This window comes from Anguilla rostrata, chromosome 10 (genome assembly GCF_018555375.3).
Source record: "Anguilla rostrata isolate EN2019 chromosome 10, ASM1855537v3, whole genome shotgun sequence".
Taxonomy (NCBI): domain Eukaryota; kingdom Metazoa; phylum Chordata; class Actinopteri; order Anguilliformes; family Anguillidae; genus Anguilla; species Anguilla rostrata.
Genome location: NC_057942.1, coordinates 27,850,489 through 27,922,577, shown reverse-complemented (window position 1 = coordinate 27,922,577; position 72,089 = coordinate 27,850,489). Strand labels below are relative to the sequence as shown.

Below are 72,089 nucleotides of genomic sequence, written 5' to 3'. Positions count from 1 at the left end.
TGCAATGGTGCCAAGTTACAGCAGAAATAATAATCTGCAAAGGTAATTTTAACAACTGACCAACTATAATCTAGATTTATCTATATTATACCATCTGTGTAACATATGTCTTAGCTCATGGATGTTTATAATGTATTTTCATTTATGGCACTTTCATAGCAAAGGGATATAATGCAATAAATGTATGCAAATATATATATAATATATTTTTAAGTTGTTGAAACACATTACTTTTGGGAAAACATCCATCCATCCATCCATTATCTATACCTGCTTATCCTGGGCAGGGTCGTGGGGCGTGCTGGAGCCTATCCCTGTGTGCTTTGGGTGAGAAGCAGGAATACACCCTGGACAGGCCGCCCACGCACCATTCACCCACACCTATGGACAATTTACAGTCTGCAATTAGCTGACCTGCATGTCTTTCATACCCGTAAGAAACCCACAGGAACACGAGGAGAACATGCAAACTCCAAACTATTCAAAAATGTAATGTATCTTACTGGTGGATATTTTATAATCAGCTTGAACTTGTATTGGTTTGTCAAGTATTTTTCTGCATAAAATTATAATATTCATGCAATGGAAAAAAAAAGATTTTCTGGCTTGTATACTTTATTTTTGTATGCTTTATTACAGAGAGTCATTACCACTTGTGGTCATGAAGATATTTTGAATAAGGGAAAACCTCTGTCTGCTACAATAAGTCACTTTAAGTTTGAGGTGATCCTGAATGTTTTGTTATTTTATGGCTGTGAACGGGATCACTGACATTGTATGATCTTCCCTGGTCTTATTTTGTTAAATAAAAAATCTTGAATCATAAATAAATGTTTGAAGCCACTCCAAATTCCACAATACATGTTAAATACAATTTAAACAGCAGTATGTCTTGGAAGGCATCATGACAAAACCTTAGTTACAAAAGAGTGCCTTAGCACTCAATAATACGTAATGTGAAAAGCCTTTAAAATCTATCCTCCTTGGCAGTTTGATAAAATTCCAAGAAATTGGGTATACAGAATCTAATACAGAAGATCTTTAAAAGTTCTATAAACAAAATTTCTATATTTTAAAAACATGGTCACAATAAGCCAGTAAATTTAGACTTTGTGGAAAATGTCAATGTGACATAAATATATTAAAAGAAAACTGAACAGTTTGATCTTCAATACAAACTGCAATGAAGTATAGTGTAGGGACATTTAGTTAGTGGGAGGTGAGTGTAAATAATTTAGGATTTAATTGGAAATGTGTGTGATTTCCTGGAGACGTATGATCAACATTTATTGGTGTAAATACAAAATAAATGACAGAGTAGATGTTTATGCCCAAATTTATTTTACAAACATCGCAAGAACTACAAAGACCTATTAGATGTCAACATAAAAGGTCTAAAATTGAGTATGTTACTATGATTAGTCAATGTGTGTCCATGGGTGGTAATGAAAACTTTCTCTTTGCAGCTTGAGAATGAATATAATAATGTGATATGAAAGCAAAATATCTAACCAGACTCTCAGGCATAACATTTAGACTTGAGGGCACAATATACTATCAGTTTGTTAAGTGGCTGAATATTGGCTGTGTGTGCTTGGACCCCATATATTGCTGCTTGCAGCTATATTTTGTTTTCATTTACAGCTGCAGTATGTAACTTTTTTTTTTTTAAGGAAGTTATTAGGGAACAGTCATGCTTAATTGGTAGCAATCATAGAATGAGCTGCTGTGAGAGAAATCTAGCATCATACACTGTGTTTATACTCTCAAATTCTGTGTTCTAACCAGGGATTTGACCTGAATATTTGTTTACAAAACAAAGTGGTTAATGACATGACCCAATAAAAGAGATAGTCAGGTCATGTCATGAGCCTATCAATAATGAAATTTACCTTGCAAGTTCACATAACAGTACACACAGCAAGATGCATTGAGATAGAAAGAGTTTCACGAATGGCAGACAAACAACCTGCTCCAGTTCTAGATAGTTCTAAGTAGTTCTAAGTCGCAAAATGGGACCCTCCAGTTGAGAAAAGTCATCTTGATGACGAACAGCAAAGGATTGTCAAGAAAATGCTCCATGAGGAGTCACTGGACTTCACTCGAGATGAAGACAACATGGGATGCATTCCAAGCTTACAGATGTCCATCACACTCAAGGATGATATTCCAGTCCAGAAATCATACACCTCTGTGCCAAAACCTCTGTACAAAGAGGTGAAGGAGTACATCCAAGATCTGCTGGTCAGAAGCTGGATTGTCAAATCTAAATCCCCACAATCCGCACCAGTTGTATGTGTTCGGGAGGAGGATGGTACACTCCGACTCTGTATCAATTACCGGCTGTTGAATCAGAAAATTGTACCTGATAGGCACCCTTTGCCCGGCACCCTTTGCCCCAGATCCAGGACCTCACAGACACTCTTGGTGGCTATAGCTGGTTTTAAATCCTGGACCAGGGAATGGCTTATCATCAGGGGTTCATCGCTGAAGGTTCACGCCACTTGACAGCACTCATCACACCTTGGGGTCTCTATGAATGGGTGAGAATTCCCTTCGGTTTGACTAACGCCCCAGCTACTTTTCAACGTAGCATGGAAGAGATGCTAATCACCCTGCGAGATGAATGTTGTGTAGCCCTGCAGTGTAAAGCTGAGACCGACCAAATGTGAGCTGTTCAGACAGAAAGTGCGATACGTGGGACGACTAGTATAAGTGGACAGTGTCTGTATCGACCCAAAAGACTTGGAAGCCGTATACGCACTGAGGGACAAGACACCTACCACTGTGGGAGATGTCCGCAGGGTGCTTGGGTTTCTGAGTTATTATCGGGTTTAAGTCCAAGATTTCTCAAGGATCGCTAAATCAATCTACGAGTTACTGCAATTGAAAGATGGCATATCAGATGCCCGGCAAGGAAAACTCTAGATAGGGAAAAGAAAAAGTGCCCAGTTATCATCGAGAGCTCCAGTGGTATGGTGTGAGGAACATCAAAGAGTCCTCTGCAGACTGATACTGACACATTGACTAACCCACCCATCTTGGCCTATCCAAATTTTGACTTACCTTTCACTCTCCGTACAGATGCTTTGGAGCAGGGGCCGGGAGCTTTTCTGCACCAACGACAGAATGGGAAGCTGAGGGTCATTGGGTACGGCTCAAGAACCCTTACAACAGCTGAGCGGAACTACAGGCTTCACTCCGGGAAACTGGAGCTCCTCACCCTAAAATGGGCTATATGCGAGAAGTTCAGGGATTACTTGTTCTATGCACCACACTTCACTGTCTACACGGACAATAATCCCCTGACATATGTACTGAGCACCACTAAGTTGAACGCAGTCGGCCACAGGTGGGTTGGGGAATTGTCAGATTTCAGGTTTGACATCCGATACAGGCCAGGGAAAACCAATATTGACACGGACACACTCTCTTGCAGTTCTCTGGAGGTGGACGAGTACATTGCTGAGTGCACAGAGGAGTTACCTCAGGAGGTTGTCGATGCTACATGGGGAGGAAGCAGAGCAGCAAAGGTACAAGAGGTTGCATGGGTTGCAACCCTTGATATGATGCAAGACAGTTCACCTGAGTGCAGTGTCCCAGGCCCTATGCCTGCTATAGACCACAACGTATTAGTGAAAGCTCAAAGGTCTGATCCAGTTATTGGAACAATAATGAACCTGAAAGAGACAAATAAGACACTTACCAAGCAGATGAGACAAGGAGTCAGTGGTGCAGTCAAAAAACTGATGCATGAGTGGAGCAAGCTCCACATTGAAGATAGAGTTTTATACTGGAAGACCAGCCACAGACGTCAGTTTGTCTTAACTGCCCAGTATAAACCAATGGTTCTCAAACAGCTGCACAATGATATGGATCACGTTGGTATGGAGAGAGTTCTGAGCTTGACAAGAGAACACTTTTACTGGCCTTTTATGAAACATGAGGTAGAAGCCTATGTCACTAGACACTGCCCATGCATAAAACAAAAGAAACCAGCTGTACATGTAAGAGCACCGATGAGCAGTATCACGACCACCTCACCACTTGAGCTTGTCTCCATTGACTACTTACACCTGGAGCCCAGTAAGGGTGGCTATGAGTATATTCTCGTAGTCGTCGACCATTTCACTAGATACGCCTAAGCCTATATGACTAAGAAAAAGTCAGGAAAGACAGATGCAGAAAGAATATTCAATGACTTTGTCCCAAGGTATGGCTATCCTGCAGAATTACACTATGACCAAGGCTGCGAGTTTGAAAACGAACTTTTCATCAGCCTGCAAAACCTGAGCGGAGTTGGGCACTCTAGAACATCCTGATATCATCCACAGGGCAACCTAACCGAGCGCTTTAACAGGACCCTGTTCCAAATACTGAGGACCCTTGCTGAAAAGGAGAAATACAGATGGAAGGAGCACCTCCCTCAAATAGTCCACGCTTATAATTGCACGCACCACGAGTCGACAGGATACTCACCTTCCTACCTATTGTATGGACGCCATCTGCGCCTCCCAGTTAACCTCTTGTTCAGACTGAACACCAATGAGCAATCCCAGACCCCAAGAGGCTATGCAGAGAGTTGGGCCAAGAGAATGACTGAAGCCTACCGGATTATGTCAGAGAACAGTAAACAGTCCAGCGCCTGAGGGAAAAAGTACTACGACTAACATGTGAGAGGGGTAATCTTGCAACCAGGCGACAGAGTTCTGGTATGTAATCTAGGAGAGAGAGGTGGACCTGGAAAGCTAAGGGCCTATTGGGAAAACACAATCTATGTTGTAAAGGAAAGAGTCAATGACAGTCCAGTGTACAGAGTGGTCTCAGAGACAGATGGGTCAAAGTCATGTGTCCTACACCGAAACCTGCTACATATGGTGAACGACCTATCTGCAGACTTACCTGCACCAGTAAAGCTACCAGTACCTAGAAAGAAATAGAGAAATAATAGACAGGAAGCACCTGAGAGCGAAATGCAGCAGACGAGACCGATTCGGATGATGATGGAACCCCCAGATACCGGTACTGACTGAGAATGCCTACGGAAAATGGGCACAGACAAGAAAACAATGTACTTACCAGCAATACTCGTAGAAACCCTGTTGACAATGTACCTACCTGTGGTCCTCGCCAAAATCCTCACTGTGATGTATCTACCTGTAATCCCCGACGTTCTGTCTGTGGTGTACTTACCTGGAATCCTCGAAGTCCTCGCCACACTGTACCTGCAAGAGAAAAAGAAAGAGTTAGAGTGGAGACATCTGGAAAGGAAATGATAGAACCTAGAGGGCTGGAGGAAAGAATAGAGGACGACCCACCTGAGGAGGTTGAACTGATGGTGACGGTGATCAGGCTGACGGTGAGCAGGAACAGAGTGTTTAATCTGCACGTGAAGACGGGCCTCTTCCACCTACCCTGACCCCCACAACTGATAACCACGCAGTCAGTTAGAAGGTCAACCCGAGAAAGAAAACCAACACAGACATTTACCTACCAAACATTAGGTCAGCCTTTATTTCAGCCACACCCTGCAGTCAATAGTTTACCAGTGTGGGGTGTACCCCCTATGTAGGTGGCAGCAGTTCCACCTTATCATTTCTCACATCTATACCAGACACATCCATACCACACATTACCATACCAGACACTACCCTACTCACCAGTAATGCCTTACAGTATTCCCACATATGTGTACTAAGTATAGAAACTTACCTTGAGCACCTACCATTATCAGACATTTTGGGTGTAAATAGGTCTGGAGAGTTATGTCAGGAGCCAGATTCTTTTTGTTAGGGAGCGTGTGACGCCCACTGAATGTATGATCACATTTTTGTGATATAGTGAATTAATTTACTTTTCTTTCCTTGAATATTGTTGTGTTTGATTTTAATCTGCCAATACTTTCAAATGAATGCTATTCTATGGTTTTCACCACAGAGGGGAGGTCTGAATGGAGTTTGCGATGGAATGGTTGTTTACTTTCGTATCTGTAACCAAACCCCCATGTAAACGTGCAGGTTGTTTGAAGTGTAAACCATGTTAACACAGGTATTGGATATGGATCACTTCTAAAAGTAGATGTAAACGGGCGGTAAAAAAATAGTATATGGGCAAAAAATTGAAAGATCTGTGGTGTAAACTTAGCCTTGGCAGCCAAATGACATTATGCGTTTTTCGAGGTGTAAAATACAATATATTACATACTATTCTCATGGAAGAAATGTGCTGAAATTAGCTTGCTTTCCCCCTGTCTGTCACCCTCCCCCTCCCTCTTTACCTTCCCCTCCTTGCTCTCCTTTAGACACCCCTGGGAGCAGCAGGTCTAGAAGATTGTAGAAACTGACTACATTAGCTGTTATATTACATTACATTACATTACATTACAGGCATTTGGCAGACGTTCTTATCCAGAGCGACGTACAACAAAGTGTATAACCATAACCAGTAACAAGTGTGTCGAAAACCCTAGAGAGAAGTACCGTTCCAAGTGCAGGGAACACAGCATAGTTCAACTTGGACCCTGTAGGTTAAACTGATTAACACTAACGAGAACAGCAACAACGCAGTTTATGCAAAAATACAAGCAGTAGTTAATGCACTCGTCTTCAGTCATTTACAAAACAGCTACCTAGTTACAACCCTAAGCTTACAGTCAATTTAGAGATTACAGGGAGGTAGGGAGGGATGGGGAGAGGTGCAGCCTGAAGAGGTGAGTCTTCAGTTGTCGCTTGAAGTGGGTCAGTGTCTCAGCTGTTCTGACCTCCACGGGGAGGTCATTCCACCATCGTGGGGCCAGAACAGACAGGAGATGTGTTCGGGAAGCGCAGGTGCCAGGCGTCCTGAGGTAGCGGAACAGAGGGGTCTGGCTGGCATGTAGGGTTTGAAGATCTTTTGGAGGTATGCTGGGGCTGATCCCTTGACTGCCTGGTATGCTAGGACCAATGTTTTAAATTTGATGCGAGCCATAACAGGCAGCCAGTGGAGGGTAGTGAGCAGGGGAGTGACGTGGGAGTGTCTGGGGAGGTTGAAGACCAGACAAGCTGCAGCATTCTGAATGAGTTGCAGGGGTCTGATGGCAGATGCCGGTAGTCCAGCCAGAAGAGAGTTATTATATACTGCCCCACAAAGCCTAACTGCAGTAACGCAAAGGGTAAAACTGAGAAAAATGGCTTTAAAGTATTTTAACTGGCCAGCCAAATGGGTTATAGGTATATCAGTGATATTGCACTAATTGTACATGTATTCATGAGGTAATTTTTATGCCCAAAAACCATAACGGCTGATTTGACCTTTGACCCCAAAAATGTAGTTACTGCACTCTGCCTTTGCATTGCCTTAAATGGTTCTAAGAGCAATGAAAAAGCAAAGTGCAATAACTACAATGTTCTCAGCTTTTATATTGTGTTTTCAGTGAACAAAACTATTTTGACACTGATTTTGTTATAATTGTATTTAACAGTATTTAACAACTCTACTTATGGATTTGTGCATGTTTAATTTAGTCTGGACAAATTGAGAATTTTAGACATCATATTTTAGTCTTAATATCATTTCATTTCACTTTTTTACTTATTCACCTATCTAGATAATTTTTTTTTTTTTAAATACAAGGCTACACTGAATCACAGTAAAATGTGTATTTACTGTTTAACAGCGCAACTGGTAATTGAGGCGCAAAATTCTTAACTAACCTGATCTCAACTGTTAATTAATTTTCAGTGATAACAGCATGCAACGATCTGACTATCATTGGAAGTGACAAAGTCTTGTTGTGTAGGAATTAATATAATGCGCTTGAAATCCGTAAAATGGCGAAACCCTTTTTCCTTGTAAACTAACCAATTGTACTCAAACTAGTTTAATTAATTTTCAGTGATTAACAAGCATGCAAACGATCTGACTAATCAATTGGAAAGTGACACACAGCTTCTTCGCATTGTGTTAGGGAGATTAAATGATAAATGCGATCCGTTTTAATCACTAAACAGTGGCAGAAACTTCCCTGATTTTCCTTGAGTATCAATACAATTAATCCACAAAATAGGCTACTCAATACTATCATATTTATAGCCAGCGTACATCTCCCCACAATTTGCATAGGTCAGGCATTTTTAGCAGCAAATGTAGTATCCTAGGCCTAAATGACCTTTCATTTAATTGTTCACTTTGGCAGTAGAAAAGTTTCACGAAAATAATTTTAAGTATTCATTTCACGGTCATACCGCACTACGTTCTTTTCCGATCTTATCTTTCTCGTATTCATGGCAAATATCCACAATGCGTAGGCTAGATTGTAAACAATCTTGAAGTGCATGACATGGCATCGGCGATGATGTGAAGTTACAGATGATAATGTTACAGCTTTCAGGGAGCAGGTAAGCTAACGCTAGCTAACTAACATCGCCTGTCAGTCAGCATATATAGCGAGGCTGACAGGTGTTTTATAATGTGATTGCTAGTTTCTCAACGCTTAATGTCATCTTTACTTAGCCTACCTGGGTATTTTCTTTTCAACACCAGTTCCACTATCCTCTTTCCCCTGGATAGTGCCATCTTAAACAACTTTGTTGTGTGAGGTTAGATCGGTGAAATCGGCTGGTGGTAGAATCCCAAAGCAGTCGCGTGAGGTAACTTAGATGGGTAGAGCACGAAATTGGCCGGTAGGATCCCAAAGCAGACCGCAGTAACTTCACTTACTGCGGTCTGCCATGGTTTTGAGTCGGGTTTTGTAGTTACTGAAATTTTTATACAGTTTTTTCTCTAAAACAAAGCAAAACTCTGAAACTTTGTCACAAGATAAAACAGATATCAAGAAGTTCATTTTTAGTTATAAATTGGGTCCAGGTGATATATAGAGTTTGGATGAAACTGGAGTGGCTACCGTGCATGAGCCTGACAAGGCACGGAGAGGTTACAAGCAGGTTGGCTCTATAACATCCGCAGAAAGGGGCACACTGGTGACGCTTGTGTGTGCAATGTCTGTGGCAGGCAACAGTATTCCCCCCTACTTTCTATTCCCTCATGTCCACTTCCATGATCATTTTCTTGCAAATGGACCCATTGGATGCAAAGGGGGAGCAAACCCATCTGGCTGGATGAAAGAGAGCCATTTTGTGGATTTTCTTAAACACTTTGTCAACCACACCAAGCCCACGAATGAGAAACCATGCTTGCTGCTTCTTGACAATCATGACTCACATCTGTCCATAAATGGTCTCAACTACGCCAAGGATAATGGTGTGGTAATGCTGTCATTCCCTCCCCATTGTTCGAATCGACTTCAGCCTCACGACCGGTCAGTTCACGTGCCATTCAGAAAACACATAAACACTGCCTGCGACGCCTGGATGCTGAGAAGTCCTGGGAAGACGAAGTGTATTTACAACATTCCGGGGGTTGTTGCAACAGCGTATCCAGTAGCTGCAACACCGCTCAACATCCAGGCAGGTTTTAGAGTCAGTGGCATTCATCCTTTTAACAGGGATATTTTTTTGGAGTCAGAATTTGCTACAGTCAATGTTACTGACTGTCCCATGCTAGGTCCAAGCTGTCCTCCTCTCATAGACGACCATACTGTGCCAGGTCCAAGCTGCCCTCCTCTCACAGATGACCATGCTGTGCCAGGTCCAAGCAGCCCTCCTCTCACAGACGACTGTGCTGTGCCAGGTCCAAGCAGCCCTCCTCTCACAGACGACTGTGCTGTGCCAGGTCCAAGCTGCCCTCCTGTCACAGACGACCATGCTCTGCCAGGTCCAAGTTGCCCTCCTCTCACTGACGACTGTGTTGTGCCAGGTCCAAGTTACCCTCAACTGACAACAGTTCCACTGCTGGAAGCCTCCCGACCCCAGAGCAGTTACGACTATTCCCAAAAGCTGGACCACGCAAAAATGTCAGGCAAGTTCGACGAAAGCGGAAAACTGCAATTTTGACTGACACACCAATGAAATTAGAACTGGAAAATCAAAAGTCCTGTAGGCCTAAACAAAAGAAGCTGTTTAATCAAACAGAGAAGCAACAGGCTAAAGCCCCTCAGAAGAAAAAAGCTACAACAAAAAGAAAGCGATTGGCATCTGCGTCTTCGGAAGATGAGGGCTGCTTCTGTCTGCTGTGCATGGAGTCATATGCAAACACCCAACCAAAAGAAGTGTGGCTTAAGTGCTTTGTGTGTGAAGGGTGGGCTCATCAAGCGTGTACCCCAGGGGTCCCAACCTACATTTGTCAAAATTGCGACTCCTGCGACTCTGATACTGGTTAGGCTTCTCTATTTGTTTTTTGGGGTTTTTTTTTACACAAGAGCCCCAGTTTTACCAGCATAGCTTATATTTTCAAAACCGATTCCTCTATCATATTTCTTTTTTTAAAATAGGAGGATAATTCATAATTTAAATGTACTATTTTCTTTATAACACAAATTAAAAACATTTAAAAATAAATATTTTATTGAAAATCACTTATGACCTATTGCCAATTTTACACTTTTAAGCAATCAGGTTACATTCAGTTGATTTAATTTTGTATTCTGGTAGATATGTTAACGTTGAAGTAAAGATTCTAGATTCAATTCAATTAATCTGTTCAATTTGTAATGTAGGTTATTTGACCTTGAATAACATTTAACCTCTTTTATGCTTTATATATAAAGTCTAAAGATTTTATTTGTTGTTTCATTCCTTTGTAATAAAGTAATTACTTACATTGTGACAACCAACCCCATATCCTGTGACAACCAACCCTACCATGGGGTTGGTTGTCACAAGTGGACACACTCTATTCAACCAGTAATAGTTTCATTTTGGAATAAGTTATGCAGATACGTGAAATATCAGTTTCTACCTGAGATGTTCATCTTTCATTTGTAGTTGAAAAGAACCTTGTAATATGTATTGTGGCTGAGATATAGTTGAGAGAGTAAAAAGTGTGACAACCCTACCCAGTCTCCCTACTCTTTTAGGTAGCTTTTACCAGTGTTCAGTTCTTTTCACCTGTTTCTCATTTCAGCCCTGCCCCTGATTTAGTCTGTGACTGCTAATACTGTCTGTGACACTAATCAATCTTAAGTTATTATGTTTAAAAAAATCTATAAATACTCCCACACAACATGATGCTCTTCAGGAAAAATGTGTATAGCATAAGCCACCAGAAGTTAGCCTAATTATCTGTTGGATTTAATTTTGTTCTGTAGCCACTACCTGAGATTTTCAGAAATTCATTCAAGATGAATCTAAAGCCACTTCATTGTTAATAACTTTAGCAGAACTGCACACTATCCTAATGACACTAGCGCTTAAAAAGCGCTGAGATAAGATGACAGATACTTTTATTTTTGCTGGTTTTACTCTTGCATACTCTGGCCTCTCTTGCTCACAGTTTCGTGTTTCAGAACAAAGGCTAAGAAGGACATGCATGTCTAGCCTGGGTTAAGACATTAAAGCTAGCTAATCTAGTTCTGATCCCACTGTCTACTGAACAAGTGATGGAGTAACATACCTCCTATTTGGCTCTTGGTCAGTGAAAATGACCCTTATTCCCAGGGGTTTAAGCTGCATGAATCACTCTTACAAGTTTACTGTTGGAGATCAAAGGTTTCAGCTCTGTTTTTGCAATGGTAATTTTGAGACCATGTACAACATACTTCCCAAGGAGATAGATATTTTGTTTTAATAGGAAATAATGTCTGAAATTGCAACCCTGTTTCACAGACCGAGATTATGATTAGACAGAAAATGCTGTAATTGACAGAAAAGGTGTGAGGGTACTGAGCTGATAATATTTGTGTATAACAGAGCAAATCATGGAAAAGTAATGTTCCGTCATAATCTAGAAAAGAAAATAATGTTGGGATTAGTTTTAAGGAAAGGTTTTGCGGATTTGAGGATGTGAATTGTGAGATGCATATCCCCACAAAATAAAGCTAATGCTAACACATGGTATTGCTGTCCAAATTCGAAACTGCAGCACTGCAAATATTTGGAAAACAAATATTGCTACAAATCAAAATATACAAGCAAATGTATCACTGGCATTTTAAGGTACTGCAATATATCAATTTAAAGGATTTGTTGTTTAGTATATAAATCATACCATTTACAAAAAATCCACGTATTTACAATATATTGTGGTATACCCAATTTCTGTAAGGGGTTTTTCAAGTGTGTTCTCAACAGTCACACCCTGGCATTACAAAAGCTATTATTGTATACATTGAACATTATGCATCACCAAATATAAAAATAATTGCTTTAAAAATATAATTGTATTAGAGGGTAATTAAATGATTATTTACAAAATATATATACAGTTTTTCAGCATCATGCATTGAGCAATAGCTAAGAACTCTCAGTCCACTCAAATATATGCAGCATATTTGAACATAAAATTGCATTCCTTAAATTACTGATATTATGTTCTCAAATACTTTTTGGCACAAGCTTCTATTGACACAGAATTTTGGTGTTGACACAGAAATTGAAATTAACAGTTTGAATACTCCAAAGGTTCTTTTAAATTTATTGCAGTTCTGTATATACATTTGTGTTTATTTACATCAATGACACACTACATTGTAATCCAGGTTTTCTATACAATTGCAACTTAATAACCAAATTTCATATGATGATTTCTTCATGTTTTTCTTTTAATGTTAAATGAGACAAAAATCAAAATAAACTATCAACAAAAACCAAAAATAACAATTGAACTAACAATATATAATTTGATAGGCTAAAAACATATGTATTTATAATACTACAATAATAAATACTATGAACAAGAACAATACAAGTTACTACAAGCAAACATTTTTCCAAATTACCAATTTGACCATATGTAACACACATGTCTAAGTCCATACTTATTTTAAGTATGCTTCTCTCTCCAATCATTTCTCAGATGAATTTATGCTTTACACAGTCTTAGCCTTTATCAGTATGAAATCATAAGTGTCAAATTTTAAACTGCACTTTTTTTCAAGGCTTTGAATACTGGAAATAATGTGAATATATATAATTTAATATCAGGATCAAATTCTTCACCTTTTTGCTTTATTCAGTCCCATGTTTATGGATTATCATGTATAATGGTTTAATAGCATGGTTCATTTGTAAACAACTAGTACCAGTATCTGTTTATTGACTCAAATTTGTTTGAGGTGAAATTTTGTCAAAATATTTGAAGCATACCTTTCTATTCCACGTTCCCTTTATTCAGTCTAACACCAAACCATGTTCATTTTTATTGAAAATAAAAGTGGGAATAACTATTAATAGCACACATTTTCAGTGTTCCTTTATTTTTAATTGTGAATGACTTACCCGTAGATTATACTTGAGTCAGGGCATAAACAACTGTTAAAAAATGCTCATACTACCTCATACTTGGACTTGTTATTGTTATTTTTTTAAATTGTATTTCTGTGAATGAGACTTTTTGTGAGTCCAGGATGCTTCTCATTCTGCAGTGTATCATGTATGTGCAAGTTTTTAACAGAGTTTTAACAGTGAGCTGCAGTTGTGGAGACTCCGCTTTCGCATTTTTACTATCTTCAGCACCACATGTGGAAATAACCTCATTAAGCTCCCCCGTTCACATCTTGGGTTCTTAATCAAAGGTCCAGGAAACTGGATTCAAATGTGGCGATATTTCCGAGAAGGGACAATTGATTGTCTTCGTAATATTTTATCGAAGTTTAAACACAGTTATAACCATTACATTTTAATAAACACTATTAGATTATTGTGACCTGTTCATTGGACAAGAACAGGGTGGGTGTGTATCCTGTGCTCGTTAACATTCATATCCGTAATACACATTATGTGTCCAATGTAAACCATTCCTAATCGCTAGCCAGGTTAGAGGTACTCAACAAAATGAAAGAAAGCAATATAAACTAGATTTACCATTGTATAGTTAAACCTGAAGAACTTTCAATGTGTAATAATGTTGTAACATGGAGCTACAGTACACCAACATTAGACTCTATGGCAGTCTCAAACTCTGGACATTACACCTGAATAAAGAAAGTGCTTGATTCCACATGTCTAAGCTTGAAAGCTATTTAATTGTTGCTAGCTAATGTTAGGCCTACTTACCCTTGTTCTGTGAAAAGCTCTGGGTGAAACTGGGAACTGCAAATACTAACTGTATGGGTTATTGTAATATTGTCTGTAGGCGTCAGAAACAAAATACATTTCTTGTAGGTCTCTTTATTTTTGGGAAAAGCAAAAAGGCGTATTGCTTTTGTTATGTAACTAACTCCCAGTTAACCCCACCCAATGAAAACCTGGCGTTTATCCAAGGGGGAAAGCAGGTCAATTTTAGCACAGGCTTTTATATGTTTTTTTTATTTGCATGAGTTGTTTAAAAATATTTCTTGCAAATGAAAAAAAAGTATTAAAACGACCCATCAGCAAATAATTCACAGATTTCAGTTTCCTGGACCTTTAAGGGAACTTATTCTTCAGGCACCCATAGAAATCCATTTAAAATAAAAGAAAAAAACAACTACAACATTCTGTAGTATACAAGAACCGCACAGGGGCATCCTCATGTTGATTAAATTTTTTTCTTGTGATGCAGTTGGCTGTTTTTTCTATGGAATTTTATTCCCTCCACTGTTCTTACAAATAAAAAAAAAATTATTCTAACCCTCTGAAAATAGATATATTTTGAGCACCTATCCAAATAATAAAGCCTGGATTCATTTAACATTTGTCCAATTTGATTGCCATTTAAAAACAGATAATGTTAGTTCGCTGATCTCACATAGGCCGTTTGGTGAGATCATTTGCCACCAAACAGTAATTATACAAACCATTTTCATTAACACTAAGGCAAATGTTGATTGTATTGTGGTCTCATGTCTGTAACAGCAGCAATAATTTACTGCAATACATTACAAGGGTTAGCAAAAGGATGTAAGTGACAGTCATATGATGTTTTTAGTGCTTTTGTTGAATGCAATTCTGCATTTTATAGTGTTTCTTAGAGAATACCATGTCAATGTCCTAACCACTCTAGGCCTATTTAAAATAAATGATTAATTTCCAACCTCATGTCATTATATGCCATTCAGCAGAGATACAGTCATCTGAGTGACAATAAGAGAAGGCTAAAAAAAGACAAAAAATGACTTTCACGAAATCTAGAGTCAGTGAAAGGCACATTCCGCTAGTTCTTTTTATAATCTAAAGTAAAGCAGCTTTTGTTGAATCTTCATTTCCATGCCACAAGATGGTATATAAGATATCCAACACACTACTGCACTGACAGGTGTGTAGTCAGTGATAGTATACAGCAAAACTCTGTTGAATCTGACTAGCCATGTGATAAGTAAATACTTCAGAGGTGTTTCTGACAACTGTCATCACACAAGTACCAATGTTTACACCTGGCACAATAATTTATTGGTGATTTTGTAATAAATTATTTTTATTCACATGGCAAATTGCATTTTCTTATATCTTAATTTATTTGAATTTAGGGATACATGCTAACAAAGGTTTGTTGTCTGTGCATGAATTCCAGGTATATTGATAACCTTCCATTGGTTCTGCACCTCACGAGGAAGCAGCATTCGTTTGCTAGATCTACAGTTAGTCAGGGATTTACCTCTTAAGTGCGACCTATTTGTGATTTAACTGATATTGATTTGTCAATAGCTAGCTCTCTTGAGAAAGAGAACACTACAGAAAAAAAGGAAATTTGGATTCATCATAAATTATTAATTCAACTGACATACTTGTTAAACAAGCAGAATAAATGAAAACAAAATTGTTGTTTACATACTCCCCATAGATCAAGACCTCACTGGGTATTCTTACATATAGTCAAAGTGGCGCTGAATGAGTTGTCACTGCAAATATCCCTGTGCTACATTGGTGATAGTGTAAAGAGAAACAAACCAAATGTACAATTCCAAGAATGTAAATAACTTATACTAAAGACACCCTTTTACCAAGGAAATGAATATCACCCATTTGCTTTTTTCTCTTGAATAGAAATTATATGGGAAGGGGTGTGCAAAATATCTGTGGCTTCTACTCAGTCTTGCTAAAGCTTTGTATGTGCACCAAGATTTATTAACAATAGAACTGAATATTGCTTAATCCACTGTGGGCAAGATCCTGTTGGAAAGGTTAGCTGCAAGTTAATGTCATGCTCAGTGTCAACATTTACACAGTAATGACAAAACCTGCATTCAAATGGGATGCAATGTACAAGAAGCACATGGACTATTTTAAGGGGGGAAAAAAATCAGTCTTCCCTGTCAGTATCTAGAGAATACCATAATGAGCTAGGTTTTAAGAAACAATGTAATCAATCTCAACAATCTGCTCCCCTTTCTCCGAGAGCTCTTAAAGTGATGAAAATAGGTGAGGTTTCCTTTGTGGCCAACAGTTTGTATTATACACTTAAATGTCATGAGGAGTAAGAAGGGAATTAAGGAGGCTGTTGAAGGAAAGTCTGACTTTTTGCCATGTAATTTCTTCCATCCTTTCCGTCCTTTAGAAGTGATGTTCGCACAAGAGATGTCTCTCTGTTTAGATCTGCAATGGGATGGGAGTAATACTGCAATGATCTTAAGGCGCATAAAGCAAGCTTCTTATGACGTATCTAGGCAATCAATCCGATGAATAGTGTGATTAGACTTCTGTGGAAAATAATTTTTTTTATAAAAAAATCTCAGTTTTCCACTCCACTATAGTCTTATTTGTTGCCCCCTCAAAATATAAAAGCTGTCCAATTAGCTGCCTTCACTCCACTCAGGCATGATGCCCACAGTGTGTACAGCATGGTACTGGTGTGGAGACAGGGTGCGGGACATGCTGTGGGGGTAAAGGTACTCATTGCCCTGCAAACCCGCGGTGGGTGACTGAAGGCCTCCACTGGGGCCGCACTGCCTGGCGAGGGACTGGTGTGGCATTGAGCTCTGGTACATGCCATGGGCGTCGCCGAGTGGTGGGGAGGAGTGGCTTGCCACACTGCTCAGTCTGGGCACCAGGGGCCCGGAAGTGAAGTGGGCAGAGAAATGCTGGTAAGACAGCCTATCCATGGACTGCATGGCTGTCACCGGGCAGCTCGTATAGGGTGGAACCCCCGCCCACGTGTTACAGCTGATGTCCTCCAGGCTGGGCACCGGCTCACTCGCCTGCGAGGCACTGGCGTACATGCAAGCCTGCCGTTGCGCCGACTCAGTCCTGTAGGTGGCGCCAAGGCCGGAGTGCTGGGAGAAACTGGATGGCCGGTAATATGTCTCATCCTCGCTGGGGGAGCTCTCGATGTAGGACTTCTTGAATGGGTGGTCTCCAGCATGGCACTCATCCTCCACTGTGAAAACACATCAGGAACCTCAGTCAGGACTATGCCATTGAAATATATTGCTGGTATATTGTTCAAAATAGTAGAAGAAACTATTGCTGAATAATGGCCTTTATACTTAAATATAGATTTTAAATTTATCACAATAAATAACAGAGGAAATACTACCTTTTGTTACAATGCATTTTTGTTACAGTTGTTACCGATACTTGATCCTCATACTGTTCTTTCCACTTTTAAAACATGAAACAGGCCCTGCCAAACATGTGGAAAGGGCCTTTCTAAGCAGTTCCCCGAATTTCCTCGTCTTTATATCCAAGAAGGACTAATTTAAGAATTAGAGTTGAAGGGAACAAGCCTGGTCAAACACAAGATCTAATCAGCAAACAAATAAGAAGGACTAGACGGGGTCAAATACACAATAGGGTCAAATATGCAACGTCAAATGAAGCAATCACTTTATACAAACCACCACGAGTGATGAAAAGCTCATCTCCACTGGTAAGTGGCAAACGGTGGCTTTTTCAAACAGAGTAACCGGAAACAGAAACATCAGTTTGATAATAAACCAGAAAAACAAAACACACTCACAGCACAGACAAATGTTAACACAAACTTACAACATGGGTTGAACACACAATTCTTGTTGTTCTGGCTCTGTACTCCAACATATTGGATTTAAATGAAATAATGAATATGTGGTTAAAGGGCAGACAGCTGTTCTTTGAGGGTATGCCTTATTAGTCCCCCAATTTTAGGGGACAAATGTAGTTGGAATTGGCTGCTCCGCTGATTCTTGGAGCCTGTTGCTGTTGTCTCAACACGAGGAGCAAATATGTGTCAATGCAAGTAAAGCAGAGAATCACAGGGCTGAAAACTGGAACAAATCAATATGTGACATGTCAAAATCATTGGTGAGCTCAACAATTGCAAGTGACCTGGCAGACCCCAGAAGACCACTGTGTGGAAGACCAAACGATAGTTAGTTTCAACTGTGATGAAAAACCCCATATGGACTGCACTTTATTTTATTGTAATATAGTACACTTCATACCCTTTGGACACACACATACTCATATAGTTTCATTAATAGTGACCATTTTACTGTGCAGAGTGGCTGAATCATCAAATAAAAAACATTTATGCAATATAAAAAAAAACCTTTATGCACTCCATTATAAAAAAGGGCAGCTGTTGAAAATGGTGATATCACCTCAGCTGTCAAGTGATGCCTTAGTCAAAAAGCAAATGAACAGAAATGAACCAGTCTACATTCCAACAGGAAACCAATAGCTGGTTTTCATTCACTTGTTGAAACCATTTTAAATGTGTGTATGCACCATAAACCTCTAAAAAAAAACAAATTAGCTTGCATGGATGGAGCTACATTTTATAGCTCTAATCACTGCTAATCATCTGCATTCCTGAGGAGATGATAAATAGTCCGTAAAGTTGCAAAGAAAACATATGGCGAGAGTGATGTAAATTTAAGAAACATAGTAGAAGAGAAGAAGAGGTTTTAGAAACTTTGTTCCCGAGCAAACCCACCGCTGGCTATCACTGTTAACACTGATGTCTGAAAACAATGAGAGTCTATGTACCCACAGGGAGCATGCTAAAATTACTATCCAACAACTACACCAAGTTGCTCCATCATGTGGTTTAAGTGGACTACTTTCAATTTGGGCCATATTCTTGTGAAGACTTTGAAACTATGCGCCTTCATCTGTTGAATTTTATCAACCAAGATGTCAATACAATGCTTTCAACTTCCAAATGAATGGCTGAATGATGCGGTTAGAAATTATATTGGCATGCAATTCAGAGCATCCTGAAGGTAAATAGACTCAGAGTTTTCATACACTATGGCAATAATGTTACTAATATTAACAAATACTGTTAATTCAATTATCAGTGTAATTATTTTTGATCAGATTTTACCTGTGTATACATATTTGTTTTGCTTCATTTATGAATATGGAATGAAAAAATGCAACTGTTTATATGTCCCGTCATCACAACATCTTCCATCAGTTCAGGAGGGTGCATGTTGCAAGTGTGTCTTTCAAAATGCATGCAGTCAGCTTACAATTTTTTTCACTCTGCAGCCCACCAGCTGAGATATTGCAGCTACTGGGCTGCGTAACAGTAAGGAATACACTGCAGGCATCCGGTTCACCAGAGGAGTCGCTGGTGAGTCGGGAGTTACTCTGACTAAAACCCTCCGTCCCTGGATAACGCTATAACCAATTATGCATTGCTATGTCAGATTCCTGGCCACAATTGGCAGTGGCATGTTCTGCACAAATATATTCACTTGGTTATCACTTTTTTTGTATTTTTGTATTCTTCAGACCTTATTATTGCATGGCCTAATAGTGCATCATGTAGTGGTTTTGCATAAATATTAGCAATGCAATGGGGTATAATAATGTTTTTTCTCCAAGTCTCCATGCCCCACCAATTCCAAATGAATGTATGCATGAACTCTACTGATTTAATGAAATAAGGATTGTTTTAAATCTAGTGGGTGTGGTCTTGGTGGTCTTATAACCTCCTCTGTCTTCGGCATTGATTGACTGAATAAAAACAAAGAGTAACACAGAGCTGAAAGATGGCAACCAACCTTTTCTCTTGGTGCAATGGTAGACCTGGCTGTGCTCATGGGGGATGGGGTAGGAGCCTGGTTGGGACAGTAGATCCTGGGTGGTACTGGTGACCCCATTCTCACATGGGTATTGTGAGCTCAAACTGCTGGGTGTTGCTAGGCCTCGCACTTCCCCACTGAATGGGCTCTGGCTGGCTCCAACCCTTTGGCGAACAGTGCTGCGTGGTACCACCGGGTATTCTTTACTGTTTGGGGAAGGGGGGGTCGGTCACAAAGCAGAGGACAATCCACAGGTTTTAAGCTACATAAGTCATATCTTTATAAGATGACTGGTAGAGAGTGGATTTTAGAGTTCTATAGCCTGAACCTAATGTCTTTATGCTATCAGCACAAGTATAGCTGCGAACACTGGAAGTTGGTTACACCATTAACTTATGTACATGCCCAACATGTACATGTTCAACATGGTATCCATAGAGTAGGATTACGCTGTGTAGAACACAACATGCCACAGAGAATGCACTGATCTTCAGAGGGCTGCAATGCACCAGCAATCCAGTCTAAACATTTTATTAACATTTCAAAGACATGCTTAATCAATGACCTAACCATAAAATGCTAAAAGCATGTTTCCTGCATGATGTGCGTTAACCTTTAGGCATGATAAGCCACAGTTTTAATGTATATCCACTGTACTTTGACAGCCATCCTTCCAGGGGAACCACCCTGAATTGAATGACAAACGTGACAAATATTAATATGAGAGCTGGTTAAGAGCTATGGGTAGACCCTGTACAATTATCAAACACATATGTCACCCTGCAATATGCAGAAATGATACTATGGTCACCTTGTATCTAGACCAGAGGGAACTGCATGCACAGCCAAACTGTACAGAACTACAGTTTTCTGATAAATGCCAAGTGCAAAGTTGAGATTATGCTAAAACTAAGTGGTGCCAACTTGTTCCTTGTGGACAGGCAGATTGTTATCTTGAATGAAACCTCTCTCTGTATAAGTGTAATGCATTAACATGGGTCTTCTAAATGTATGAGGGCACCAAAACCATACCAGCTAAAAGTTTTGTCTTGTTGTTCTGACCTACAGTCAAAAAATTAATTTCCATGGAAATGGACAATAGGTCCATCGCATAGGAAAATGTGCCTCCCACCACCAGAACCCACTACTGTGACTAAATCCGCAAAATTTTACAGTTTATTTATTCACTACCCTTATATTTCTTTTTTGTACAAGATGCTGGTATTTGTTAACCAAGACAGTATACTATGTAGCTGGTGCATAAATAGTAACTCTGGAAAGTCTACCTGTGATATTTTAATGTAACCATCACAAGTTTTGGAAAAAAAAACCCATTCTGTTTAAAGAACCTGGTCAGGCTATGAATCTGAAGGAAAAGTATGAAAATAAACACAAAAGAGCATTTTATAGAAGACAGAGATAAAGTAATACAAATTCAAATTACAAATAATATCCAAGTATAATGTCCAAGTATTTGGATATCTCAGTGAGTACTGTTGGATCAATAATCGGGAAGTGTAAGCTGCATTACACCACAGAGGCACTGTCTAAAAAAGGCTGCCCCTCAAATCTCCCAGCCATCCTAGCAAGGAGACTTGTAAGGGAAGCCACGGAGAAGCCAACAGTCACTTTGAATGAGTTATAGAGTTCAGTGGCTAAAAGTCGAGTGAAAGTGAAACGGTCAACAATATCAATAGCTCTACATAAAACTAGCCTGTTTGGGAGGGTGGCAAGAAAGAAGCCATTACTCAAAAAGAACCATTTCAAAGCACATCTGGATTTGGCCGGAAAGCATGAGAGTGACCCAGCTAAAATGTGGGAAAAAGTTCTGTGGTCAGATGAGACCAAGATAAAGCTTCTTGGCCAAAATTCAAAGTACTATGTATGGCGCAAACCTAACACTGCCCATGCCTCAAGAAACACCATCTCTACAGTAAAGAATAGTGGTGGCAGCATCATGCTGTGGGGATGCTTTGCATGGAGCAAAGAAAAAAACTGAAGCTTGGGAGAGGAACTTAACATAAGAGCAATTTACAGCAGTCACAATGAGCCCAAGCACAAGGCCAGAGCAAGATTGTAGTGGCTCAGGAACAACAAGATGTCCAACAGGAGCTCAGTCAAATTCCTAATCTCAATCCCATTGAGAACCTGTGTCTCTATTTGAAAATTATGATCCATGTGTCATCCAACCAACCTGAATAACCTGGAGCAAATCTACCCAGACAAATCAGCAAAAATCACTCTCAAAAGTGTGTAAAACTGCTTACCTCAAAATATCTGGCAAAACCAAATTTTGCAGCAAATATTAATGTGTGGTGTCAATTATGCAAGTAGCATATTTTAGTTTTTCATTTTATGTACAATATCCAAAGACAACTAACTAATTTTGGCTTTGCAAATTTACTGTTAGCATATGAGTTTACAGTTCAAATAAAACAATATGTATCAGCTTTTTCTTCCACAGGCCTCAAAAGTATTCATGATGTCAATAAATTGAACATAAGCAAATACAAATACTCACACTTTTTTACCGAAACTGCAGAATATTGAGTTTTTTAAAAATATTTTTTTTTTACAAACCATGATGTCTTCACACATTATAATCTCATTATGAAATCCCAGAAATGTAATTCCTCATCATGTTACCATTGTCTACAATGTAATGTATTACCCAAACAATTTGAAAGTTTTACTGAAAGTCCTCAATATTTCTGACAATTCCCAGACTCCCTGATAAACTGCCAAAATGTTGGTCACTTGATTTTCTACTGTGCAAAGGAGACTTTTACTACAAAGCCTTTTACTACAACATGCTGTACAAAAAGTTGTTTAAAAACTGCGATACAAAATTTCTATTTTTGATTAAAACTTGTAGTTCACAACCTAAAAAGTAAAATCTTAAAACCCAACCTGGAAAGGTGGTCAAATGTTTCTTCTGAGCCCCACATAAGTACAGGAAACAAATTATCACTATCATCAACATCAAAAACCATGTTCAAAATATTGACTGGGGATGTAAAGAATGACAGTCAGATTTTTTCTGATGCAGTTATTTGTAAAGCTTACAATGTAGCTATATTCAGAATTGGTAGTATTAATATTTTGTATCGTATGTTTTGTGTTAATCGTGTTAACAATATTTTGTGATCTACCATACAAGTACATTTTCATGCCATAATAAATGCTACATACTGTATTCAAAAGGAATTAAATAAGGGATATCATGCTAACAGTAATTGTGTCTATTTAATAATGTTCATAATTCATAATCCTGCGACATGTCTGCCTCTGATTCACATGCACTTTCTGTCACCTCTTTACCTCTCTTCCACCCCCTCTGCACACAAGAACACTAAACTCAGTTTGACCTCTCTGAGATGTTAGCTTATTTTGAAGCCTTACCCTCATACTGCCCTGCCTCTAGAGTTTCTGTGACACACTGTGTAGTAAAATAAAGCACAGGTCTAAAAATACTCTTAAGATTCTTGTCACATTACATAGCATCTCCTCTGCTAAACCCTTGTGCTGCTGTGACTCACTGGCTGTGGTCTCGCTCATGAACTTTACTCTTTAACAGACAAGCTGTTCTTGTGTACTGGACAATGAGAAGAAGTGACAGTCATTTGGAAATGATTGCAAAAAATAATCATTGTTTTGGATTCTCATGTGATGTTAGTTTACTTTGATGGCGGTTCCCATTCTTGAAGGTGTATGCTATGGAGTTTTGTTGGATTTGTTTATTTTTTGTTGAATACCATTTTCTTTGGCTTGGTATGGACTGGTTAAGTTATCATCTGGAGGGAAAAAGGGAAAAGGACTACGGAAGAGCTGCTCATGCTCCCTGGCAACTCTTACTACCAGCCTACAAAAGCACAAGCATCAAAGAGGAGGAATGCACACTGGTTTAGATTCCGTGCCAGATCAACAATGAAAGCTTTAGCACAGGAAGGCCTGAATAAATTGTTGGCCCCTGCTCAACAGATGCACTTACGTCACTTCTGGGAGAGAAGGGCTAAGGGCCACACCATCTGCATTGAATCATAATTACTAGTTTTTAGTGCTTAAGCAATTTCATCAGCTAAAATAGAGAAAAGAATACCAATATCCCAAGGGGATATGCCATGTGTTTTTGTAATATTTTTGATTCTGAATGAGACACTTTATATGCTATGTTCTACAAAAGGAAAAAAGGGCACATATGGAAAATACACCAGCTAATGGTTATTTTTTTCAGACCCCGACAGGGTTGGCCATGTGTTGTTCATATTGATCATATCATTGAGTCATCTTTATGAAATAGAAACCTTATAATGTTTTAATTAAAAACCATTCTCTATGTAGTCTCGGTTGCTTTAAGTCTTGGGAAATAAGGGCAAAGGTAAATAACAAATAACAAAAAGAATGATAAAAATTGAATGATAATAAGTCACAGCTTCAGGGCAGAAATTGTGTAATTTATGGTCTCCTTCCAAGCTAACTGGCTATATATAGGAATATATATATATATATATATATATACAGGAAAGTGATTAATAAATCTTATCCCAAATCACCATATAGGAATTCTTCATATTTTCATGTTAGACTCGTATGTTAGACTTACAAAGTTTATGATGCCAACTACTGGTTGATTTTACAATTATATTAAACGCCACGTAACACAATATTCTGTTGCAATGTGTGATTGCTAACCAAAGTTTTGAAGAAAGAGAAGGGTGCAGGAAGGATGTTGGATGGCCATCATCACAACAGTGGTAGCAAACTAAAGGAGGATGATCAGTGATGGAAATGTTAAGCACTAGTCTTAGTCTCTGGTACCTACCTTTGCATCCTGGACATCCGATGCAGCTCCATGTCGTCACTCCCCCGAAAACCCTTGGCGAAGGGATTATTCTCAATCTTCAACTGCGTAATCTGTAAAGCAAACAGCAACTTGCAAAAGACCAGTCTTCCAGCCAATTTCAAACAGAGCTTTCATTTCTAGCAGCACTTGAACAGTTCTAATGTAAAAAAAAACAAAAAACAATGCTATTTTTGCAAAGAACAACAGAAAACTGGTCTAAACTAACAATGTGAATTGTCATTTAACTCTTCAGAGTAGAGGCAGATGCATATTTGCAATTGCAGTTGGAGTCACTGGAACGATTTCAAGCTCTTCTCAGTAAACGCTGCGTGTGGATGCAGGACATTGAGTGAAGGGCAGCAAAGGGACTGATCTGTTTTCCCACTCTAGTCCAGTTCAGTGAATGAGCAGACTTCTCCTTTGTGTGAGAAAGAATTCAGATGTGACATTGATAAATGCCAATACGGAACACCGGTAAGCCACTCCATGACAGAGGGCCTTCCATCCCTTTCGGGTTATTGTTCTGGATCAGCTTCATCTCTCCTGGCAGAGCATTGGATCCTCATAGAGAGCCATCCTTTGTTTCAGGGGATCGTTAGAGAGCTTGTCATAGCTGTGGTATGCCTTGGGAATAAAATGGGAAATATGTATCTGCATGCAATGTGCCTGATTTCTGCCATTGATTCCATCTGAGGAAAACTGACTCAAGTGATTTGAATTGTATGGCCTGGATTCAATCAACATTTGTCCTTTACTTTGATTTAGAATTAAATGCAAATCTGATTCATTTTTTCACAGGCACTTTGGCAAGTTCAGAAATCAGTTAAACTTAAAATATAAAGACAATTGCTGATTGAACACCAGCCTATGTCTTAAAATCCACAGTAAATGCATAATAGTTTAACTTTATTTTATAATATAGCTTGCGACCACAGTCAAATATAACTCATATATATATATGCATTTTTATATCATTCATCTATTGCCTGATACTGCAGTCATCTATTCCAAAAAAATATGTTAAAAAGAAAATATTTAATATTTTTTGTGTACAATTTTTTCAGAAGCAAGTCAATATAATGCAACTTTGTACCTAAGCACTGCAATAATGATTTAGGTAATATTACTTGCATTACTTATTTGATCAGTAGATCCGCTTGTCCATACAGATTGTATTGCGAACATTTAGCACATTTTTGTAGATTTGTGGATAGGTAGGCAGCTTAATGTATGCAGTCAGACTACCATTTTACTTATGTTCTACTTCTGTTCTGTTCGTTTTATTGAAAAATCCCTCCATTGTGGCTATTGTAATATCCCATAAACAATTTTGTTCAATCAGCAAGTATCAATTTCCATCGTATTTCAATTAAAATGACAGCTTGTACAATGGTGAATCACTAGCATATGTCACAATGACTGCATACTATTAAGTAGTAAACCGCTGAGTTTAAGGTATCTTGTTCCCAGATATGGCTGAAAGGATTGCCTCAAATGAATGTCCAAGGCCCTGCTGTAGCATAAGTAAGTCAGACATACTACTTCAATAAACTTTGTTGAAGTTGTATTACTTTTTATGATAAAAAATCAAATCAAATTAGTTGTATAAATCACATAGCACTACGCTGTTGAAATAAAGTGTAAATTGTTTAGTTTAACGTTCGCCATATTTTTTCCAGATGTATTGCCAAATTTATCTTTATTACGGTTCTTGGAATCCTTGCATCAATCTAAAAGTAAAGAGAAGACGATGTGTCGAATGCAGGTATCAGAATTAAGCACTTAGTGTTTGGCAGATATGGGTATTTAATAGACAAGATTCCCACAAGACTCGATCCGTACGGTTTTTGGCTTTCACTCGCCGGGGTTAGACTAACATTGTAAAAAAACATCCTTTGTGACAAAGGCTTCTTAATAGCATGATACGTTTGCAAACTACGTACCTATGTTACTCTCAATAAACAAATATTTACTCATTCATATTTTGGAAGAATGGTATGCTGTACGCTGCGCCAGTCAATGCATCACACGACATACACTTCCCATATATTTTCTGAAGTAAAAACTAATAATAACCCACTGAACATGGTAGAAAAAACTTCAATACACATTTAACTAAACTCTGGGTGAAACAATCTGATACTTATTGTTAGTATATGTTCATGTGTTTAGACCACTTAAAACTATTTTTTCAGCAATAAGAAGACACTTCACAATACAGCCTATCACAAATATAGAATACATTTTTTGGAACCATAATGATCGTGGTGATTTGTTATTTGAATTGTTTTGAAACTAAATTAGAGTTTTTTAATGATATTTATTAAGTGGTTGTTTTTTGTATATACCAATGTCATGACGTTGATGTACGACATGGGATTCACATCGGACATGATGTAGAAACTGGAGAATTGTGAGAAATTATATCAAATATATAACCTATGGTACACCGTCGACACTATGCAAATATTTCAGCTTGTCTTTTGTCTATTTTCAATGACAGTTCCTTTAAATACTGAAATGAATTAAGATTCAAATCCTACAGATTTTCTGGAACTTTTTGTTCATTTTTTCGAAAACGATTTTATGTATTCTAAAACTATACGGGCGGTAAATCAAAGAGGATAACACGTTTATAAAAGTTTTTCAGCCTTCGAAATTGACCAGTCCTTATCTCCTCCCAAAGGAAAAGTGCAATGTGATAACCTTTGCTAGAAATTTTTCCAAAAAATAGTTTTGAGGGAGCTAAGTAAAATCTGTTCCAGAAGTACTTTTTGGGTATAAGGCTTTATTCTTATTTACAATGAATCAAATTATACTTCATTTTTAAAAGTCATTTGTCCTTAAAAAGTTAGTATGTTTCCCGGAGTGCATTCTCCTCGGAATTGAATGTTAGGTGACCAAAACAATATGTCCTCGTCTGTATAAATGTATCAGCTGTTACAGTTTTGCCACCTCTGAGTTGCTATTAAAACGTGCTGTTGTTGTTTTTTTTAATTGCAGTTATTTGTTTACAGAATGCCATCTAAAGAGAAAACGAGAGGGTTGTACCGAGGGAGGTCATGGAGAGGGCTTCATATTTGGAGAATAGTTACACTTGATGGTGTAAAACCATCTGTGTGCTTTAGGGGAGACCGTAGGCATTTTATATAGTGCTTAATATTTAATATTTACGCGTCGTGTTTCACGTTTTAAATGTTAATGTGTTCAGCCAATTTGCTTCCTGGGCTGACATAGCCTCATCTGGATGCTCCAAGTGATTAATGGAAAAGAAACAGCCACCTGTTCACAGGCATTTATAATAAGCACATACCAGATTGGTCGGTATGGTAGACTACTTGGTTTGTAAAAAGCCTACCTGGGTGTTCAGAAACAAACAAAATACGTTCTATTCAGCGATTTGGACATCACCACCACGCACTTCACGGTAGGTTACAAAGTTGCTTGTTCATTACTGTTTGCTCAGTCTTTCTCATGACTTGTGCAATCGTGTTTACGCACAGTTTTTTCCCAGTGCTTCATAATCTGATGATGTCCCCCGTTACTACTGGAAATGTGTTTCTTTGATTAACATTAGTATGTGCAGAAAAGAACATATGCACCCACATTATAAGGCGTTTTAATTTACTGTTACAATTATTCCGTCCCTCTGTTACTATTATACCGACGCAACATCGGACTGCTACTACTTTTTAAATTGTATCGGACTGGATTACGTTATGAATATGAAGTAAATGACTAATGACTACTGACCTGTCAAAGCTGTTTGAATGAAATTTTCAATAGTGCTAAGCTAAATATTTTTCTGAATAAATGAGCAAAATCGAAAAACTATTACATTTACAACTCTCCCCATTTTTCCTCACAATGGCCCACAAACATACTTTATTTATTGCATTCTGATTCTAGTAATGCCTTTCTGAAACAGGGATCTGTTCAAAAAGTAGCTATCGATACATTTAAAGAGCACACATATTGGCTGAACTTAATTATGGAATGCAGGCCTAACTGAAAAAATAATATATGTATGCTAATCAGCTCGAATGATTGCTAGACTACTTAAGCTTACAATCGACATTTCATTATGGAGTAACTTTTTATGTTAGCTACCTATTGGCAGGACGGCTAAATGACGCTTGTGATATTCTTCCGTAAATTTGAATATATTACTGCCAGGCAGAGAGTTTCGGCGTCTGAAATCTCAGGGAGCCAACAGGTGTACGAGAATGCTTTCATCTATAATTAAACGTGTTTCTACAGCTCAATACCGAAGCGTATTGCGTGTATTCAGTTTTATCTGAATACAAAAATCCATGCCGGTACTAAACTGAGAACATGTGGTAGAATGTGGAAGAGGTGATGCTGTTCAATTTGCCAGAGCTCAGTTTTAACGGTTAATGAGAACGACTTCTGACCATAAAGTTGTGTTCTTACTACCATTCTGCTAAGGGATTGGATATAATTAGCCGCTGCCTTAGGATAACATTCGTTTGGATTTCCTGTTCTGCAGGACACAGGGCGTTTTGATTGGCTCGTAAATCATTAATGGTTCTCATTTTTCTCACTCATTAGCCCACCGTAAGAATCCCTAAACATTTTCGGGAGTTTGTCATATGATATGAAAATAAATACAAATATATGACGTCAATCGATTTACAAGGATTTTTGTTGTGGCAAACAAGCTACTTTGATTATAATCGGCAGGTTATCAAACTAAGGACTAAGTGTAACCTATTGTTTTGTGTGTGCAATGAATTGGATTCTTACCTAGCGAAAACACGAGATAAATAATATCAGCTTGGCCAGGAGTCTTGGTAGGCCATGCATTAGGCTTAGCCTGATAATATACCACGAGTGAAAATGCAGTAACCTACGTGGCGCAAATTAGGATTAGCAATAATTAACAATAACAATAGTTGATAATACTACAACGTGCGTGAATACGTAGGCTATGATGTAAATCATATTTGGGTAAAGAGAAGAATATGCAAATGACCAGCACGAAACTCTTGTAGGCCTATTCATATATCTTGGGGTAGAGAAATACTGTGCAATAAATGCTGGGCGAAATGAATATAGATCGAATATTCGTGTTTTCCTAATACTTTTCGTAATACATAAGCTATGCCGGGAAGATTTCCATGATGTAGGCTATGACAGTACCGAAGGACAAGGTATTACGAATCAAACGCAACTTTATAAGTTTCACCCTTTAAAAATGTTCACATTAAAATGTCCAGTGTTAATTCAACACCAACAGTTTTGGCCCAATTGGGAACAAACGTTATCTTTTAGAGGTGAATTAGCTCTATAAGTGTTGAATTAACGCAGGGCATTTTACTGTGTAGTTATTCTACGACCTTGGTCTAATTGCACAGTGACGGTATTATGATTACATTGTGATTAACAATAAACGTAACATTAAACGTATTAGATTTAATGTGTTATTGACATGTATAATGATTCAATATATTTACATCGAATAGTAAACATGTTCATCGTTCAGCCTAAACAGCCTACGTTGTGTTTTAAAACATACAGCAACTACTCGCAGTCTAAATTATATTTTACAACGTATTTTAATTACTTTCATACATTGTCTCTTGACAACAAACGGAGTAAATTACGCAGTGAACTTTTCTTGCAAGAAGGTTTCACTAAACTAATGAAACTGTTGCTACTGTAGCCTCCGAAACTAAATGTACATTACATCCGTCTTTTTTCGTTATTAAAACGTTTTCCTCTTGAAAAATTGATTAATTGTTAAAATAAATGCTAAATAAAAAATGTAGCGAAATAAAATAAATAAAACCCGTAAAATAGGCTATTTTATCTATATTATCTTCTCAATGAGCACCCTGTTCCACCCCTAAAGAACTCACACTCGAGTGGCAAAGATTAGTTAACAACTATTGCAACTAATTAATGCTGCTATGACATTACAATGCATATTATTGGTAAAGTCAAACAACCCGCCATATTTTTCCGCGATTCAGATGTGAATTCGTATTAGTAAACTTGAAAGGAGGGGCTGTTGATTGCCAGAAAATTGAATAGTTCTGTGCAGCAAAACATGGGTTACATTTTTACATGGAACAGGCTACATATTTAAGAAAAACAAAAACAAGATAATGAAATGCAAAAGGCTGTTTTTTGATAAAATACCATCACCAACACCAACAGGAACAAGATTAAGAATACGAATAATAAACACTATAGCGAATTAAGCTTTTATTGATATCAAAATATTGTTTGCAGTCCCTTTCCCGGTCTAAGGCTTAGCTCTGCTTTGAAGGCCTTATGGTGTACTTCTTTCTGGCACGAACATCATAACAACAGTGATCAAGGGAAAAGAGCAGTTCAGTTCCGCCTCCAAGAGGTATAAACATTCTCCTTGGAATAAGTCAAATTTGACGATAAGAGTTTGGAACAGAAATTGTGAGACAGCCACACAGCGCGGATCCACGTGCCAAAACGATCGATTTCCGTGGAGTCTGTAGTAAGAGCTGAAATTAAGACTAATGTTCCCAGTTAGACTACACTAGGGGAGAGTCGCTACAAATGCAAAAATGTAACAGTTTTTGGATATTGCTCATTTACCAATAATATTTTGCCTAGCACGATGAAATTTTACTTTAAACAGCTTTGACGTGTCAGTATAGCCATTATCCGTTTCAATTACGTTTATAACTTAATCGACCCGGATACAATTTAAATCGAAGTACAAGCAGTCCGATGTTACAGTCGGTTTAATTTTAACAGAGGGACAGAATAATTGTAACAGTAAATGAAAACGCCCTACAATGCGCGTATGAAATATTTTTCTGCACATACTAATGTTAATCAAGGAAGCGCATTTCCAGTGGCAATGCGAGACAAGCCACATCCTCAGATTATAAAGCATTGGGCTTTATTTATGAAATAAGACTGCGCAAACATTGGCGCACAAGCAACTTTGTAACTTACTGTAAAGTGCGTCGTGGTAACATCCAAATCTATGAGAAAGGTTGCGTTTGTTTGTTACACCCAGGTAAGATTTTACAAAGCAAGTAGTAAACAGACCAATCTGTGTGCTTATTATCAATGCCTGTGACCAGGTGGCTGATTCTTTTTCCATTAATCACTTGGACCATCCAGAGGATGAGGCTATGTCAACAAAGCAAGCAAATTAGCTGAACACATTTAACATTGAACACTGAACTAACTAAAAAGTCAAACCCAGTGATGAGTACAATTAATTTATTGAACAAATATTAAACACAATTTTGATTGCCTAAAGTCCCCCAAAAGGACACAACATGTAGATTACTGTCTACTGTCTACCATCTACTGTCCCTAATATTCAAATCTGAAGCTCTCTCGATGACCTCCTTGGGTACCAACCCTCCTGTTTTCCCTTTAGATGGTATTCTGTAAACATATAACAGCAAAAAAGCACGTTGTTTGTCATAGCAACTCGACATGATTGTAACAGCTGTTACATTTATACAGACGGGGACATTATGTTTTTTGGTCACTAAGCAAACAAATCTCGCTGAAATTCACTCTGGAAAATATACTTTTCAAGGACAGATGACTACTTTAAATTATGTACGCTTTGGTATATTGTGAATAAAAAAATAATGCCTTATATCCATAAATTAGCCTACTTCCGAAAGCGTTTTTTTTGCTTACTTCGCCAAAAAACAGTTTTGTAGAAATATTTCCCAAGAAAATAGAATTTCCCCGTTATTTTTTACGCGGTAGAGGATTGAATTACTCGTGCACAAAACTGAAATGGCAAGCCATGGTAATAATAATAATAATAATAATAATAATAATAATAATAATAATAATAATAATAATAATAAACTACAGTCACTGTTATTCAAATAGAAAATGGTGTACATTTTAACAAATTGAATTGGAAAAAATGTTGCCTATTGTGGTTGCCGACAAGGGTATTTGAATTCACAATTAAACAGCAAAATATCCAGTGTTAATTAAATTCTTTGAGAGTAGCCTACACATGAGTTCAATGGGGTTACTGTGTAAGAGTTGATTTAACACAGTGCGATTTACTGCGAAGAAATAGGGTATGGAAAAAAGTGCAATGCTGGGATCACACCTCAAAGGGTCTTTCAAATTCAATCAAAACTTTTCAGCTTTATATTTCACATAAACTTGCCCGAGGTTAGTGAAGTCTGCCTTCTAAAAGATCCCGATCAGCCCATACGAGTAATAGACATAGCGACTGAACAGAACAGTGTGGTCATGTCCCCTTTGTCACCATGGTTTACAGGAAACATGCGGTTACAATATATTTACTCTCATGAACAATTCCTTGCGGCCAAGCTTGGTGCGACCTGGTAACACTGGACAATGAAGGATAAAGAACAAGTGTATGCCATAGAAAATAACCTAATACTCCGAAGATCGATCTAACATGTTTTCAGATCGGAAAAGCTCACGTTGTTCCATAGTAATGGTACGTCGTTTGACAATATTCTTCATCTCATACACATGGGACACAAAAACAAAGGTCTGCACATTTTCATGAATCTCATATTGAGTTTTCATAGGAACATTTTAAAGAACAAAAGTAAGAATAATTTAAGAAAAATTTTTGTGAATGAGGCAATTCTGTATAGACTCAGAAAAAAATAAAAACTTTCATTTATATGCAAAACGTCCTTCAGACAGATTTAATATGCAGAGAATGAATAATATAAATATATTTTATATTACCCTACACCTTCGAGCAAGTTAAACTTTGACATAAACTTGTTCCAAAACTCCCCCAGACATACTGAATAGGAAGAGGGTCATATATAACAGATAGCATCACCAAGAGGAAGAATAATGTAAAGGTATTTTATATTATGCCTTCTACTCCTAGGTTCTACCGTGAAACAACCTGATTGCCTGTTATTCGTCGTTTTGCCTGAAGAGTTGGATCATCCATTTATGAGAACCAGATAACTTTAATTCTGCCTGTTAATTAAGCATTAGTTATAAAACAATATTCCTATCGGGGGAAAAAACGCACAGTAATCTTCAGATCATGCATTACGACACAGACAAGAAGTTCCTGTTCCGGTTTTTAATGAAAAAATAATTGGTATTCAGGTTCTCTGCTACTTATTATTATAATTCAAAATGACTAATCTATACATTTTCAGGGACTTGTTCTCTGTCAATTGGATAAATCAATAAGATTTTTCCTGTTTTTAAACTGTATATTGAAAGAGTGTATCGTTGAATTAATAATATACAAACAATAAAATATTACTGAGATTTCAAGCTATATATTGCATACATTATTGCCGCAACATACAAATTGAGTACACTTTCCATTTCATTTTTAATAACATTTTTAATTTTTAGTTATTTATTTATTGGTTTTTAAATGATCATTAGTGGTAAATTGTTTGCAGTTGGGAAAAGACTACTGTTTTTTTAGATAAGCCCTGTCCAGACCGGATTAGTTTCACTAGGGTGGGTCAGGCAATGTAATTATTATCAGCGTAATAAAGCAATTTTATTTACGTCGGGAACCATGTCACTGATTTTACCGAGCAAGCGAATAATAAATCCGGCCTATAAACCATCAGTTTTTCAGCGAACTCCGAGGTCCTCTGACTGGGACCTCGGCTGCAGCTTGCTGGGGAGGCACGCCCCATAATATGCAGCACTATTTGGCGCTTTTCAGGGTTTCCTACAGATAATTCTATTACCGTCCGCATCAGCGTGTCATTATTAGATGCGAATTACAACTATTTTGGGTAGTACATTTTTATAACATGTGTTAAGATAAAATACACATTACCGACGATGTCCTGCAATACCACTCCCGTCCGGACACGGCGTTGGGGTACTTTTATTTTAATGCTTAAGGTTTGCTAAATCATCAGAAGGCTTGTTAGATCATTTGTAATTTGTCTAAAGTTTCTACTGTCATGCTTTAAAGCCAAACGCTGGAGAAAACTTACCTTGTGGTTTTGGTAGGATGTGACAGCAATGAACGCAGTTTCTGGAAACACGTGAGTGCAAAAAGCTGTATTTTTCGAGCCAAAGCCATTGTTCTCATCTGCCTTCACAATGTGCAGCCTGGGTTGATATTTATGCATGGAATTTAATATGATCTAGAAAAGAAATTTACATCAGCATTATTAAATCTAATCACAAGGGACACTGAAAACAAACACATTGTCCCCCAGATATATTCAGTTGTATTCAGTATAAATGATAAAACTACATCAAGTAACAGTCACAACCTCTGTTACTACCACAAATTGGTACCGCTACTCATACAACTACTTTTTCTGTTGTACAAGGCAACTTCATAATTTTCCCAACACAAGAATACACATACACCACCATACTTTATTGTGAACCTATGGAGCAGAAATGTGACGCACACTTTTTTCATTTCAGGAATGCACTGCCGACCTGCAGGGTCTTGAAGCTTATTTTTCTCCTTGCTTCATGTACTTCAACAGCTGCGGAAAGGCAGCAGAAGGGTTAAACAGAGCGGCTCCTCTGGTCTCATAGACTGATTTTGTTTTTCTCTCTTGTTTTACATTTTTTGACATTGCTTGTTGCTGCAATTTTTCAGAACAATCAATCTCCCTTCCATCTCTCTTGTAACATGGTGTGCTTATACCATTGTGACGTATGGCGCTATTGGCAGAATTGGAGGGTAGAGATATGCTGTCTGCCTTTGCCAAATCAGAACTACCTGCCGTTTTCCAAGAGCCTCCCATACTAGAGAGGTCCTCTCATCCAAAGATTTTGGCAAATTGCTTTGACATCCTCAGGAGATGGGAACATGGGCCACATGCGGTCTGAGGCTCTGTAATATCATTAAAATCGTCCTAATTGAGACTTGGTAGAGTGGTCAGTTTGTTTTGCGGCTCCCTGTCCTCAGCCCCTTGTCCTTACTCGTGTGTATGGTATATCTCAGGGGTATTGTCAGTAGGCTGTGGACCGCAACACATTAATCTGTGGCCCTTTGAACCCCTTCTCCTTCCGCTACTCTTTCCTGACCTTTCTGCTCCAGCTTTGGCCACAGCGAGCAGGCGTCCATGCCTTATGCTTATTTATTAACTCAATGAACATAATAAGCTTACTGAAAATCCCCTCCTTATGAATTCTCCACACAGTTTTGACTAAAACTTCCAAAAAAAATACAAAACTGAGTCCAAAATTAAACTAATTAAATATGTATAATATAAAAAAGTACAAACTACATTTGCTTCAGCGATTAATTAACTAGGTATCATTGTAAATTAGAACAGGGGTTTGATAGAAGTGAGGCATACTGTAGGATGCCAGATTATTGTTTTGAATATTGCACTTGCTCCATGGCTTCAGTGTACTGCTTGTTTTGGTTGAAAAGGCCCTCGGCCAACTTGAACGAAGAGTGTAATTATCCTGCAGTAAGGAAAGACTCCACCCCTCTCCCCACACAAGTAAACCTTCCATGGCATAGACCAGAGCGAATGCCTTTTCCCAATAAACACACCACAGGAACGTTCTGTATAAGGGAGACTGTTATCTGGGCACTTGAGCTGGTGGCTCCATTTATCCCCCCTCTGCAATATGCACAGAAAACATGTGTGTGTATGTGCGTGTTCATCTGGCGTAGTGAGATGAACACTAAAATCTGTTGTATTCTTACAGTGGCATAATTTAAATTTCAGTGACTTCTGAGAGGCTGTAGGTGACCAGATTAGAACAGATAAAATAAGATATAGGCTAGTTACACCTGCCACATATTTGTTAAGTCAAACTTTTACCTTTTCTTCCTTATCTGCCCAGACTATAAAAGTGCAGGGGGGGACACCCCCCCCCCCCCCCCCCAGTAAATTACACCTATATATTCTTATATCAGGGCATATAATTGAAAGACCGGGGGAAGGCTTTCCCAGAATACCTTTAGGACTCACTTGAAATACCCACTTTGTAAGTTAACACTACTTTCAGAGATCCATGACACACATTTTCAAAATACACTGAATGAATAAGGTTAATTTGCTCCAAAAACCTGCTGGTATACATCATATCATGTCATTTAAAACAAAACAGTTCACTAATACTTATTAATTTATATACTTCCTCATTTTTATTTTACATTCCTGTCTCTCTATTCATTGTGCTCTATTTTGTATTTTAAGTGCAACAGACTAGCAACTTCAAAATTAGCTCAACAGTTACAAAAGCAAAAATAGTACTGTAATTGTATTTCCTTACATAAATGCATGCGCTCCACACAGGAACTGTTTTTTAATATGTTAAATATGGTTATGTTACGCACAACAGCTGAAGCAACATGCATTCTGGTGGAGAAGCCATGTTTTCATTATTATTCTCTTGACTCTCTTTCAACAAAGAGCAAGGGTATGCTATAGACCACTGCAGATCATCAAAAGTGTAAACCTTCACAAACTAAATCACAATCAGACTGCTCTGGGGATCATTTCTCCAGCTGGGGCTGCACAATACTGCAAAGATTATTTACAGTTCTGACACTGCTGGAATAAGCTAAACCTTTATACCAAACCTAAGCATATCTACTGGTGACTTCAGATTGAACCTCTCTGGGTTTTAGTTGCCACCACTGCCTTAGGAGGTTGCTGCTTTCTTTTATTTTCTGTCATACAGTTGTATATTATTAAATTAGATAGCAATTCAAATAAATTATTTTTTACAAAACATTCTAGCTTTCCCATTATATTGTAGCATAATTGACAAACACAAGATTATGATGATGTGATGGATCAAAAATGTTTGTAGTTATGTCATTATCATTATCATCACTCAAATTCATTAACTTTAATTTTATTTATTGCTTAATGATCACGTTTTAATGGCCACTTGGAATCAAGTACACACAACACATGACTTGAGTGTGCCTCTGAAAAAGTTAGTAAGGGCATTGAAAATTAAATCCAGCAATACAAATTAGAGATGTGCCAAGTGGTTACCACTCCATGACTATAATTCCAACATCCTTCTACACTCCTTATCCTATGAAACATAGGTTTTTCAAATTGTGGGCCAAAAAAAGGTTGAAATTTCATTCCGTACACTTCAGTGTCATCTCTCAGTAACTTCAACTTTGTTTCAGACCCAGGAATAGTGAGAATTTTTACTGAGAAATTAATGCAGGCGAGGCACTATTACAGCGGAATACGGTAAAATTTGAATTGAACTGAACCGCGCAGCATTATGGGATATGACACTTTTACTGAAACAACCGCCATATACTGTCATTGTTTTATTCACTCCTTATCCAGCTGATTTGTGGTGAGCGTTCTGATGAAAAATGGCTGCCATGCATCACCCAGGTGGGTGCTACACTGGTGGTGGTTGAGGTGAGTTTTCCCCTCATCACTGTAAAGCCCTTTGAGTGTGAGAAAAGCACTAAATAAATGCAATGAATAGTTATTATTATTATTATTATTATTATTACAAATAACATTACATGCTACAATGTACAGTATTTAATAATATTAACTTGCATTACTTTTACAGTTGATGTGAAAAAATATAAGTGATTGCTGCAATTTAGAAACAGCAGATTATAGTCCAGTGGAGCAATTATAGTCTAGGCTCATTTATATGGAGCTCCTGGGGGCGGTAGCGGCCCCTATTGGTCAATACATATAAAGAAGTGACCTATATTCACTTTTGTGCTGACAGCTTTTTTGGTTTTCTGTCTATATACACCTATTAAAATATGTGCAATTACCTGGGGAATAAGTTAAAACAAGAATTTTATCATTGAGCTTTAATTTCTATTTGCAAAGATGAAAGACGAAGAGAAAGTGTAAATTACTGTGAAGCTTGAGGTAAAAGTACTTAGTGGCTACTAATTAATTGTAAATTTACAGCCATTTACAGCCATTACAGTGCATGCTAGAAACTAATGTATATGACAATGCACCACTGTTAGAATTTAATTATGGATTGTCAGCTCTTTCCTACATTATAATATTTTAAAGTCCTTGTATCTCTCTGTCTGTCTGTCTGTCTCTCTCTCTCTCTCTCTCTCTCTCTCTCTCTCTCACGCACACACACATACACACACGCACACACACTCTCACTCACTCACTGACTTACTCACACAAGTTCTGATACCTAATGTGTTTATTTGCAGAACAAAACAAAGGCAATATACCAGAACAACACTGGGTAAGACACCAGTAAAAGTTCTTGCCTGAAGTTGGAATAAAGTGGAAAACTGTGGGCGAGTGGAAAACTCACCCATAAGAGGGACATTACCATCACCTTGTTTTACAGTCTATGGCTCTGTTGATTAACTAATGAGAACTTTTTCCTTCCAGGCAAAATGAACCCATAACTGTTTTCATTAAAACAATAGCCATACTTTGTGATAACATTTCAAGATAAAAACATTGTTAATGTAAAGCATGATATACGTGGGTCCAATTAAAAACCACATGAAATGCATATGCTGGCTATTGATTAGAATGTAGAGAGGTATACATAGGCAGGTGAAACAGTATAAGATGAAACAAATGTTTAGAATCAGCAAGTTTCCTAGCACTGTTAACCATCTTTTTGTTATGTGCCCACTGGCACAATCTTTAACAGATTTTGCCATTATTTTCATCTCTTTTTGATCTGCGTAAAGGACAAATTTAGTGGACTTTCAAAAACCTCAGATAAAGATAAAAGCAAGGCCAATTTTTCAAGATTTTTAAGATAGTGGTCCCATTATTATCAACCTTATGGATTAAGTACTTGTTTGTGGTTTTGATCATTTTAATCATTGCCACCAAGTTAGAGGTCAAATGGAACACATGTAACATTTTGCCCATAAGTTGACTTATATACAGTATAAATGCACAACCCAGGGTTTCCCCTCCCAAAATCAAAACACTATCTCACTTGTCGAATTTTCCAGTTATACAGGATTGCCCGCATAAGCACAAAATTAATTTTGTCCAGGACTATTTCTCTTATGGAACAAACTTGTTGGCTGAGGCTGGTAGAGACAGATTTGTCTTGTTTTTGTTGCTAGTTGTTTTAAAAACTTCAATATGATTATGCAACAGACTTTTTCATGAGGCTGTAAAATTTTTATTTCAAGCATATTTTCATGACTTTCCAAACACACCATATAAAATGAATTCAGGTCAATGGATGGAGATATGGGACATGAGTGATGTCAAGCATTACAACATCATTAGGTTTTGCTGAAAGAAATCTGCAGCCTTGGTATACGAAGAAGGCTAATTGGACTGTCATCATTTTTCTGAACGAACTAAAGGGAAACCAATACATTTCCAATATATTCCTATCCAACAATGTAAGCACAAGATAAAGAAAGTTGTTTGGTTTAACTTTATGCTTATAATATATATGATTTACGCCAATAAAATTATATTAAAAACAAGTCATAAAATGTTTGGTTACGTGGTGTGAGCCACAGAACTGTTTTATATGTAGAAAATTAAATATAGGTGTATAATTAAACAAGGAACATCACCTTTACACCACCACTAATCTGTAGCTGATGCAATTATCACTGCTATTACTACCACTGCTACTACTCCTACTATCATAGTTCTACTAAGAAAACAACATCAACAACATTAGCTGTTATGCCTTCTACTACTACTGATACCGCTATAAACACTGCTGCAACTGCAGGTTTTTCTAGTTTTACTGAATAAAAGCTAGCATTAATAGGAACTATGTCCAAAATCAGTTAAGACCAAACCAGGAGCAACCAGGAACATCAAAGAGGCAAAGGGTAGGAGTAACTAAGTGCATGAATAAACGCATAACACTTACATGTCCAAAAGGATCGAGGTGGTTGTTGGTTAGTTTTAGCTTCTGGAAGGAGACAAGCTGCCTCATCCAATGTGCCCCCGTCGCTGGTGAGTCTGGGTGGACGTACAACCTCCCGGGCATAGCGGGCTCTGCCTTCCCCGTCACAGACCTGGGTCACACCACATTCATAGTGTTTTACATCACTTACATGACCGATCCATACATTGCTCTCTCCTTCTAATTGTTAATCATATAGGTAATAGGCCTTCGTCTTCCGCGCGTGCCACTGATAGCGGCAAATTAAAATTAAAAGACAATTCCCGTCACATTTTTCGGGCCAAATTCAACACATTTGGGGTTTTCTAGTGTTTTGCTTTCCGTCGACTACTTGTGAAACCGATATTCAGGCCAGGCAAAGAATTCAATGTCAGTACTTTATTAACATTTACTTTATTTACTTTTTGTGAATCATACATCTCAAACGCCACATGAATGGAGCAATTTCGTTGTATCAGTTAAAACAGGGAGCAATGAAAACTGATCAAATCAATTGGCTATATAAAGGAAATTATAAAAACATTTATCAGTTTGAATATCTCAAAGTAATTCATACGCGGTGTATTCCGAAACATTAAAGTGGTGTGAATTTTGTGAGTTTATTTTATAAATAAAATCGCCCACATAGATGGCTCAATTGTAACATATGACTTAATGTAATTTTAAGACATATTTTTGAGAATGAAAACACACGGTCTACTTGGCGGACTGTGAAATATTTCCCGCAGGTTTCGTTTATATGTAATTTAAAGTAATAAAAAAACAATTGCCGATTCATTGTTCTGCAGTTGCACAACATAAGTTCCACAATACCTGGCTTAATGGCCTGAGCTTAGAATTGGGTGTCCTGACAATATTGGCGGTGCTATAAAGTAATGCAAATAGGACATAGTGGAGTATGCTTTAATTGGATCAGGGAATATGCCTTCTCGATAATTATGAATTGGTTTGAATTTAAATACAAAGAAGCACCCCTTTATTAATATTTAAAATGGGATTTTAGTTTCCTGTATAGAAACGCCTTGACCATTGCTGTTGCCATTATGAGGCTGTGTATACAGCACAGTACACGTTTTACTGCATTGGAAAACTTTCATGTGCTGAAGCCACTCCACGGGGAACAGCCACAAAAGTAATAAATCACCATTTAGGTCTATTACAATATCCAACAAATACCAGTTTTTGGGTAATTCAGATAAAACTAGACTCATCTATGTCTTAGCATTAATCCATTTTCAGGACTCATGTGAATACTTAGAACAGTAACAAAAATAGAACATTTCGTAACTTTCTTTATCATATTGGTCTAATTTCTAATCATTCGTGGCCTGTTGAAGAATGCATCTGCGTTGTATAAAAAACAGCTAGGCTAATTCGTAAAGGAAAATTTTCGATTTTTTAAAAAACTAATTGTTGGTGGTTTAACTGCGGCACAAATGCATAATATAATTGTTTAAAATGTGATTTAACTTCCATTTGCACAGTACATCTTAAAATCCTAAAAAAGAAGTGTAATGACACCTCCATTTTCGATACATACCATTTATTGTCAGCAAATTTGTAACGGTGGTCATCAGCCGGCACAATATCCATCAAGAGAATATATTTCGTTTTTGGATTAAGTCCAGTAACCTTCACCTTGTAGCTTGGAAACATTCGCCTGCAAATTAAGAAGCAAACAAATACAATAATATTATACTACTACTTCTATACTAATACTTGCACAACTAGGCCTACTGCTACTACTTCCACAACTATAATAATAATAATAATAATAATAATAATAATAATAATAATAATAACAAAAAGAAGAAATTCATCATCATCATCATCATCGTCGTCGTCGTCGTCATCATCATCATCATCATCATCATCATCATCATCATCATCAAGATCAACCCAGATATACTGATGTTGATTAGCACGGATTAAAACAGCACAGATGGACAGCTGCATGACACGTTGTATAAATTCTTGATAGACAACTATTATAATAGATGATTTTGTCTGAAGTTTAGTGACTACCTTCAACTGGTGATTGACAATGTAGTGCCGTAAAACCGCAGCCATGTTTAATGCAATATGTAAACAGAAAAACATCTGTCATCTATCTTAAAACTAATTAATTAGAAAGGGGGAAAATGCTGCAGTGGTGCCTATGCCAAACCAGTGCTTGAAAACACCACAGTAAAGTGACTGCATCGTCAGGAACCATCTAAGTGGTAAGAAACAACTGATATATCATTCAGAAAACAATTGTGAAAGCTTTATGTTATCTGCAAACCGTTGTAACTCTGTCTCATTTCTCAGGAAGGACATTGTTTAAAAAAAGCAGCATAATACGTTTGCAGTTATGTGCAAGTGATTAGTATTTTAATGAGTTGACAAGGTACGTAGTGTTTTCATTCATCATGAAACAAAGCAACGACTTAAAGCACAATATGCCAAAAACAAAATTATCTTTCATTTAAAAGATGAAACATTTCATTATCTCTCTCTCTCTCTCTGTCTCTCTCTCTCCATACATAGGCCTACATGTATATGCATTTACAAACAAACAAAAAAACCGACAAAATTGTGAAATACGTTTTTATACCAGAAGACTGAGAATTTTCGGCCATTTTTATCTTTTCACCATTACAGAATCTGAGGCGGAAAGACTAATTTCTATTTCGGAAAGTTTTGCGGAAGTTAACATCAAAAGCCTGGGGCTCTGCAAACTTGAATCTAGAGTTTTGTTGCAACAAACTAACGTTATCCAGGTGGCAGTAATATTAGGCCTCTCTTTTCTAGGCGGGAGGGGTTAAGGAAATTTTATTAAAGTTTCCAACCAATATATAATATAGTATAAAGGCCTCCTTGTGCAGCCGTGTGAGAGACTGAGGACATTTTATGGAATAATTTAGTGCACACAGGAAGTATATGACACGACCGTAATAAATAATTGAACCCAAGAAATTAGGAAATAAAGAGACAAAATGTTTACAATAGTACGAACTTATTAAATAGAAGAATTTGAACTTGACATCGATGGACGCAATATTTTTGCGCAGAGCCATAATCTTATGATCTTGTATGTTTATTACGTTTACACAGTAGGCCTTGTACAGGCAGTTCAGTTGGCTACATTATACAAAAGCTGATGTAGTTTTACTATTGAGTGGACTTAACTTTCAACTGCGTGCCATAAAGTATTTAACAGACAAAAACACAGTTTCACAAACTGGGGACAGACACGTAACACAGACCAGATAATTGCTTTTGTTGATTAACTTTTTAAAAGACACAAATTCATCATTCACCAATAATTGTTACAGCGCAATAAAATGGGCTATAGACCCTATTGTTTTCCAGTACATTGTGCGTGAATGAGCTATGGTGCGTCATAACCAACAGCTTTCGCGTTCAGTTGTGAATAATATTTACTCATATTATTTGTTTGAAGAAAGCCATGCAACGCACACTTTTTGTATGATCTGTTATTACAATGCTCCTTACCTCCCCGCCTTTGTGATAATCATTTCAGTCCCAACTTCATGAAATTTCGTCCACAGTTCTCTTTCGTGTAAATACACTTTTATTCCTTCCATTCCCTAATAAATAGAAGAGAGAGAGAGGGAGAGAAAAAAGAATGGCAGCAAAGCAGGAGTTCAAAACATCAAACATAGATTTGCATGCGTGCAAGCACACCGACCAAGAGAAGCATATTATAACCTATACCGGAAAGCTTTTGAACAACATGAAAATTAAAATCTAAGTTCAGATTTGTTCTGTTGGGTTCCAAACGTCTGTCGCAGAAAAGTCAATTAATAATCATACTGTTGAAGTAAGTAGCCTAAGTAATATAGAGCCAGAAAATTCGCTAAAACGTTCGTGATTTCAAGTCCTCTGTAACTACATTATCTGTAAGCCTACTTATGTTGTACATTCAGTTACTACTGACATATATGATATACCTCGATAAGATACCAGGTTGGATGAGATCCAGAAATAAATATTTTTAAAAATGGGGTTCACATACATAAAGGCTGTGAGGGTAACATCAAATTAATTGAAGAAAATGCCAGAAATAAACAACAAATAATAGCATTTACTCTTCATACACATTTAGTCTTCTTTGCATCTCGGTAAAAACAGAAAATACACTTCATACACTACACTGGTCGCGATACAACAATGAAAACGTTAATTTACGTAATGAATGAGCTGAAATGTACCCCTGATTACCCCAGAGTATATGTAATATATGCTATCATTTATGAAGTACACAGAAAAAAGAAACAATTCAGACGAGCATTTTAAACTATAAATCTTTCAGCTAATTTATCTAAGATGTGTCGTTTGATATAACACAAAACTGTACAATACTCCCAAGACTCCTATTTACAAAATAATGAAAAAATAAATTCGACAAATTATTTTGATTATGGCTTAGTCCGTATTTAACTTTAAAAACCTGTCTTCTTCTAACAGCACGACTGTGGATTCTACAGTAATTACTAGCTAGACACAGTTCTAACCTGTTGAGTGTACGTTGTCTGAGGCGATGGTGATTTGCTTGAAGTTCCAATTTGGTTGTCTTGTTTACTTTCATTCTGTAACTCCTTTGAATCCGATTCATTCGGGGTACTGGGGAGTCCAAAAGCCTCCTCGGCATCGGCCATGTCAGACATGTCTAAAGATTAGTCTCCAACTGCCAGGGCACGGGACAAACGAAGCAAATAAACACAAACGTGAGAAAATAATATTTTCTATCCTTAAACATAATATATGTTTAACTAAACACAATCATTAATGCCATGGTGTAAGGATGGAAGTGAGAGAGTTACTCGAAACAAAGGAATAAGTAGGCTACACCAATACAGTATAGGCTTTACATAAAATGAAACCTAGAACGGTGAAAAATAAAATAAATAAATACAAAAACCACGAGGAGTTCCAGTGCCTGATTAGATGTTAAAGGCTGGTCCTTTCCACCGGACAGGCCTAATAAATAAAATATATTGGAATATAACAGACACAGAGACTTCTCAAATGATCTAAAATACGATTAATTGAACATATACTGCACACAAATGAAAAACGATGTTAATGAAAAACTTTGATAAACAATATAATGGCCTTCGGCGTTGACATGCTTGGGAATGGCTAAGCTTGGGAATTCCATTTTAAAGCCACACCTCGATTAAATGTATAGTGTGTGTGTGTGTGTGTGTGTGTCTGTGGTGTTTGTGTGTATGTGTGTTTGATGAGGTACCTTCCATACCATCTATAAAATGTACTATAGCTACAACATAATGACAAACTGTTCTTAATTATATTACGCACAAAAAACATTCAAAGGGGTCGGTGCAGTACTCCTTTATTTTCTTCTAATATAATACGCCAAAAAATTTTGATCTTTGGTGATATTGTGGTTTTCCTAGCATAAATCGCTTGCTGAGGCAAGGACATGTGAATCACTATTTTCTTATTTGAAACCAAATGATGGCCTATCGTTACATTTCCTCTAGTGCATATAACATAGGCTATTGAAACATTTAATACAGCAGGTGATTAAAAGAGCACCTTTTGGGTGAGATCCATGCAGTTTATTGATAAATTACTAAACTGGGACACACGACGGCTGCAAAGTCCCCAGTAGTTGGATTTTTCTGTTTGGTACCAAGGGTCTTAAATTCTTCTTATTTTTTAAACTTCATATCACAATAGGTCAACTTTTGCAATGGTATTACCAGTATAGTAGGCTGCTACTTGTAATGTTGCTTTTATAGTCATAATTTGCGTATTGCCAATGAAGATTAAACTCAGATTATAATAAAATAAAACTAGCAGCATTAAAACAAAAGATAAAATGAAAGAGTCGTCCATATGCTTAACTTACTTTCTCAATTCAAATCCTCTTTCTAGTAAAGCTAACTTTCATAGTGATTAACACTAATAATAGACCTACAACGAATAATACTACTACAGCAACTACAACTACTACTAACTAACAACAACAACAATGAAAACTGTAAAAACTTTGAACAGAAGAGTACAAAGTCTCCTGCACTCCTCGTGAATTATTCTCAAACAAGAGCACATCCAGAGTCATTTTAAATTACCATATATTAAGTGTTTCTTCTGCATTGTCTTTTCGGCACAAACATCGAATAGTGTGGCGTGCAAGTTCTTCCATAATAAAACATCTCGCGTTATTATTTTATGAATAGGTTGAATGTAAACATGAAACAGAAAAAGATATTGCCTACTATGGGATTACGAATTCTTATAGTACCAGCAACGATGTCTGTGGTAGTTTTACAGCCGATTCTCTTTAATAATGTGCAGACCGATTAACATCAAACAATAATTGCATGCCAAAACAAAACATTTACCTAGGTGCAGACATCAACAATGCCCCAGAATTTATGCAGCAAGAAGATTCGAACGGTGTAGGCCTTAGTGGGCAGGGATTGCAATAACAATGACCCAAGTGAACGGCTGATCGTGACATCGTGAATTACCCTGCATACCGAAATCTCTTTTACCTCGTAATTCGAGACGAACCGTTCAGTGTAGGAATCCCTCAGAGTGTCGTTGTCCTGATTTTTCCTCAGAGGTGTTTGATTTGTTTGTCTGCAATTTTATTACCGCATATTCCAAATGCATAACCCCAAAGTTCGACCCAGCAGATCCACGAATTGTTTTTCGTCCAAAACACTTCCAGGTTGCCAGATGCCGAAGATATTTTTACGGAGGTAAGAAAACAGAGTAGAAACTGCTCACTGCGGTTGTGTTACCGGGATTATTATCGAGAACCGCTAACTTTTTCAGTATGCCTTATCCTACGATTGTGCTGACCAAAGCAGGAGCGTAGTCCTCCCATTGAAGACCTGGTTCATCTCCTCGTCCGTCGTCTCCGCCTTCACCTCTCTCTCTCTCTCTCTCTCTCGCTCTCGCTCTCTGCGTGTGTGCGCGTCTCTCTCTGTCTCCGTCTACTCTGTCAATCTCTACTGAGTGCTAGCGATTCGCTCAGCAAGCTCAGGGATGAAGACATGGGGTAGCCTAGCTTTAGTTGCTCTCACAGTGAATCACTTATCAACACCGAAGCTTTCAGTCCCCACCCATCCCCCTGCCCTCCTACCCTGTTTTCCCCTTTGCTTGTCTCTCAAGAAGGCAACTGAATCTACCATTTAGGCGAATATTTTCTCCTAAAATGTTACTTCGCTGTACTTCGATAGCACAAATACCCTACAAAGAACATCCCGAAAATATAGCAATTATATCTGGATGTCATATGCAGCAAGGTGCATTTTCACAGAGGAAGACTCACGATCACAGAGAAAGACTCCACTAGCCATCCTTTGAGAACAAAAAAGACGGATAATTTGCGCTAAGCATGCATGCGTTATAATAACTGTTTTGAAAGGGTCAATCTATATCGCATATAAAATAGTGATGATATCTGGTAAATCTGAACTAGAAAAGCAATGTTCTAGCATAAACTGCATTCGTAGTAATGGGGTTGTCCTGAAATAGGCGAAGCACGCGTCAGGGAAGGTCTTGTTGGAAGGCGTTCGTGACATTGAGCAGGCTACAGAGGATATCATTCAGAAGCGCATGCAAAGCTGAATCGATTAATCCCAGGAAAAATGATCAAATGACATGTAGTCTACGTGGACAGAAATGCCGATGTAATTAATTTAATACATGCCATTCCGATATTGACATCTCGCTTTAGTCCGCGTTGTGAAAAGTGACCTCGATATATAAGCATTCATTTTACCATCCAATACCGCCACAGAATGCCATGTCTGATTCACGTTACGTTTGTGGACGATAGTTCTCATTGCGTATTTTTCTTTAACGAGACTGCATTTGGAAGTCAATGCTGATAAACTCTATTCACAAATATTTTTGATTGAGACTTCCCCGGTGTGAGATTAATCAAATATATCCAACTGGGTCAGAAGACATTATGATTGTGAATATTTCCTCACTCTGAATTCGATTGCTTTTCTTAGTTGCAACTGGCTACTGTTGGAGATCCACGGCTTTCTCGCGTCTTCACGAATATATATATTGACAATATAAATTTGTTGGTCAGACAAGAATGCCCACAAGGACTTCTAATGGAACAGTTATGCGCGTGCTGATCTCCAATTACGTTGTTTAAATGTAAGGTTATTTATGCATAGGCTCCTAGTACGCTTACAATCAGCACCATAACATACGCGAAACATGCGAAAGCAATATGATGTATTCAGATTAATTATCGCAGTAACAAACAGCAACATCTAGAAATCATTTACACATCTTATTTTCGTTGGAAATTTTCAAATTTCTTTGCCAGCTATGCCCCGTGCTAATGCTAAACAGAAAATAATATGTTCAATACAGAAAACAAAATCTGAGAAACGTTTCGGATCTTTCAGAAAACAATATTTGGTTGACTAATACACGCGTATATGAACATGTACACCTTACCTTTACTAGTTTACCTTTAGTAATGCGCTACGCCAGTTCCTTTAATTCTCATATGGCAAAAACCTTCAAATTAGACAATGCTGCTAAACGGGGTTTATCAAAGGAAAACAGTGAAGTGACCCGGGTTCCACGTTTAAGTTGCTCTGGCGGTCGCTTTAAAAGGTGTCCCTACACTGTCCGCTTGTAGCAGTCGAATAAAACACGAATCTTCCAGGGTAATATCTTATATCATAAACGTTCCTCCTATAGAACCCACAAACGTCACCAGTAACATAATTGACCCTCTTTGTTATTGTATGCAGCAAAAATAAAGCGTTCATATAGTCACGATCGATCCGGATTTGTAGAAAAGAGCAAGGAAATGTATCCACATATTGAGTGTAGTGAGTGAAAATGTGTATCCACGCATTTGTCTACACGCACGTGTATCAAAACACCAGCTCGTCGCATGCTTATTTCCTGTGCACTCATGTTTGTTGCGGACTTGAGCTACGTGTTTTATTGCAGCCAAGAACATGATAAATGCCAACTCAGACACCCCTGTAACAACCGGATAGCGCTATATATAGTGAATGATAACCTTGTGGTTCACACATGAAAGTATGGGAACCAGTTATTTGCAATGATAAAAGGTAACCCTGCAAACTCATGCCAAGATAAAGTAATGTCTGTGCCCCCGGGGCAACTCGGAACTCTCCCGTTCAACACAAGATATGCTATGAAGTACATGCAACTCTTCTGGTGTCTTAGATGCATTCGCATTCCATTTTCTAACTAAAACGAAAGTGTATTTCTTTTGTAAAAGAGACCTTGATATCACATCGTCAGTGCTTTCTCGTGTGGAAGAGATGTCTGCTTCAGAAATATGTGGGTGAGTCTTTGACTTTTCACGATGGGTTATTATTAGAGGAAATAATAATAACAGGAGAACACTACTGTATTACTGTATGACCCAGGCTAGGTCGGCTTCCATGAGAAAATACATTAGATTTAGGCCTATCAATTACCTAATGTAAGGTAGTCTATTAATATAGTGTATCGCATTCTCTGCTTCAGAATTTATGAATGTACATAGTCTATACATCGCCGTAGTATTATTAACAACAATAATAGCGTATTAGTGGTAGGCTACAGGCCTGCGAGTGCTAACATTTTTAGTACAAGGGCTTCAGAACGGCACACTGCCCCACAAAAAGTGGCAAAGGATGAATGGCACATATTATATTCAGGACTTTAAATGCTTTGACCCATATTCATTTTACGCGAAACCCTTTACATTAGGTATGTTGTGTGTGAATCTGTCTTGGAATATGTGTGAACCATCTTATGAATTAAATAACCGAGTTTAACCCAATCTATATTCAGGCTAAAACTATATCAAATCTTCAGTGCCAAGGTCTGTATGAAATAATCCACCATCTCCAGTGCCAAGGGCTGTTTGAAAAAATTTTAATTGTTGAAAGTCATTCCTGTGAATTGCATTAGGGATGTTAATAATAAAAAACAAATCTATCATTCAGAACATTATTAAAGCGCATTTGGCCCTTATTCTCCATGTTTTTCCATGACTAAATAATAACCATTGGGGTATGTTGGCAATAACTTGCGACGTGCATGGAAAGCTTTTTTTTCGACTTTGACAGAACTTGATTGGAACAATACATTGTTACAAGGCCGCTTAGGGAATGTTCTTTCATAACATAATCTCACAACCAAATGAGTTTCGAACAGAATTATTCCCCAGTGTTCCGGAAAAGTTTTGTGTCAAATGGGTATGCAACTACACATGCTGGACTGGCATGCCAGGCCGTTTCGTAAGGTTTAGGATGTAAGAAATAGCCTATAATCGAATTCTCCAAGACATGTTGCAGTCGCAGAAGAATGTTTAGGCATTAATTCTCTTATTCACTTTGCACGGTTCTCAATATCAAAATTCAGTGCTTAATTCCTTAACTACGACATAAAGTAATGTGTCAATATATACATGGTTAGGACGTCTATATTTTGTTTTTATTGATAATAAAAACGAATAATTCAAAATCGGCTACAGTCAGAGAGCGACGCTCTCCTTGTTATGTCACACAACATTTTCAATAGTATTTCAACTCTACCTGAGCTTAACAGTGACCAGCCCCCACCAATGGCAATGAAAACGAACACATTCAAATAACGGAAAAAAAAAAATTATCCTTTGTATAATTTAGAACAAATAGTAATTCCATCCTTATTAAATAATTTAAGAAAACTGTCTATGAACATAACGACATGGGAAGGACCATATAAATCATTTATGTAACTAGGCCTAATTAATTAGCTCTGAAAGTAAATAATTATATTCTCGAAATAACTGTGAAGAAAGTTGTCAACTCATCATTGTGTTTATGTTTAATAGTTTTGTGAGAGACGCAACGACCTGTAGCATCTTAGCTCAGTTGTTTCATCTAAACGGGCTGTTATTTTAAAAAGTAAAATATCTACCATCATTTAAAACCTTCCTTTAAATTCGAGAACTCATTCAATGTTCTGTCTTTTTAACGAAGTAGCCTATAGTATGTTCAGTGAATTTCGATTTTCTATACAACAACTGTTGCATACATAATGGTAAAAAGTAAGGCTGGCGTAAAATAATATGTTTGTTATTACAGACTCTCAGCAGTGTAGGCAATGTTCCCTGAAAATGCATTAAAAAACAAAACAAACAAAAAACAAACAAAAAATAAATAAAAATACCAACAATCTCTAACTGAGAATGCAGTACCCGCTTTTATCATGTGCTTAAACAATGCGATAATACTGAGTGCAAACATAAATCTCAACCGCTGCGAGAGTCAATCGAATTTTACCCTTATTTTGAGTACAGCATATAATACTGGTACAAAGGTATAAAGGTACAAAAGTGAAAATTTGTGAAAGCAGTTTTGATTTATCATAGAGCACTGACATACGCTAATTACAACTTTATAGACCTATGCTTGTGTCGAATATGCCATATATTTGTTTCAAGCATAATCATAAAAAAGATCGTCTGTAAATGTAAAAAAGATGCTCAAACTGGGAGGGAAGAAACCCAAAGACAACTATAGGCACTGGGCAAATAGGACCAAGGTCCAGCAGCAGTTGCAGATAGATTTTTTGATTTTGGAATACCTCAATAAAAAAAGAATCAAAATTGCTAATGAATGTAAAAAAAGGTAGAGTCAGTCGAATTACCCTTATTTCGAACAGGCCTACAGCATGTCATACTGGCATACTGGTAAAATACGCTTGATCAGTTCAGGTGGTGTGATGTGAAGTAATGCTAAAAATCTATCCAAGACTGAAGAGCAAGGTTATGAAAGTTAATTGATACTTCCTGTTGGCTTGGCTGTTAGAATCTGAAGGAGACTCAATCACGATGGACATGTGGGGAAGCCAATATCCGCCTTCCACCACTTTTAATTTCAAACGGTGAAATATAATTAACCACCAAGCATTTAACTGTTTCAAGAAAACATTTCTCCGCTTTACATTGCTAAATTCTCTAATTCTCTAATCATTCAACACACTGCATTACCATCGGTTGACAGTGTAGCACGGTTCTAATTGTTCTATTCTGAGGAGATTATAGGCCAACAGGTGTGCTGGACAACTGTAGCCTTTTTATGTCTGTTATGTACTTTGGAGGTTATGGAAAGACCTGAGAACAAATACTTGAGAACGAATACATAGCCGACGTGTCTACTGATTAAAATATACATTCTCTTAAATCGGCTATAGAAATTTCATGTTTTAACTCAGCGCGCATGTAGCCTATATAACGGTTAGGTCATAAAATCAGATGGCGTCTTCTGCATGAACGAAAGTTATATTTGGGCATGCAGTTGATATGCCAGTTCTCCACTCCACCACGCAAGCTCAGGCGTCTACGATGACTTCCAATTTATTACGATAATAGGAAACACCATTATCAAAGTACGATCAGCCAGCAAGCAAATTGGAAATTTAGATATACATAACTTTTGCATATGCATATCACGCCGGTTGATATGGTTAAACCTTGTTGTAGATATGTGAGGCGTGCGAATGGTTAGGGAAAGCAATTAAGCATGCAACTTTCATTTAAATATAACACTTTCCTTAATTCCCAGATGTTTTCATACTAAGTCACCACTCACGTAAATACTGTGATTGTTACAATTATTGCTTTTTTATTTCCATTAGAAAGCTATATGAACCAAATTATTGAAAATATTGCTGGTGGTCAGTTTTCATTCGATAAATTCAAGTGACTTGATACAGTGTTAACCAGTTAAAGTGAATGGACAGATAACTTTATGTAATTATTCTGCTGCTTGGATCGGTTGACAACCGGTCCATTGTTGGTGCTGTTCCGCTGCAAAACTCACAGCATTTACGTTTTACAGAGCATGACACTGATTGAGGTAGCCTAATAGTTTTTGTCATCCCAAACTAATTTGTTAATAAATCATTCAAATAAATAAAACGATCGATGGTGTTTAGCGATGTTAATCTGCTGAGTATCCTGGTTATTTCAACCTTGGAAATGTTATTGTTAATGTAAATAATGCAAGCAAAATCTCAATGCTTGCAATTCACAACAATTCAGTAATAATCAGTACAAACCATATTATTATATACTAAAAATGAAGATTAAATATTTTGTCTGTAGCCTACATCTGCATCCTATGATATAGTTTTTTAAAAAAAGGTCTTATCCATGTTTTTAAATAACTTTTATAAATGTAACATAAGAAAACATTCTAGAGACAAGGAAAATCATACAACATATTTACTATTTATTAATGTACGAAAACGCCTTTGATGCCAATGTTTTATATGAAAAACATATGCGTGACAAAAGACGTGGATAAAGTAGCGCTTAGTCTCTCATAAAACCTGGTCAGCAGCAGGTTTAGGTAATAAGCTTCAGTATTTTTGTACAACAGGAGGCCTGATGGGCAATCACGCAGCAATTGGGACAATGGAGGACGAAGGAAATCTGGTCTTAATCGTGTTCCACATCCGGGAAATACGAAAGCCTTGAGTAAAATCCACGCTAATTTTCAAATATAGGCATACTCGACCCATGTAACCCTGTGAAGATCTTCAACCTTTATCTTGTGAGGGCCACAGGCATATGGAATATGTGCATATGGAAGTGCACTATCCCTTTTTCTATCCTGCACATAGTAATGTTAATAAAGGAAACACATTTCCAATGGTAACGTGAAACCAGCCACATCCTCAGATTGGCTTTATTTATGAAAAAAAAAAAAAAAAAAAACTGTCCGCAAACATTGACGCACAAGCAACTTCGTACCTTACTTGTGAGTGAGTTATGGAAACGTCCAAATCGACGAGGAAGACTGCTTTTGTTTGTTTCTCAACGCCCAGGTAAGCTTTTACAAAAGCAAATAGCCTACTATACAGACCAATATGGTGTGTACTTATTATAAATGCTTGCGACGAGGTGGCCGTTTTCTTTTCCATTAGTAACATTCAGAAGATGAAGCTATGCAAACGCAGCAAGCAAATTAGCTGAACACATTTAGCATTAAACACAGAACTAATTTTAAAAGTCAAAAACGTTGGCGAGTAAAATGCATTTCTTCAATGAATAGCCTATTAAATGCCGTTTGAAATGACTCTCCAAACGGTCTCTCCAAAAGGATAATTTTCAACACCGCCTACACGAGGATAATTTTCAACACCATCTAGCTACTGTCCCTATAATCTCAAAAATCAGAAACCCTCTCCATGACCTCCCTGGGTACCAACCTTCTCATTTTCTCTTTAGAGGGTATTCTGTAAACATTCTGACCACAACAAAAAAAAAAAAAACACTTTGTTATAGCAACTTAGAGGCGGCATAATTGTAACAGCTGTTACATTTATACAGAAGGGGGCATCATGTTTTTTTTTGTCACCTAACGAACAATTCCCGCAAAAACTCACTCGGAAAAACATACTGACTTTTCAAGGACAGATGACTGCTTACATGTTGTATCTTTTAATTTATTGTAAAAATGAATAATGACTTACGTCCGAAAATTACTTCCGGAACAGAGTTTTCGCTCCAAAACAGTTTTTAAATAAATATTTCACGCAAAGTTTGTCGAATTGGTCCATTATTTTATCACGCGGTAGAGACCTGAACTGCACGTGTAAAAAACCTAAAACGGCTCGCATCAGTGTACAAAAAGTTACTGGCCATTTCTGAATGTCATGGACAGTTGTGGCTCTCCGTGACGAGGACTGCAGACTCCTGCTTAATAACACATCACGATCAGTTTCTGGACAGATTTATATGGGTACCATTGTATTCCATTATTCAACATGGGTTAAAGGGACACTTTAAAAGTAGGCTACGTATCACTGAAAACGAATGATCATATAAAGCTGACCTATTGGCGACTGAGCAGGCATAAAGTTTTAAAGCCTGATATCAGTTAGGCCTACTTAAGGGAGAGAAGACCCCACAGTTTATGCAGCAAAAAAAAGCATTTAAAAATGAGCCAGCTGAATCGACAATCCTTAAAAATGAAAAAAAAAATCGTCATTCAGCTTTCCAATTATATTTGAAAGCTGTTGGCGACAAATTAGTCAGTCGATTTAAAGATTGCCTTGTCCTTTTAGCAATAGCTCACTTTTAAACCCAAGCTTTCCAATTAAAGTTGCTGTTAATTTAGTCTACTAATCATGTGCTAGAAGTAGGCTAACGAAAGAAAATCATATTTACCAGCCATGTTCTTCACAATTGATGAAACACTAAGGCTATCACGCGTAGCCATGTCGTCACGATTCCACCTCACACCCTGTTGGCACAGGCCATTGTAACAGGAAATAGTCTGCACTCTTATAGGTTACATTCGATCGGCCTCCTCAAAGTTCATAATCGAGCGTATATTGCTTGAATAATTCTTGGCTTTTCATTACCCGGGCCTAATTCATTGAATTTAAAGCAAGCCTATGGTTCCAAGATTCTCACACAATTTACTTCTGCATACATGGTGGTCCATTTATGTACTGTCCAGTTTGTCAATAAATTAGGCTACCAATAATCCAGAAAATATTTCAGAAATACGGAATAGCCTAAACGGCCTTTTTTTTTACTAATTAAAAAAACAAAACAAATTAGGTAATATTTTCTCTTCTGACCTATTATCTCAAATTACTAACATGGAAAAACTTGGGATAGGGTGGATTCAGCAAATGTGGGACATCAGTAGAAGTGGGACACTTAAGCTTTGCATTACTCTGCTATGTACGAATCAACAGCCAATCAAAAAAAAAAAAAACATTGTTGAATTCTTGCAACAATAGTTACTGTCATTCAACAATTGTTTTTATAGGACTGACGTCTTTACAGTGGGCGTGGTCAGTAAAAAAAGTTTTTGATAGTCTCCTAATGAATCTACCAAAAAGTGTCCCACATTTGCTGAATCCACCCTATCTTGTAAGTGCTCACGCTATATTCGGAATGTATTTCACATTTTTTTCTAATAGTTTCAGTCAGACAGGTATACCTGTTATAAGCTATGAAGTTATGATAAAACTTATTTAAAAATTTAGGGAAAGGCTGGTAGGCTATATTTTAAAAGTCACCCCCGCCCCTTGCGTTTTAGAATCGCCGTCACTAATTATTGCTTTAGATTGGAAAGAGTCGAGTAGGCTACTAATTTAAACTCACCTCGTTCTCTTCTCAAGCGAGCTATTTAAGATTAGATTTTTTTAAGGAAGATCTAATCCATACCAATTCGCTTAGCTTTTCACTGAATAAATAAACATGTGATGGTATTTTATGAGAATTTTATTCGTCCTGCTTGCACTTTCTGCTCATTTATTTGGTGTAGGCTATTCAAGAAAAGACAAATTAAGCATTATTGATAACCCACAGTTCACTGCTTTCAGCACTTAACAGGCTTACAGGTCTAAGCACATCAAGCAAACACATTACCTCTTTTGTGCGTCGGCCTAGTTAGTCAGTGGATTATTTTGACAACTCTTCGATTGCAACAGTTTGATTAAATAGGTAGCCCCCAAGTTTCCTTCTGTGAAAATTACCTATGCAATATAGAGACGTTCGAGAAATTTAATGAAAAAGTTGACACGGTTGATCACGTGCCCAGTCACTGAAATGAGCGATATCAGGATAGGCACGTACAGGCTACTTTTCATCATGTTACTCGCCGAAATTCGTGGGAAGATAAGAATATGGGAGAGCGGGGCAAAACCCAACGCGGGGTAAAACGTAACAGACTTCGGAGCTCTCTTCGCCTTTAGTTCCTTCCTGCTAATTTTTTGTCATAAACCTTCTGTAAATCTACGAAGGCATTCTACATGGTGGCCATTGTGATTACCTCAAGCCATGACAATTACTTGGATCTTTATCCGTGTGCTTATGTCTAAATGTTCCTGTCTTTGCATGACAAATGACACGTACGGTATTTGAGGAATTTAACCGATATAGCAGTACAGCACTAAAATAAACTCAAGCAGACAATACAAGCCAATGGACGGAAAAAGGAAATTGGTTTTTCGAGTCAGTTTTTTAAACTACACGGGGGAAAGTTGGTATAAATGTGACAGTTCTTGGCTTTTGTCTATTAACTCAGAAAATATTTGGTCTAGCACTTTAAAATTGTACTTACGTTCATAACTTAATCGAATAAAATTTAAACCGAAGTACAAGCAATCAGGTGGTACATTATGCGCTCAAGTCAGTACAATTGTAACAGAGGGGTGGAATAAATGTACCAGTAAATGAAAACGTCTTGGCATATGGAGGTTTCCCTGCTCATACCAATTTTAATCAAGAAAATGTCAGGAGTCAGGAGCAGCCCCAGCTGACTCCCACCACCTAACAATGTTTTTTTTCTGTCCAGGAACCCAGCCACCAGGAGATCAACACAAGGCAGGTAAAAGGTAAACTTTTTTAAATTTAAAATTCATAAAAACAGAGCACGCCACAATCTCGCACCAACCCCGCCCTTCCTGCTTCCCCCTGGCTTTTTATCACTCTCCCACTCTGGCCCTCCCCTTCCCTTCCACGAAGCCCCAACGCAGGTAAGAGCGACACACCCCTCACACCACACACACTCCTAAGGCGCCGGGGTTCCCCTCACACGTGCCCAACAGTGTACCCACTCTGGCTGGGCCACTCTACATCCAAAAAAGAAAAAAACCCAAACCCCAAAGGTCCACTGTCTCCCACTTCAATCTCTGCGCTGCTGGGCCCTGCAGCTGGAGAGCGAGTCGGCGCCGGCTCCGGTCCTGGTCCGCGCTTTGCAGTCTCTCAGAGTGGGAGACTCACTGTTCTTCCACCCTCGTCAGGTCTTGTGTAGAGTCTCCCCTCGCAGCGTTGGTCATCACTGAAGTAGCACAGTGTCCTTGCCACAGGACCAGTCCAGCTCTGCACAGCGTCGCTCCTCCCAGAATCCCACTATGTTTTCCAACTCGGTCTGGGCGCAGCTTGCTCCTCATGGCTCCAATGCAGCGTCCGGGACTGCCAGCCAGCCACCACCAGGACGGGAGATAGCTCACACAAAAAGGAAACAGAAATAACAATAACAAAATAGAAAAAAAACCCAACCTCAACAAAACCAAACTAACTTAAAGCTAAAAAAATCCTCATCTGAGGAAGCCAACATTCACCCCTGGCATCTCTCCCGTTCACCCTCTCACCTGCCTCCTTAACCCTGCAAGCTCGTTAGGGCAAACACGAAACAGCTATGCCACGCCCCCAACTCCCGTGACCGGCCAATCGGCTTACGCCCCGATCTGCATGTGCACCTAGACTCCAATAATCAATTCCCCAGCGAATCCGACACAGCTGTCATGCTACCTCCTGACAAAAACACGTTTCCAATAGTGACGTGGGACCAGCCACATCCTCAGATTATGAATCATTGTAGTGGAGATAATAATAATATGTTCAGACTAGTTCAGTGTTTGTCACTAGGTTCACCCCAGTGTGTCAGCCAGAACATAAATTAAGGCCACATTTTCCAGAGTATGAATAAATAAAGGGCTGATAGAGGTTGATATGCTGTTTACTTCCTTTCTTTACTTCTCCTTTTGCAGCAACACATACAAGTATTCCAGTGCTCATGCAATAACAGCTAGATGTTATGGTTGTGTGTGGTTTTTTTCTTTCATTCACGCACAGATCACTTGTAGTAAAATTATTGCACTGCACAACCGTAGCCCATCACTTGACTGAAGCACACTGCTTTTTACTGTGTGACGTCAGTTACGATATAACACCATCACGTGGGTTGGCTCACCCTATAAAATTACCAGCACTGAATAAACAGATACCTAACAGCACATTAGACATAGAAGCCCCATATGGGCAACTGTACTTAATACTCTAACCCGGGAACTTTGGGTCTTTTCTACAGCTGCCCCCAAATGTATGTAATAAATTTGCTCATCAATAAGGCAACAAGGTTCTAAGGTTGGGATGAGGTTGCAGGAGTAGAATTGTCCCCATCTTCTCCAGAAGAAAGTGCAGGGAGGACAACCAGCCTGGCAACTGGCCGGGTGTAGACTCTCTCCTTCACCTTCACGTCAGCAGACCTGATATGCCCGTCAGGGCTGGGATGAGTCTTGACCACCCCTCCAATGGGCTAGAGGGCTCTGGGAAGGTGTGGATCAGCAATCATCATCACACAGTCTTGTATGATGTCAGCTGGTGTAGCCTGCCACTTCTGACAAGCTTGAAGACTCGGCACGTAGAGCCGGATGAAACGGGCCCAGAAGTGGTCAGCCAGAACTTGGGAGTGCTTCCAATGGCGGTGACTGATGAGCTCATTCTATGGGTAGACTACTTGAGGTAGCGAACCATCGGGCCGCCCCATCAGAAGAACATTTGGAGTCACTGGATCTGGGTGGCTGGCATCTGAAGACACATAACCCAAGGGCTTACTGTTGAGAATCCCTTCCACCTCAGTAAGCATGGTGTGAAACACTTCTTCGGAGACAGGTTGAGCATCCACTGTGGCATGGAATGCTCTCTTTACTGAGCATATCTCCTTCTCCCACACCCCTCCGAAGTGGGGGGCTGCCAGGGGGTTAAAACGGAAGGTAATCTTCTGTGGTGCAAGGAGCTGTTGTAGTTTGGGAGAGATTCCCATGAAGGTCTCATGCAGTTCTCTCTCACCTCCCTTGAAATTTGTCCCCTGGTTGGAGAACAGCTCTGCAGGCATTCCTCTATGGGCGATAAATCGACGAAGGGTCATCAGGAAGTCGTCCGTATTAATGGTCGTAAGGAGGTCCAAGTGCACCGCCCTGGTAGTGAGGCACTTGAAGATGATTCCCCATCTCTTCTCCAGGTGCCAGCCCACCTTGGTCTTGAATGGCCCAAAGCAGTCCATCCCTGTGGAATAGAAAGCAGGCTTGAATAGGTGCAGATGGGCTGCTGGCAGGTCTGCCATCTTCGGTACTGCGGGTCTGGTCTTCAATCGCCGACAGTCAGCGCAGCTCAGGTCTGAAGTAGGCTGACTTGAGGCAGCTGCGGTGACCCCACAGAAGGTAGACTTGCGCAGCTCTGAGGCATCTTCTTCTTGATCCACAGCGGGGTCCTCTGGCTATGAGTCTGGACTTAGCAGGAGAAAGGAGGGTCCCTGGTTCCATCTATTTGGCTTGACAAGCTCCCTCAGCCTTTTCCCACGTGTCACGTCATCAGCGGGGTTCCTCGCTGAATCAACATATCTCCAAGCATGCTTATCGGTCAGCTCCTGTATCTCGGCCACGCAGGTGCCGATGAAGACCTTGAATCGGCAGGATGCAGACTTCAGCCATATCACCGTTGTGGAATCAGACCACAAGATTGTCTGATCACTGTTAATGGTAAGCTCCCTCTTCAGCACCTGTGAGAGCTGTGCATCAGTGGGCGCGGCACAGAGTTTTAGTCGGAGCATTGTGTGAAATCGCTCTGAGCCAGCCATAGCTCAACACTAGCAGAGCGGCTCTCTTCTGGTAGGTGACTTATAACATCTGGTTTATTGCTGGCCCAGTGACGCAGCTCAAAGCCTGCAGATGCTAGGAGGGCTCGTAATTTGTTGATAAGGTGCCTTGCCTCAGCGATGGTGGGAACACTCTGGAGGCAATTATCCACATAAAAACACTTCTCAACTGAGATCCTCACCTCCTCATCTGGCTGGCTGCTATTGGTGATGTGGCGCTGTAAGGCAAAGGTGGCACAGCAGGGGCTACATGTTGTTCCAAACGGTAGCACCTGCCACTCATACACCGCAGGGGGCTCTCCTTGTCTGACATCGAATCTGAGCAGGGCACGATCTTCTGGGAGGAGGCGAACCTGGTGGAACATACCTCTGATGTCTCCACTGAGTGCCACTGCATGCTCTTGGAAGCGTAGCAGGACTCCCAGAAGTGATGCTCCCAAGGTCGGCCCAAGCAGCAGGTAATCATTCAGGTTCTGCCCTCGATACTGATAGGAGCAGTTAAATACCAGTCTATTCTTGCCATTATGGTTCACCATATGGTGAGGGATATACTATGCCTCACGACCTTCCTCAACTGGTACTTCAGGGCCACACTTTGTGACAGAGCCTGCCTTGATCAGTTTCTCCATCTCCACTCTATAGGCTTCAACCTGTGCAGGGTCTCTGGCCAGTCGCCTTTCTACGATTCATAAACTGGGCATGACGGCTTCTTTAGTAGCCTGAAGGAGCGGCATGTCCCTCCGGCGGAGCAGCGGGGTGGCGTAACGTAGTATGCTGTCAACCTCTACTCTGATGGTTTTGATCTTGTGGATGCTGATGGCCTCTTGGTCCTGCCTTGAACGAGTAACCAAGCTGATCCCTGGTTAGCCTGGATACCGCTATGCACTGACTGAGATAGTGCTCCTCATTGTTGCAGAACGAACAGTATGGCTCGCTCTTGTTCCCTTTGAAGGAGCAACCTGGCACTGGAACCTCAGGTTTCTTAACTGTGTTCTTCACACCGTGGAGGACAGTGATGGATCGCTTACTCTGCCGTCCCTCAGGTCTGGACACCAGCTTCTCCCTAGCCCCTCTCACAGCTAACTGTCCTTCGGAGTCCTGGCACCAGGACTCGTATTTCAGCCACTCTGAAAGATCAGTTAAGGTGTGGGTTTGTGTGCCCTGATGGAACATGCAGCGGCAAAACTCTGCTCTCTGCTCAGGTGGCAGCTTACTTAGCAGACGAGCAACATGTGAGCCACACTGTAATTCCACTTCTCCCTCGGGGCCTAGTGTTCTCAGCATTCCCACAAGTGACTGCAGCTGGAGCGCAAACTTCTTAAATGCAGCAAGGTCTCCACGCCTGACGCCCGGTGAGTCCATTACAGCAGCAATACGCCTCAGTGCTATCTGATGTGGTTGGCAAAGCTTGTCATTCAGGGAGACCATCGTGTCTGAGAAGGGGTAAGGTGAGGTTGAGGTAAGTGTCTGCTATTAACTTGGCCTCTTCTAGGTGCAGGTGATCGACCAACACTTGGTATTTAAACAGCTCGGTTGCATCATGTGGTAAGAGGTTCTCCAGTGAGATCTTGAGTCGCGCAAACTCACTTGGGTCCCGACTTGAGAAGTTTGAGATTGTTGGGCGTGCCCTATGGTAACTTAGCTCTGAGATGATGGAATTCTTGCCCTGAGGCAGTCTGGAGGGCAGTGGCTGTGTCCATGACGTGCCTGGTTGCTGCTGTGGGGGTGCTGGGTTGCAGCCAGGCTCACTCCTGTGATCACCATAAGCTGTAGGAGCATTGGACAACATCCACTGTCTCATTTCTGCTCGCAGTGCTCTAAGCTCAATTAGATCTCAATTAGCCGCTGTGTCTGCTTCATGAGGTGCCTCTCATGACAAATGTCCTCTAACTCTGCTCTACAATTCTCATGTGGATGTCTGGGGTGCAGCGCTGGAGATAGGGAAGTAGTGATCTTGTAACCGTTCCCTAAGCTCTCTCTATTGAAACAGCGGGGGGGCTAGCTCACTCTCCTGTATGTGCTGTTGGCTCTCGGCTCCATAGCACAAGTTCATCTCTTGAAGAATAGCATCCCGCCTCTGCAGACGACTTGGTGGGGGAGAGTCATAAGGGGAAGTGAGGGAGGTCATCCTGGCCTTACCCTCTTGGTGAGCAGTCTCTGCTTCCTCTCTGTATCTCTGACTGATGTAGCCTAGATGATCCATATCATAATCTGCATAGCGCGCAGGGGGACGAATGTGTCGTCTGGGGTGTGCACCACAAGCCTCATACTCTGGAAATGGTTCCATCTCTGACGTAAACCCGGTGATACCTGGCTCGAAGGACCATAAAATGTAGTGGAGATAATAATAATATGCTCAGACTGGACGCTAGTTCGGTGTTTGTCACTAGGTTCACCCCGATGTGTCAGCCAGAACACCACTTAAGGCCACGTTTTCCAGAGTATGAATAAATAAAGGGCTGATAGAGGTTGATATGCTGTTTACTTCCTTTCTTTACTTCTCCTTTGTAGCAACACATACAGGTATTCCAGTGCTCATGCAATAACAGCTGGATGTTATGGTTGTGTGTGGTTTTTTCTTTCATTTACACACAGATCACTTGTAATAAAATTATTGCACTGCACAACCGTAGCCCATCACTTGACTGAAGCACACTGCTTTTTACTGTGTGACGTTAGTTACGATATAACACCATCACGTGGGTTAGCTCACCCTATAAAATTACCAGCACTGAATAAACAGATACCTAACAGCACATCAGACATAGAAGCCCCATATGGGCAACAGTACTTAATACTCTAACCTGTAAATTTGTGGTCTTTTCTACAATCATGCAGCTTTATTTATGAAAAAAGACCGTGCACAAACATGAAGCGCAAGCATTTCATAACTGACCGTGAAGTGAGTTGTGGTAACGTCGAAATCGATGAGCAAATCTGCTTTTGTTTGTTTCTTAACACCCAGGTAAGTAAAGGAATAGGAATAACTCTGTTTTGTAGAACGATTCTTATTGCAATGCGCATCAAGAAATGTCACTAACATACTAGGCTTATATAAACATATCACACAATAACAAAACAATATTATCAGGGCCCTGCTTCCAATAACTGTATGCAGTCAAATGTTCACTGCCTTAGGGTAATAAGAAGCAGCACGTGTTCTACAAAGAAGAGGTTAGAACGTGGAAGGTTTTTGAAAAGCACATGGAAATTGATGTTTTTATAATGCATTTTATGCAGGGCAATGTTTTCAACCTATTTAGCAAATGAACACATTCTCCTGGATGTGTGCAGGCCACATTCTAATGGCCTTAAACCTTGCTAACTGCGAACCCAAACCACACCACGGAGAAAGGTGTACAGTACTACAATGCACCGGTTTAACGGGCGATTCAATTAATGCAAATTTAATTAGATGCAGTTTTTTTTTATGGTAAATCGACTGCATTTATATAGCGCTTTTATCCAAAGCGCTTTACAATTGATGCCTCGCATTCTCCAGAGCAATTAGGGGTTAGGTGTCTTGCTCAGGGACACTTCGACATGCCTAGGGCAGGGGATTGAACCAGCAACCCTCCCATTTCTAGACAACCACTCTTACCCCCTGAGCTATGTTGCCCCCAGTTTAACCAGTATATTCAGTTAAGATAATGATACTTACAAGTACGCCCACCACTGTTGCCTGGCCAACTACGACACAAAATGTTTGTAGTTAGCATCTTGTTTAATCCCATTGTCATGGTTCTGTGTGTCTGTTTCTGCTTTTCCTTTTTTGGGCCGCCAGATGGCGGCACTTCAGTTTTGTAGTTCTGTTCGTTTTTCCCCTCATTGCTTTTCCCTGTGTTTAATTGTATTTTTGTTTTCAATTATTCAATTAATGTTTTTTGGTTGTCTCGTTATCCCTTCCCTCTCTGGTCTGATTATGTATTGAGTTCACCTGTGTCTGGTTATTGTCTGGTTTATTTAAGTTCTTTGTTTCCCTGCTGGTTCCTTGTGTGTAACTGCTTGTGCGTTTCTGCCTGTGAGTTCTACCCTGCCTTGTGTTCTGCTTGCGTCAGTCAGGCATAAGTGCTGACACCCGGCCTGCGGGGTTAAACTACATCTACATGTAGTGTCCTTTTAGGGAGACCTTAGGTATTTTAAATGATATTTAATATTCATTAAAGAAATACATTTTAATCAACAATGTGTTTGACTTTTTATATTAGTTCAGTGTTTAATGTTAAATGTGTTACATTTTTAACTTACTTTTTTAAAGTTAATTACTGTGTTGACACAGCTGATCTTCTGGATGTTACCCGATCTCTGCGTAGAAAGTTGCTCAGCATCCTTTTTATGCTTACACATCTTTATATGGCTCCAGACAAACAAAAGCAAAAAATAACCGATCATTTACCCAGCCTAATATTACATTATTTTATATATCATGTCATCTTATCAGGAGAATGCTGGTACAAACAGGGAGGAGGCAGGTGAGGAAGGAGTGGCAGGTGAAGGAGTGACAAGTGGAGGGAGTGAGGTGAGGTCTTGGATTAGTGATGAACATGTGCAGGGCCAGCCCTAGGATTTTGGTGGCCCTAAGCAAATCTGTTCAAGCAGGTGGCGGGGGGGATGGGGGAGGGGGGGTGCTGTTGGATTCCGTCGAGCTGGGGGGGGGGGGGGGGGGTGTTTCGCTTTGTAAAATCCTTCTTACATTACATAGTTATGAAATGTTTGGTTGCCATTCCGTTTAAAATTAATACCGCTAGTTCCGCAATAGGGGATGAATACTGTAATTGCAAAAATAACGTTATTTACCTTAGATAAACATTGGATCGCGTGGACCCCCCTCGCGGTTGTGTGACCCCCCCCCCCCACCGGTTGTGGCCCTAAACAACCGCGTAGACCGTTTATGGCACGGGCCGGCCCTGAATATGTGAAAGTTAGTGCCTTTTATCAAGCATTTTGCACATACTGAAGAGCCCAAAATTAACATAACTAATCGCCTACCAAGTCCAGTATTACTTTATTTGAAATATCATACAATTTTATCAGGAGAACCCTGATGCAACCATGGAAAAGACAGGATGAGAGGCAGGTGAAGCTGCAGGGTGTGAGGTGAGGTTTTAAAATGGATTCATGATTGTAATGGATTAAACCCAGAAAGGAGAACAGGCAAGGATGGAGGTTGAGTTGCTGCCTGTTCAATGTCAGTTTCTCAGATCCATAAACAGAAATAATACAATATTCTTAGTTTCTCATAAGCCTCTGGAGTCCCCTTCAGAATTGTTTTCAAGCAGCTATTCAGCTCTGTGACTTTAGTGGCAGGGACCCATCTCTCTGACTTCCAACTGACTAAATGTGAGCATGCATACATTTATTGCTGATGGACTCACTGGTGCCCGCCCGGTGCTTATTGTGATACCACACATGTTGTACCATGCCACTGTGCATACAGTATGTTACTGCCATAGCTACAGTGGAATCAGCCTATAGCTAGCTAATATTTTAGGGGGTGGGGTGGGCTTTGATTCATAGTAGCAAATGTGTCCCCCCCAATGTCAGACTCACTCCTATGCCCTTGCATATTGGTATAATGAATGCGAAACAAATGATTCTAACACATATCACATTACATTACATTTATTTAGCAGACGCTTTTATCCAAAGTGACGTACAAAAGTGCATATCATGGTCATTGGAAAACTACAAAACACAGGTTCAATAAGGAACAATACTCATTTCGTACAGCTATTTCTAGCAAAGAACGCAGTTCAGTTCACACAGTGAACACTATTCTGACCTAACTTATGCCAAGCCAAACTAGGGAGAAGAACAAACTACAATATTAGGACAAATACAAATTACAAAAAGTGCTGGAATGGGGGTACATGTAACATGAGTGTCATGAAAGGGGGGATTTAAAGTGAAATGATACACAGAGTGGTGGCAGTTAGTCCAGGTATAGTATGAAGAGATGCGTCTTCAGACCACAGTGGAAGCTGGGTAGTGAGGGAGAGGTTCAAAGAGGGACAGGGAGTTTGTTCCACCACTGGGGAGCTAGGGTGGAGAAGCTCTGTGATCCCTTTACTCAGGTAGGAGGGGGTGCAAGGCGCCCTGCTGCTGCAGAGCGGAGTGGTCGAGCAGGCATATAGAAGCTGTTATGCCCGGCTCGTTCAGGAGCATAACAAAGAAGGGAGGTCCACACAATAACAGCTTAAGTAAACAATTAATTTATTTAAGATAAGTCAACATAAGCAAACTATGAGGTGTAAAGTCAGTAGTGAAGGATGGGTGTTGGATGCTATGAAACTGTATGTGCTAACGTAAACTATTTGTAACTTGAACCAAGGCTAAATTAAACACAATCAAAAACCCAAACAAAACCAAATTGAGTGCCTGAAAGACACCAGCCTTCCAGGAGGGAGAGCGGGAGCCATCTTAGAATCACCCAGTTTATAAAGGCTCCAAGCAGGTGACACCAATCCCTCAATAAGGTGGGAGGGGCCAGACCATCAGGAGGAATCTGGAAAGCAGAGGCAGGCCAACACAAATACTGTCATAAGGCAGAGGGCCGTCACAAATCGAATCATGTCCTGCAAGTAGATAGGGGCCATTCTGTTGGCAGCAGTAGAGGCGAGGGTCAGGACTTTGAACCTGATCCTGGCAGCGACTGGTAGCCAGTGGAGTGACTGCAGCAGAGGTGTGACATGGGAGAATTTGGGAAAGTTGAAGATGAGTCAGGCAGCTGCATTTTTAATCATCTGTAGTGGCTATATGGCATAAGCTGGCAGGCTTGCAAGGAGAGAGTTTCAGTAATCAAGGCGGGAGGTCACCATAGCCTGGACAAGCAGCTGGGTGGAGTGCGTAGTCAGGTATGGTCGAATCCTTCTGACGTTGTACCGAAGGAATCTGCAGGACTGTGATGTTGCCTTGATGTGCTCATTGAGGTCCAGCTGGTCATTCAGGACCACCCTCAGGCTCTTTGCAGAGTGAGAGGTAGTCACTGTGGTGCCATCAACCATGATTAAGAGCTCACATAGCAGGAGGTCTTGTATGGGAAGAACAGCAGCTCTTTTGTTGAGGTTGAGCTTCAGGTGGTGGCTGGCTCTCCAGGTAGAGATGTCAGCCAGGCAGGAAGATATTTTATCATCAACCTGTGAGGCAGAGGGGGGGAAAGAGAAGAAGAGTTGTGTGTTGTCTGCATAACAATTATAGGAGAAGCCATGTGAATTAATAACTGAACCAAGAGATTTGGTGTAAACGGAGAACAGCAGAGGACCCAGTACAGATCCCTGTGGTACTCCCGTAACAAGGGGATGAGCAGAGGCAGACCCCATCCAGGTGACCTGGTAGGACCTATCTGGAAGATAGGAAGCGAACCAAGACAGGGCGGACCCAGAAATGCCCATCTCAGACAAGATGGAGAGGAGTATTTTGTGGTTTACCATGTCAAATGTTGCAGATAGGTCTAAGAGGATCAGGACAGAGGAGAGGCGTGAGGCTCTTACAGTGGCGAGTGCCTCCTTCACAGCCAGGAGGGCAGTCTCTGTTGAATGCTCGGGTCGGAAGCCAGACTGGTGAGGGTCTAGCAGGTTGTTCTGATGGAGAAAAGTGGTTAGTTGTTTAAGCACTGCTCGCTCAAGGGTTTTGGACAGAAAAGGTAGAACAATACGGGTCGATAATTAATTACATCAGAGGTGGGTTTCTTGAGGAGTGGGGTAATGTGAGCCATTTTAAAATCAGAGAGAACATGACCAGAGGCAAGGGAGAAATTAACAATGGAGGACAGATAGGGAAGGATCTCGCTGGAAATGGATTGAAGGACTGTAGATGGGATGGGGTCAAGTGGACCGGTGGTTGCGCAATGAGAAGTGATGAGTTGGAGTACATCGGAGTCCTCCAGCATCTCAAAAGAGGTCAGTGTGGCTATGGGTTTGTCCCGGGGGGTAGGGGGGCTCTCTGGATGAACAAAGGAGTTCTGGATTTTATCCACCTTTCCTTCAAAGACGGACAGAAAGTCATCTGCGGAAAGGGAAGAGGGAGATGGGGTGGAGGGGGAATGAGGAGGGAAGAGAAGGTGGAGAATAGTTTACGTGGGTCAGAGACACATGCACTGATCTTTGATTGGAAAAATGAGGCTTTAGCTGATGTGAGGGCAGATGTGAAAGTTGCCAGCAGGGTGTGATATGCGGTCAGGTAATCAGAGGATCTGCATTTCCTCCACCTCCTCTCTGCAGCCCATAGTGATGTTCTGCTGGAGCAGGATTCAAATGACGGGGGGGATTGTGGGGGGGGGGGTCTGACCCCACTAATTAAGACTTGCCCCCCCCCAAAAGAGGTAAAAACAACAGGTCGGGGATGTCGAAACATTTATATATCCTTCTTACCTGTAATCGTAAATATTACAATATATTTCCCATCAGTGGCGTTACTAGACACCAACCCTAGTGACGCACGCCACTGATGGGAAATATATTGTAATATTTACGATTACTGGTAAGAAGGATATATAAACGTATCGACACCCCCGACCTGTTTTTTTTTACCTCTTTTGGGGGGGTCCAAGTCTTAATTAGGGGGGTCAGACCCCCCCAATCCCCCCCACAATTCGAACCCTGTGCTGGAGCATAGTGACTCAGTCAGCCATAGGCAGGGGGGTGAAGAGCGTGCTGGTTTGGAGAAAAGAGGACAAAGTGAGTCGAGGGACTGGGAGAGGGTGGAGGTAGCAAGGTCAACTGGCAGGTTAGAGAAATAAGCAGAAGGAGGAAGTGTAGAGAGAGCAGTGGAGATGAAGGAGGATTGTGACAGAGTAGAGAGATTTCTCCTGGAAGTTACTGTGGGTGAGCTGTTAAATGAATTGTGGGGGAGTAAGTAGGAGAGGGAGAAAGAAAGAAAGACATGTCTGAGACATGGAGGGGCGTCACCGTGAGTCGGGCAATGGAGCAACTTCTGGTGAATACAAGGTCTAGTTGGTTACCAGCCTTGTGTGTGGGGGAAAAAGAAGACTGGGAGAGGGCAAAAGACTGGAGGAGTGAGGCAACCCTGGATAGTTAGGAGGTCTCTGGTGGGAGGTTGAAGTCTCCCTATCACATGATCACACACCCAAATATGCATTAAAAATGTAAATGTACAATTTTCCTTTCTTACTACAATTTACGGTTCATGAGAGGAAGATATTTGAGTATTATTTTTTCAAATGGAAAAGTATCCAAAATGCAGAATATTCATTTTTTAACACAACCATGTTTTTCAAGCAATCAGCACCATTAAAGCTTTGACTTGCTGCAAGTCAACCACGTCCATTTAACAACACCATGTATTTTCATGAATTTTTACTTGAAACCCCAAGCATGCCACAAACTTGAACACCCCAGTTTTGCTTTGAAATTTTGTTCAGCAGTTGAACAAATTGGTCTTGTTCCAAATGTTATCTTGATCTGACTTACACTTCATGAGAAGATTTTATTTTATTTTTTTAATTATTAGGACAGCAGTGTAGCACAGTGGGTAAGGAACTGGGCTTGTGACCGAAAGGTCATAGGTTCGATTCCTGGGTAGGACAGTGCAGTTGTACCCTTGAGCAAGGTACTTAATCTGAATTGCTTCAGTATACATCCAGCTGTATAAATGGATACAATGTAAAAAAAAAAAAAGAAATGCTATGTAAAAGTTGTGTTAGTCTGGATAAGAGCGTCTGCTAAATGCCTGTAATGTAATGTTATTTTTTCAGATGTAACAATGGCTAACAATGCAAAATATTACATTTATTTTTTATAGTGGCCATGTTTTTCAATGACAATGGTCAAGTTTTTTATTGTACAGAATGACCTCCCCTTAGATTTCCAATGTGTTTCAAGGCCAGTGACTATGTCTGGAATGAATTACAGTGATTTTAATGGGACAAATTGATCGGCTCACTATTCAGCCATTTTTTGATGTATCAACTAATGCTTCGCAACTTCATTAGGGATTAGTACAAAGATAATCTTAGTATAAAGGTAATCTGGTGTGGGGGTTCGGTGTCGGTCCGCCAGGCATCGATTGCGCTCGGAGAAACGGAGCAGGGCGGAGCAAGTGTTGGTCCAGATCTTGTGGATGCGACGAATGTGAGCTTGAACAGAGGGGACTGCAATCTCCTCCTCCTGGGCTGGGAATAGTGGAGGTTAGTAACCTAAAGAAATTTCAAATGGTGACAATCCGGTGGCGAAACTGGTGAGGTAGTTGTGGACGTACTCAACCCAGGTGAGGAGTTTGCTCCAGGAGGAGGGATTATGTGCCAAAATACATCGCAGTGCTGCTCCTAGATCATGGTTGGCCCTCTCGGTCTGACCGTTTGTCTGTGGATGATAACCGGAAGATAGACTCACCGTCACCCCCAAAGCCCGACAAAAAGTCCTCCAAACCTCTTATATGAACTGGGGTCCACGATCCGAGACGATATCAGCAGGGATGCCATGGAGACGGACCACATGGCGCACGAGGAGATCCGCCATCTCAGCTGCCGTGGGAAGCTTGGGAAGGGACACGAAATAGACTGCCTTTGAGAACCGGTCAACGATGGTGAGTATGACGGTGTTACATTCTGAAGTGGGTAGTCCGGTGACAAAATTCACCCCGATGTGGCTCCAAGGGCAGCCCGGGGTAGGCAGAGGGCGAAGGAGACCAGCGGGGGGTTGGTGCGTAGATTTGCTACGCGCACACACGGTACCGGCGAGGACAAAGGCCCGGGCATCCGCCTCCATTGATGGCCACCAGAAGCTTCTTCTCAGAAGGGACAGAGTGCGGTTAATCCCCAGGTGGCAGGCGAACTGGGAGGAGTGCGCCCACTGCAGGACCTGGGAACGGACAGAATCAGGCTCAAACATACAATGGTCAGGGTTAGTTCGGGGATCGGGTTGATTTTGCTGGGCCTCTCTGATTGCGGATTCAATTTCCCAGGTGACAGCAGCCACAATACAGGATGGAGACAGGATGTGGTTGGGTTCGGTGATATTGCTATCTGAGGTGAACTGGCGAG

General features: G+C 39.5%; 1 protein-coding gene across 1 annotated transcript; it reads right to left on the bottom strand.

The window, feature by feature from the left end:
* Window positions 1–12,491: 12,491 nt before the first annotated feature.
* LOC135233111 (T-box transcription factor TBX5-like) lies at window positions 12,492–47,744 on the bottom strand. The gene is made up of 9 exons (XM_064296311.1): window positions 47,183–47,744; window positions 45,170–45,342; window positions 44,148–44,242; window positions 42,190–42,309; window positions 40,614–40,761; window positions 34,778–34,930; window positions 24,786–24,877; window positions 19,943–20,169; window positions 12,492–17,325 (listed from the first exon to the last, which is right to left on the bottom strand). The coding sequence occupies exons 2-9, from the start codon at window positions 45,320–45,322 to the stop codon at window positions 16,742–16,744; spliced, it is 1,572 nt and encodes a 523-aa protein (XP_064152381.1). The 5' UTR covers window positions 45,323–45,342; window positions 47,183–47,744; the 3' UTR covers window positions 12,492–16,741.
* Between the last annotated feature and the right edge of the window lie 24,345 nt (window positions 47,745–72,089).

What these genes read in the sequence shown, in the direction of transcription:
- LOC135233111 (XM_064296311.1), bottom strand. Translation starts at nt 45,322, where the DNA reads ATGTCTGACATGGCCGATGCCGAGGAGGCTTTTGGACTCCCCAGTACC. An exon ending in ACCTCGATCCTTTTGGACAT is followed by an intron (nt 34,931 to 40,613) that starts GTAAGTGTTATG and finishes TTTCTTTTCTAG; the next exon opens with ATCATATTAAATTCCATGCA. An exon ending in CATCCTACCAAAACCACAAG is followed by an intron (nt 24,878 to 34,777) that starts GTAAGTTTTCTC and finishes TTTGCTTTACAG; the next exon opens with ATTACGCAGTTGAAGATTGA.